The 72,089-nt window shown below is 50.4% G+C and overlaps 3 protein-coding genes and 1 long non-coding RNA gene across 16 annotated transcripts in view; 1 reads left to right on the forward strand and 3 right to left on the reverse strand.

Moving 5' to 3' along the window:
• The first annotated feature begins 4,271 nt into the window (after positions 1-4,271).
• Positions 4,272-10,148, forward strand: SAP25 (Sin3A associated protein 25). Of its 2 annotated transcripts, none has more exons than XR_006387354.1 (3): positions 4,272-4,603; positions 4,842-4,936; positions 9,637-10,148. XR_006387354.1 is itself a non-coding variant. In XM_044274971.1 (3 exons), the coding sequence occupies exons 1-3, from the start codon at positions 4,365-4,367 to the stop codon at positions 9,964-9,966; spliced, it is 597 nt and encodes a 198-aa protein (XP_044130906.1). In that variant the 5' UTR covers positions 4,272-4,364; the 3' UTR covers positions 9,967-10,148. The 2 variants fall into 2 exon arrangements, 1 of the variants encoding a protein (XP_044130906.1); XM_044274971.1 differs by having other exon boundaries at positions 4,272-4,536.
• A 126-nt stretch (positions 10,149-10,274) lies between these two features.
• On the reverse strand, positions 10,275-36,686 carry LOC122924053 (insulin receptor substrate 1-like). The gene is made up of 4 exons (XM_044274969.1): positions 35,599-36,686; positions 22,992-23,284; positions 17,497-19,312; positions 10,275-11,437 (listed from the first exon to the last, which is right to left on the reverse strand). Exons 1-4 carry the CDS (start codon positions 35,921-35,923, stop codon positions 11,430-11,432), a joined length of 2,442 nt encoding a protein of 813 aa, XP_044130904.1. The 5' UTR covers positions 35,924-36,686; the 3' UTR covers positions 10,275-11,429.
• LOC122924055 lies at positions 12,386-17,482 on the reverse strand. 9 transcript variants are annotated; one of them, XR_006387356.1, is made up of 4 exons: positions 16,038-17,259; positions 15,894-16,004; positions 12,449-12,638; positions 12,386-12,399 (listed from the first exon to the last, which is right to left on the reverse strand). It is a non-coding gene; the product is annotated as an uncharacterized LOC122924055 (long non-coding RNA). The 9 variants fall into 9 exon arrangements; XR_006387360.1 differs by lacking the exon at positions 12,386-12,399 and having other exon boundaries at positions 12,452-12,635; XR_006387361.1 differs by lacking the exons at positions 12,386-12,399; positions 12,449-12,638 and adding an exon at positions 17,439-17,482 and having other exon boundaries at positions 15,397-16,004; positions 16,038-17,215.
• Positions 36,687-59,569: 22,883 nt separating the features above from the next.
• The window catches only part of NYAP1 (neuronal tyrosine phosphorylated phosphoinositide-3-kinase adaptor 1), a 23,903-nt gene continuing 11,383 nt past the window's right edge, over positions 59,570-72,089 (reverse strand). For 2 of the 4 annotated variants that reach the window (XM_044274973.1, XM_044274972.1), the window contains exons 2-8: positions 66,089-66,907; positions 65,508-65,669; positions 65,099-65,379; positions 63,879-64,967; positions 63,614-63,802; positions 62,542-63,014; positions 59,570-61,891 (exon numbers count right to left, since the gene is read on the reverse strand). In XM_044274973.1, the coding sequence (XP_044130908.1) occupies positions 61,640-61,891; positions 62,542-63,014; positions 63,614-63,802; positions 63,879-64,967; positions 65,099-65,379; positions 65,508-65,629 (2,406 nt within the window). In that variant the 5' untranslated portion in view covers positions 65,630-65,669; positions 66,089-66,907 and the 3' untranslated portion in view covers positions 59,570-61,639. Of the gene's footprint in view, positions 61,892-62,541; positions 63,015-63,613; positions 63,803-63,878; positions 64,968-65,098; positions 65,380-65,507; positions 65,670-66,088; positions 66,908-72,089 lie in introns of those variants that run through there. The other 2 variants (XM_044274974.1, XM_044274975.1) reach the window with 2 other exon arrangements.

Here is a 72,089-nt window from a genome sequence, read left to right on the forward strand (position 1 = left end):
TGCCCAGGTTATACCAGCTGTACATATATAATTATATACAGGAGATGCCCAGGTTATACCAGCTGTACATATATAATTATATACAGGGGATGCCCAGGTTATACCAGCTGTACATATATAATTATGTACAGGAGATGCCCAGGTTATACCAGCTGTACATATATAATTATATACAGGAGATGCCCAGGTTATACCAGCTGTACATAAATAATTATATACAGGAGGTGCCCAGGTTATACCAGCTGTACATATATAATTATATAGAGGAGATGCCCAGGTTATACCAGCTGTACATATATAATTATATACAGGAGATGCCCAGGTTATACCAGCTGTACATATATAATTATATACAGGAGGTGCCCAGGTTATACCAGCTGTACATATATAATTATATACAGGGGATGCCCAGGTTATACCAGCTGTACATATATAATTATATACAGGAGATGCCCAGGTTATACCAGCTGTACATATATAATTATATACAGGGGATGCCCAGGTTATACCAGCTGTACATATATAATTATATACAGGAGATGCCCAGGTTATACCAGCTGTACATATATAATTATATACAGGAGGTGCCCAGGTTATACCAGCTGTACATATATAATTATATAGAGGAGATGCCCAGGTTATACCAGCTGTACATATATAATTATATACAGGAGGTGCCCAGGTTATACCAGCTGTACATATATAATTATATACAGGGGATGCCCAGGTTATACCAGCTGTACATATATAATTATATACAGGGGATGCCCAGGTTATACCAGCTGTACATATATAATTATATACAGGAGATGCCCAGGTTATACCAGCTGTACATATATAATTATATACAGGAGGTGCCCAGGTTATACCAGCTGTACATATATAATTATATAGAGGAGATGCCCAGGTTATACCAGCTGTACATAAATAATTATATACAGGAGGTGCCCAGGTTATACCAGCTGTACATATATAATTATATAGAGGAGATGCCCAGGTTATACCAGCATGGTCCATACAGGTAGATGTGGGTCATGGTGACTGTACTGTCCCTTTGGGGCAGCACACTGACGTCACTGTCACAGTAAGAGTCCGGCTCTGTTAGGAGGAGCGCCCTCTGCAGGCGACAGTGACCTCTCTGCTGTTTCTGTTAGAAGCAGGTGACACTTACAGAAGGTCGCCTCCAGGGGGCAGCGCTTCGGAACATTGTCTGATGAACGCAATAGAGCCCAGGAGCCGATAGATGGCGCTGTGGGCAAATAGATAATAAGGTTTACACTCTACACTGCCCCCGGTGTCTGTACGGAGAAGTGCACTGGTCGTTCTGATAAAATAACTTTATTAGCTGCAAACATGGAAGAGGTAAGTGCCCCTCACACAGGTAAGTGCTCACTGACAGGGGCTGAGCACACTGACTCTGCTGGGCAGTCTACAGGGGCCGAATGAGAGCTTAGGTGGGTCTTCTAGGGCAGGAGGGGAGGAGCCCAGGAGCAGCACAGAGTATTTCAGGAGAGCAGTGTGTTGATACTGTGGAGGTGACAGGATGAGAGTTACATAGTGGAAGGAGCAGGGTCCTAGCAGCACAGAGGATTTCAGGAGAGGAGTGTGCTGATCCTGTGGAGGGGACAGGATGAGAGTTACACAGTGGAAGGAGCAGGGTCCCAGCAGCACAGAGGATTTCAGGAGAGCAGTGTGCTGATCCTGTGGAGGTGACAGGATGAGAGTTACACAGTGGAAGGAGCAGGGTCCCAGCAGCACAGAGGATTTCAGGAGAGCAGTGTGCTGATACTGTGGAGGTGACAGGATAAGGGTTACATAGTGGAAGGAGCAGGGTCCCAGCAGCACAGAGGATTTCAGGAGAGCAGTGTGCTGATCCTGTGGAGGTGACAGGATGACACTTACATAGTGGAAGGAGCAGAGTCCCCAGCAGCACAGAGTATTTCAGGAGAGCAGTGCGCTGATCCTGTGGAGGTGACAGGATGACACTTACATAGTGGAAGGAGCAGGGTCCCAGCAGCGCAGAGGATTTCAGGAGAGCAGTGTGCTGATCCTGTGGAGGTGACAGGGTGAGAGTTACATAGTGGAAGGAGCAGGGTCCCAGCAGCACAGAGTATTTCAGGAGAGCAGTGCGCTGATCCCGTGGAGGTGACAGGGTGAGAGTTACATAGTGGAAGGAGCAGTGTCCCAGCAGCACAGAGGATTTCAGGAGAGCAGTGTGCTGATCCTGTGGAGATGACAGGGTGAGAGTTACATAGTGGAAGGAGCAGGGTCCCCAGCAGCACAGAGGATTTCAGGAGAGGAGTGTTCTGATCCTGTGGAGGTGACAGGGTGAGAGTTACATAGTGGAAGGAGCAGTGTCCCAGCAGCACAGAGGATTTCAGGAGAGCAGTGTGCTGATCCCGTGGAGGTGACAGGATGAGGGTTACATAGTGGAAGGAGCAGGGTCCCAGCAGCACAGAGGATTTCAGGAGAGGAGTGTGCTGATCCTGTGGAGGTGACAGGATGAGAGTTACATAGTGTAAGGAGCAGGGTCCCAGCAGCACAGAGGATTTCAGGAGAGGAGTGTGCTGATCCTGTGGAGGTGACAGGCTGGGAGTTACACAGTGGAAGAAGCAGGGTCCCCAGCAGCACAGAGGATTTCAGGAGAGCAGTGTGCTGATCCCGTGGAGGTGACAGGGTGAGAGTTACATAGTGGAAGGAGCAGGGTCCCAGCAGCACAGAGGATTTCAGGAGAGGAGTGTGCTGATCCTGTGGAGGTGACAGGCTGGGAGTTACACAGTGGAAGAAGCAGGGTCCCCAGCAGCACAGAGGATTTCAGGAGAGCAGTGTGCTGATCCTGTGGAGGTGACAGGATGAGGGTTACATAGTGGAAGGAGCAGGGTCCCAGCAGCACAGAGGATTTCAGGAGAGCAGTGTGCTGATCCTGTGGAGGTGACAGGATGAGAGTTACATAGTGGAAGGAGCAGGGTCCCAGCAGCACAGAGGATTTCAGGAGAGCAGTGTGCTGATCCTGTGGAGGTGACAGGATGAGAGTTACATAGTGGAAGGAGCAGGGTCCCAGCAGCACAGAGGATTTCAGGAGAGCAGCGTGCTGATCCTGTGGAAGGGACAGGATGAGAGTTACATAGTGGAAGGAGCAGGGTCCCAGCAGCACAGAGGATTTCAGGAGAGGAGTGTGCTGATCCTGTGGAGGTGACAGGGTGAGAGTTACATAGTGGAAGGAGCAGGGGCCCAGCAGCACAGAGGATTTCAGGAGAGGAGTGTGCGGATCCCGTGGAGGTGACAGGATGAGAGTTACATAGTGGAAGGAGCAGGGTCCCAGCAGCACAGAGTATTTCAGGAGAGTAGTGTGCTGATCCTGTGGTGGTGACAGGATGAGAGTTACATAGTGGAAGGAGCAGGGTCCCAGCAGCACAGAGGATTTCAGGAGAGCGGTGTGCTGATCCTGTGGAGGTGACAGGATGAGAGTTACATAGTGTAAGGAGCAGGGTCCCAGCAGCACAGAGGATTTCAGGAGAGCAGTGTGCTGATCCTGTGGAGGTGACAGGGTGAGAGTTACATAGTGGAAGGAGCAGGGTCCTCCCAGCAGCACAGAGGATTTCAGGAGAGCCGGGCAGAGGAGGTTGTGTTTGCTAAGCAGCCTGTATTATGCGGTGTGACCACCAGGTGGCGGCACACGTCTGATCTCTGTGTCCCCTCTGCAGACGTCCTGCTGTGAATCCATAGAAGATGATGAGAGTGATTTCTCCGGAGACTCCAGGTGAGTGGTCACGTGACTGTCGGTGCGTCCTACGTGTGCGGGGTGTGAGCCCCTCGTTTCCAGTCCTGATACGGGGTCCTGCTCTCTCAGCTCTGCAGATGAAGCCAAGGCATCGCCCCCTCATTCCCAGGCACTGGCACAGTGTAACGCCCCCGCCACCTGCTTGGCGCACGCAGGTAAGTGTCTGCCTGTTCCAGGCACTGATTGTCCCCCATACTTTACGCTGCAGCTCGGCTCCATCAGCACACAGCTGTGGGCGTCTGGAGTTTCTAGGGGGAGGGGCCATATAAAGGAGGAGGGACCATAGAAAGGAGGAGGGGCCATAGTAAGGAGGAGGGGCCATAGTAACAGGGAGGTGCCATAGAAAGGAGGAGGGGGCATTGTAAGGGGGAGGGGCCATAGTAAGGGGGATGGACAATAGTAAGGAGGGGGGGCCATAGTAAGGGGAGGGATCATAGTAAGGGGGAGGGGCCATAGTAAGGGGAGGGGCCATAGTAAGGAGGAGGAGCCATAGTAAGGGGTGGCCATAGTAAGGGGGAGGGGCTTTGTACATCTGGGGATGTAATGTGGCCGTTCTGCAGCGTAGTGTATTACTGATGTGAGGATGATGGGGGTAGTAGTGATGAGACCTCTGCTTCTTCCAGTGCCGGACGCTCCCCCCCGGCCCCCCTTCTCCTCTCGTCTTCTCTTTCACCCCACGTTTGAGGCGTATTTCGCCGCCGTCGCCGTCTGTCAGAACCTGGAGACTCGGGAGATGCGGCAGAGGCGGGAGGAAGGTAACGGCAGCAGAGCTGACACTCTAATGACTGCTCTTAAAGGGCCAGACAACGCTCCAATTACAAGGTCGGTGTTGTCAGTGAATGGAAACTTCTGACCTCTTTCATCTCACACCTGAGGCTTTGTTACAGTGTATCAGCACAGACAGGCTGCACACTGCTACATTGTAACACCCCCTCAGCTGCTGTCATGTGACTGCTTCATAGCTGATCACATGATAATCATATTGACTCCACCCACTGTATATAGTCACTACTACCACAGCGGACAGAATTACAACCACCATCATCTTCTCTCCATCCAGGATTTACTGCAAACCCTGGAGAATATTTCTACACCGACCCCTTACTGTCACCCGGACAACGAGTGTATAACTGCCTGTCACCCGCCAGTGACCAGGTACGTGTCCCCATGCAGGGGGCGGGGTAGGAGGAGGGGCAGGCCATAGCGCTCTTCTGTCTGTATCACCCTCCAGGGGGCGGGGCAGGCTCATAGCTCTCTTCTGTCTGTATCACCCTGCAGGGGGAGGGGCAGGCTCATAGCTCTCCTCTGTATCACCCTGCAGGGAGAGGGGCAGGCTCATAGCTCTCTTCTGTCTGTATCACCCTGCAGGAGGAGGGGCAGGCTCATAGCTCTCTTCTGTCTGTATCACCCTGCAGGAGGAGGGGCAGGCTCATAGCTCTCTTCTGTCTGTATCACCCTGCAGGAGGAGGGGCAGGCTCATAGCTCTCTTCTGTCTGTATCACCCTGCAGGAGGAGGGGCAGGCTCATAGCTCTCCTCTGTCTGTATCACCCTGCAGGAGGAGGGGCAGGCTCATAGCTCTCCTCTGTCTGTGTCACCCTGCAGGAGGAGGGGCAGGCTCATAGCTCTCCTCTGTCTGTATCACCCTGCAGGGCGAGGGGCAGGCTCATAGCTCTCTTCTGTCTGTATCACCCTGCAGGGGGAGGGGCGGGCTCATAGCTCTCCTCTGTCTGTGTCACCCTGCAGGAGGAGGGGCAGGCTCATAGCTCTCCTCTGTCTGTATCACCCTGCAGGAGGAGGGGCAGGCTCATAGCGCTCTTCTGTCTGTATCACCCTGCAGGGGGCGGGGCAGGTTCATAGCTCTCCTCTGTCTGTATCACCCTGCAGGATGAGGGGCAGGCTCATAGCTCTCCTCTGTCTGTATCACCCTGCAGGAGGAGGGGCAGGCTCATAGCTCTCTTCTGTCTGTATCACCCTGCAGGAGGAGGGGCAGGCTCATAGCTCTCTTCTGTCTGTATCACCCTGCAGGAGGAGGGGCAGGCTCATAGCTCTCCTCTGTCTGTATCACCCTGCAGGAGGAGGGGCAGGCTCATAGCTCTCTTCTGTCTGTATCACCCTGCAGGAGGAGGGGCAGGCTTATAGCTCTCTTCTGTCTGTATCACCCTGCAGGAGGAGGGGCAGGCTCATAGCTCTCTTCTGTCTGTATCACCCTGCAGGGGGCGGGGCAGGCTCATAGCTCTCTTCTGTCTGTATCACCCTGCAGGAGGAGGGGCAGGCTCATAGCTGTCTTCTGTCTGTATCACCCTGCAGGGGGCGAGGCAGGCTCATAGCTCTCTTCTGTCTGTATCACCCTGCAGGAGGAGGGGCAGGCTCATAGCTCTCTTCTGTCTGTATCACCCTGCAGGGGGCGGGGCAGGCTCATAGCTCTCCTCTGTTTGTATCACCCTGCAGGAGGAGGGGCAGGCTCATAGCTCTCCTCTGTCTATATCACCCTGCAGGAGGAGGGGCAGGCTCATAGCTCTCTTCTGTCTGTATCACCCTGCAGGAGGAGGGGCAGGCTCATAGCTCTCTTCTGTCTGTATCACCCTGCAGGAGGAGGGGCAGGCTCATAGCTCTCTTCTGTCTGTATCACCCTGCAGGAGGAGGGGCAGGCTCATAGCGCTCTTCTGTCTGTATCACCCTGCAGGGGGCGGGGCAGGCTCATAGCTCTCTTCTGTCTGTATCACCCTGCAGGAGGAGGGGCAGGCTCATAGCTCTCTTCTGTCTGTATCACCCTGCAGGAGGAGGGGCAGGCTCATAGCTCTCTTCTGTCTGTATCACCCTGCAGGAGGAGGGGCAGGCTCATAGCTCTCTTCTGTCTGTATCACCCTGCAGGGGGCGGGGCAGTCTCATAGCTCTCTTCTGTCTGTACCACCCTGCAGGGGGCAGGCTCATAGCTCTCTTCTGTCTGTATCACCCTGCAGGGGGAGGGGCAGGCTCATAGCTCTCTTCTGTCTGTATTACCCTGCAGGAGGAGGGGCAGGCTCATAGCTCTCTTCTGTCTTTATCACCCTGCAGGAGGAGGGGCAGGCTCATAGCGCTCTTCTGTCTGTATCACCCTGCAGGGGGCGGGGCAGGCTCATAGCTCTCTTCTGTCTGTATCACCCTGCAGGAGGAGGGGCAGGCTCATAGCTCTCTTCTGTCTGTATCACCCTGCAGGAGGAGGGGCAGGCTCATAGCTCTCTTCTGTCTGTATCACCCTGCAGGAGGAGGGGCAGGCTCATAGCTCTCTTCTGTCTGTATCACCCTGCAGGAGGAGGGGCAGGCTCATAGCTCTCTTCTGTCTGTATCACCATGCAGGAGGAGGGGCAGGTTCATAGCTCTCTTCTGTCTGTATCACCCTGCAGGAGGAGGGGCAGGCTCATAGCTCTCTTCTGTCTGTATCACCCTGCAGGAGGAGGGGCAGGCTCATAGCTCTCTTCTGTCTGTATCACCCTGCAGGGGGCGGGGCAGGCTCATAGCTCTCTTCTGTCTGTATCACCCTGCAGGAGGAGGGGCAGGCTCATAGCTCTCTTCTGTCTGTATCACCCTGCAGGGGGAGGGGCAGGCTCACAGCTCTCTTCTGTCTGTATCACCCTGCAGGAGGAGGGGCGGGCTCATAGCTCTCTTCTGTCTGTATCACCCTGCAGGAGGAGGGGCAGGCTCATAGCTCTCTTCTGTCTGTATCACCCTGCAGGAGGAGGGGCAGGCTCATAGCTCTCTTCTGTCTGTATCACCCTGCAGGAGGAGGGGCAGGCTCATAGCTCTCTTCTGTCTGTATCCCCCTGCAGGAGGAGGGGCAGGCTCATAGCTCTCCTCTGTCTGTATCACCCTGCAGGAGGAGGGGCAGGCTCATAGCTCTCTTCTGTCTGTATCACCCTGCAGGAGGAGGGGCAGGCTCATAGCGCTCTTCTGTCTGTATCACCCTGCAGGGGGCGGGGCAGGCTCATAGCTCTCTTCTGTCTGTATCACCCTGCAGGAGGAGGGGCAGGCTCATAGCTCTCTTCTGTCTGTATCACCCTGCAGGAGGAGGGGCAGGCTCATAGCTCTCTTCTGTCTGTATCACCCTGCAGGAGGAGGGGCAGGCTCATAGCTCTCTTCTGTCTGTATCACCCTGCAGGAGGAGGGGCAGGCTCATAGCTCTCTTCTGTCTGTATCACCCTGCAGGGGGCGGGGCAGGCTCATAGCTCTCCTCTGTTTGTATCACCCTGCAGGAGGAGGGGCAGGCTCATAGCTCTCCTCTGTCTATATCACCCTGCAGGAGGAGGGGCAGGCTCATAGCTCTCTTCTGTCTGTATCACCCTGCAGGAGGAGGGGCAGGCTCATAGCTCTCTTCTGTCTGTATCACCCTGCAGGAGGAGGGGCAGGCTCATAGCTCTCTTCTGTCTGTATCACCCTGCAGGAGGAGGGGCAGGCTCATAGCGCTCTTCTGTCTGTATCACCCTGCAGGGGGCGGGGCAGGCTCATAGCTCTCTTCTGTCTGTATCACCCTGCAGGAGGAGGGGCAGGCTCATAGCTCTCTTCTGTCTGTATCACCCTGCAGGAGGAGGGGCAGGCTCATAGCTCTCTTCTGTCTGTATCACCCTGCAGGAGGAGGGGCAGGCTCACAGCTCTCTTCTGTCTGTATCACCCTGCAGGAGGAGGGGCAGTCTCATAGCTCTCTTCTGTCTGTACCACCCTGCAGGGGGCAGGCTCATAGCTCTCTTCTGTCTGTATCACCCTGCAGGAGGAGGGGCAGGCTCATAGCTCTCTTCTGTCTGTATCACCCTGCAGGAGGAGGGGCAGGCTCATAGCGCTCTTCTGTCTGTATCACCCTGCAGGGGGCGGGGCAGGCTCATAGCGCTCTTCTGTCTGTATCACCCTGCAGGAGGAGGGGCAGGCTCATAGCTCTCTTCTGTCTGTATCACCCTGCAGGGGGCGGGGCAGGCTCATAGCTCTCTTCTGTCTGTATCACCCTGCAGGAGGAGGGGCAGGCTCATAGCTCTCTTCTGTCTGTATCACCCTGCAGGGGGCGGGGCAGGCTCATAGCTCTCTTCTGTCTGTATCACCCTGCAGGAGGAGGGGCGGGCTCATAGCTCTCTTCTGTCTGTATCACCCTGCAGGAGGAGGGGCAGGCTCATAGCTCTCTTCTGTCTGTATCACCCTGCAGGAGGAGGGGCAGGCTCATAGCTCTCTTCTGTCTGTATCACCCTGCAGGAGGAGGGGCAGGCTTATAGCTCTCTTCTGTCTGTATCACCCTGCAGGGGGCGGGGCAGGCTCATAGCTCTCTTCTGTCTGTATCACCCTGCAGGGGGCGGGGCAGTCTCATAGCGCTCTTCTGTCTGTATCACCCTGCAGGGGGCGGGGCAGGCTCATAGCTCTCTTCTGTCTGTATCACCCTGCAGGAGGAGGGGCAGGCTCATAGCTCTCTTCTGTCTGTATCACCCTGCAGGAGGAGGGGCAGGCTCATAGCTCTCTTCTGTCTGTATCACCCTGCAGGAGGAGGGGCAGGCACATAGCTCTCTTCTGTCTGTATCACCCTGCAGGAGGAGGGGCAGGCTCATAGCTCTCTTCTTTCTGTATCACCCTGCAGGAGGAGGGGCAGGCTCATAGCTCTCTTCTGTCTGTATCACCCTGCAGGGGGAGGGGCAGGCTTATAGCTCTCTTCTGTCTGTATCACCCTGCAGGAGGAGGGGCAGGCTCATAGCTCTCTTCTGTCTGTATCACCCTGCAGGAGGAGGGGCAGGCTCATAGCTCTCCTCTGTCTGTATCACCCTGCAGGGGGCGGGGCAGGCTCATAGCTCTCTTCTGTCTGTATCACCCTGCAGGGGGCGGGCTCATACATTATGTCTTTTTTCAGGTGATGGGCTGTTTTCGCCTTCAGACGCCGCCTCCCATCATGTCTTCCTGTGTCTTCCCCTCCTCCTATGATGATGACCCTATGGGTGATGATGAAGATATCGCGGAGGACATTTCACATAATGGAGGATCCTCGGAGTTGCCCCTTCTTCCTCCCGGCTCTGACCCCGTGGACATGGTCGCTCCCCAGTGTCTCGTCCTCCCAGTTTCAGGGTGTTGTGAGACGGTCAGTGCTGTCCCCTCCCCCGCGCTCTACACCCCGTCAGAGCTGGAGGCCGTGTGCGGACTGTTGTGTCTATCGGCCACATCCCCCCCGCACCGCGCACAATAGACACTGAGCTCCGCCCACCTCTGTATTATTTGTGTTTTTTCTTGTATTAGAGTGTAAGCTCTGCGGGTGAGCCCTGGTGTGTGGCCGGTAGTTCCGTCAGTCATAGTGACACCTGCAGGCCGTCCACTGATCTGACAGGTGATTAGACACCTTATCTGCTTGTATACCATGTCAGAGCGGTTGTCACAGCCCCGCCCCCTGTTGATGACATCACTTATACTGACTATCTGCTTGTATACCATGTCAGAGCGGTTGTCACAGCCCCGCCCCCCTCGTGGCATGCTTTCTGTGAGAGGCAGACCACGGACTCGGGCGCTGTTCGGACACTTTATTTATCAGACATAGCTTATACATTGCAGTTTTCCTGTGACTTTGGCGGCTGCACAGGCTGCGACCATTTTACAGGCCCATGGAAGGTGGAGCTTAGGCGTTGCCATGGAGACTGTCTACAGGCTCAACACAGGACAAGCTGATGGCAAGCGAGCGTTTCTATTGGCTCAGTTTCTTGTCCCACCCCCCAGGCAGCACTTGGAATGTTCCATTTACATACAATATAAGGGGGGGGACAGCTGATATGACTGATGGGGGATGACGTAGTTCCCCCCCTCGTTATGGCTCGCTGTAACGTAATAACACTTGGGGTTATAATACTCTGTTATAATCTATATATTACATCATCTCCATAAACCTCTAGTCATAGATTTCAACATTTCCTAAAAATTCTCATAATTCATGTAAAACAGACATCGAACACGCAAACGCTTTAACACGGACCCGCTTCCTACGCGCGCTGCAGGCAGCCATTTTGTGGAGGCCATTAAATTAAGTCACTTTAGGAGGCAGCTGGTGCCTCGTACCTTGTAGTAAAGTACCAGACGGCATCCACTCACAAAATGGCCGCTGCCCGGTGCGTCTGTCCGCGGCGGTCGTACCACATGTTTCATGAGGTTTTTTTGTTTCCAGATTTTTGGCTTTTGATAAAAACACTGTAAATCCGCGTCTCGTCTCGTTACCTTTGTCCCTGGCGCAGGGGCGATGACGGCAGCCATTTTGTGTAGTTGTCGCCCCTGACCACAGCTACATCGTACCTACTGGAGTCTGCTACACTTCTTGTTCGGACGTCTCCAGACGCTAAGTTTAGCCGCGGACACCGGTGATGTGGGGAAGCCATTTTGGAGGCGCAGCAATAGACACAAAATGGCTTCCTGCGCTACGAGACAGTTCTCGGTGTGGTTGTCGGAGTGGTTTCGGGAGTATTGACGGCTGCGTCGGCAAAGTCGGGGTAAATGTTCCCGTGGACGTTGACGGCGAGGTTGCTATGGCAACACTTCAGCGTTTATGGGAAAAGGCACATCTGATTGTAAAGTCCGGTCCTGATATTTTGAGTCACTTGTGAGATGCAAAGTGCAAGTAGTAACGGACATTGTGCGGCGGCGGCGGCGGCATCGTCTCCTCACCCCGACTCAACATTCTGTGAAAGAGAGAAAGAAAAAGGATAAACATATAATATACTACAGGCTCCGCCCATAGCCAGATGTTAGCGGAGTTCTCCTTTAAATTCCAACAGGTCGCTGACCACAGCACTCACACATGGGCTCTACACCCCAATTTCTGACAACTCGGGCCACCTGAGGAGACTGTACACCACATCTTCTGACAACTCTGGGCCACCTGAGGAGACTGTACACCACATCTTCTGACAACTCGGGACCACCTGAGGAGACTCTACACCACATCTTCTGACAACTCGGGCCACCTGAGGAGACTCTACACCACATCTTCTGACAACTCGGGACCACCTGAGGAGACTGTACACCACATCTTCTGACAACTCGGGACCACCTGAGGAGACTGTACACCACATCTTCTGACAACTCGGGCCACCTGAGGAGACTCTACACCACATCTTCTGACAACTCGGGACCACCTGAGGAGACTGTACACCACATCTTCTGACAACTCGGGACCACCTCAGGAGACTCTACACCACATCTTCTGACAACTCGGGCCACCTGAGGAGACTCTACACCACATCTTCTGACAACTCGGGACCACCTGAGGAGACTGTACACCACATCTTCTGACAACTCGGGACCACCTCAGGAGACTCTACACCACATCTTCTGACAACTCGGGCCACCTGAGGAGACTATACACAACATCTTCTGACAACCTCGGTGCCACCTGAGGAGACTATACACCACATCTTCTGACAACCTCGGTGCCACCTGAGGAGACTATACACCACATCTTCTGACAACTCGGGACCACCTCAGGAGACTCTACACCACATCTTCTGACAACTCGGGGCCACCTGAGGAGACTATACACCACATCTTCTGACAACTCGGGACCACCTGAGGAGACTCTACACCAAATCTTCTGACAACCTCGGTGCCACCTGAGGAGACTGTACAACCCGTCCTCACACACCTCCTCTACACTACACCTCCTGTATCTACTATTCCTGCACCGTCCTCACACACTCCTCTACACTACACCTCCTCCTGTATCTACTATTCCTGTACCGTCCTCACACACACTCCTCTACACTACACCTCCTCCTGTATCTACTATTCCTGTACTGTCCTCACACACACTCCTCTACACTACACCTCCTGTATCTACTATTCCTGTACCGTCCTCACACACACTCCTCTACACTACACCTCCTCCTACCTGTACCCTACACTACACTCATCCTGTATCTACTATTCCTGTACCGTCCTCACACACACTCCTCTACACTACACCTCCTCCTGTATCTACTATTCCTGTACCGTCCTCACACACACTCCTCTACACTACACCTCCTCCTGTATCTACTATTCCTGTACCGTCCTCACACACACTCCTCTACACTACACCTCCTCCTGTATCTACTATTCCTGTACCGTCCTCACACACACTCCTCTACACTACACCTCCTCCTGTATCTACTATTCCTGTACCGTCCTCACACACACTCCTCTACACTACACCTCCTCCTGTATCTACTATTCCTGTACCGTCCTCACACACACTCCTCTACACTACACCCTCCTGTATCTACTATTCCTGTACTGTCCTCACACACACTCCTCTACACTACACCTCCTCCTGTATCTACTATTCCTGTACCGTCCTCACACACACTCCTCTACACTACACCTCCCCTGTATCTACTATTCCTGTACCGTCCTCACACACACTCCTCTACACTACACCTCCTGTATCTACTATTCCTGTACCGTCCTCACACACACTCCTCTACACTACACCTCCTCCTGTATCTACTATTCCTGTACCGTCCTCACACACACTCCTCTACACTACACTCCTCCTGTATCTACTATTCCTGTACCTGTCCTCACACACACTCCTCTACACTACACCTCCTCCTGTATCTACTATTCCTGTACCGTCCTCACACACACTCCTCTACACTACACCTCCTCCTGTATCTACTATTCCTGTACCGTCCTCACACACACTCCTCTACACTACACCTCCTGTATCTACTATTCCTGTACCGTCCTCACACACACTCCTCTACACTACACCTCCTCCTGTATCTACTATTCCTGTACCGTCCTCACACACACTCCTCTACACTACACCTCCTGTATCTACTATTCCTGTACCGTCCTCACACACACTCCTCTACACTACACCTCCTCCTGTATCTACTATTCCTGTACCGTCCTCACACACACTCCTCTACACTACACCTCCTCCTGTATCTACTATTCCTGTACCGTCCTCACACACACTCCTCTACACTACACCTCCTCCTGTATCTACTATTCCTGTACCGTCCTCACACACACTCCTCTACACTACACCTCCTCCTGTATCTACTATTCCTGTACCGTCCTCACACACACTCCTCTACACTACACCTCCTCCTGTATCTACTATTCCTGTACCGTCCTCACACACACTCCTCTACACTACACCTCCTCCTGTATCTACTATTCCTGTACCGTCCTCACACACACTCCTCTACACTACACCTCCTCCTGTATCTACTATTCCTGTACCGTCCTCACACACACTCCTCTACACTACACCTCCTCCTGTATCTACTATTCCTGTACCTGTCCTCACACACACTCCTCTACACTACACCTCCTCCTGTATCTACTATTCCTGTACCTGTCCTCACACACACTCCTCTACACTACACCTCCTCCTGTATCTACTATTCCTGTACTGTCCTCACACACACTCCTCTACACTACACTCCTCCTGTATCTACTATTCCTGTACCGTCCTCACACACACTCCTCTACACTACACCTCCTCCTGTATCTACTATTCCTGTACCGTCCTCACACACACTCCTCTACACTACACCTCCTGTATCTACTATTCCTGTACCGTCCTCACACACACTCCTCTACACTACACCTCCTCCTGTATCTACTATTCCTGTACCGTCCTCACACACACTCCTCTACACTACACCTCCTCCTGTATCTACTATTCCTGTACCGTCCTCACACACACTCCTCTACACTACACCTCCTCCTGTATCTACTATTCCTGTACCGTCCTCACACACACTCCTCTACACTACACCTCCTCCTGTATCTACTATTCCTGTACCGTCCTCACACACACTCCTCTACACTACACCTCCTCCTGTATCTACTATTCCTGTACCGTCCTCACACACACTCCTCTACACTACACCTCCTCCTGTATCTACTATTCCTGTACCGTCCTCACACACACTCCTCTACACTACACCTCCTCCTGTATCTACTATTCCTGTACCGTCCTCACACACACTCCTCTACACTACACCTCCTCCTGTATCTACTATTCCTGTACCGTCCTCACACACACTCCTCTACACTACACCTCCTGTATCTACTATTCCTGTACCGTCCTCACACACACTCCTCTACACTACACCTCCTCCTGTATCTACTATTCCTGTACCGTCCTCACACACACTCCTCTACACTACACCTCCTCCTGTATCTACTATTCCTGTACCGTCCTCACACACACTCCTCTACACTACACCTCCTCCTGTATCTACTATTCCTGTACCGTCCTCACACACACTCCTCTACACTACACCTCCTCCTGTATCTACTATTCCTGTACCGTCCTCACACACACTCCTCTACACTACACCTCCTCCTGTATCTACTATTCCTGTACCGTCCTCACACACACTCCTCTACACTACACCTCCTCCTGTATCTACTATTCCTGTACCGTCCTCACACACACTCCTCTACACTACACCTCCTCCTGTATCTACTATTCCTGTACCGTCCTCACACACACTCCTCTACACTACACCTCCTCCTGTATCTACTATTCCTGTACCGTCCTCACACACACTCCTCTACACTACACCTCCTCCTGTATCTACTATTCCTGTACTGTCCTCACACACACTCCTCTACACTACACCTCCTCTGTATCTACTATTCCTGTACCGTCCTCACACACACTCCTCTACACTACACCTCCTCCTGTATCTACTATTCCTGTACCGTCCTCACACACACTCCTCTACACTACACCTCCTCCTGTATCTACTATTCCTGTACCGTCCTCACACACACTCCTCTACACTACACCTCCTCCTGTATCTACTATTCCTGTACCGTCCTCACACACACTCCTCTACACTACACCTCCTCCTGTATCTACTATTCCTGTACCGTCCTCACACACACTCCTCTACACTACACCTCCTCCTGTATCTACTATTCCTGTACCGTCCTCACACACACTCCTCTACACTACACCTCCTCCTGTATCTACTATTCCTGTACCGTCCTCACACACACTCCTCTACACTACACCTCCTCCTGTATCTACTATTCCTGTACCGTCCTCACACACACTCCTCTACACTACACCTCCTCCTGTATCTACTATTCCTGTACTGTCCTCACACACACTCCTCTACACTACACCTCCTGTATCTACTATTCCTGTACCGTCCTCACACACACTCCTCTACACTACACCTCCTCCTGTATCTACTATTCCTGTACTGTCCTCACACACACTCCTCTACACTACACCTCTGTCCTCACACACACTCCTCTACACTACACCTCCTCCTGTATCTACTATTCCTGTACCGTCCTCACACACACTCCTCTACACTACACCTCCTCCTGTATCTACTATTCCTGTACTGTCCTCACACACACTCCTCTACACTACACCTCCTGTATCTACTATTCCTGTACCGTCCTCACACACACTCCTCTACACTACACCTCCTCCTGTATCTACTATTCCTGTACTGTCCTCACACACACTCCTCTACACTACACCTCCTGTATCTACTATTCCTGTACCGTCCTCACACACACTCCTCTACACTACACCTCCTCCTGTATCTACTATTCCTGTACCGTCCTCACACACACTCCTCTACACTACACCTCCTCCTGTATCTACTATTCCTGTACCGTCCTCACACACACTCCTCTACACTACACCTCCTCCTGTATCTACTATTCCTGTACCGTCCTCACACACACTCCTCTACACTACACCTCCTCCTGTATCTACTATTCCTGTACCGTCCTCACACACACTCCTCTACACTACACCTCCTCCTGTATCTACTATTCCTGTACCGTCCTCACACACACTCCTCTACACTACACCTCCTCCTGTATCTACTATTCCTGTACCGTCCTCACACACACTCCTCTACACTACACCTCCTGTATCTACTATTCCTGTACCGTCCTCACACACACTCCTCTACACTACACCTCTCCTGTATCTACTATTCCTGTACCGTCCTCACACACACTCCTCTACACTACACCTCCTCCTGTATCTACTATTCCTGTACCGTCCTCACACACACTCCTCTACACTACACCTCCTCCTGTATCTACTATTCCTGTACCGTCCTCACACACACTCCTCTACACTACACCTCCTCCTGTATCTACTATTCCTGTACCGTCCTCACACACACTCCTCTACACTACACCTCCTCCTGTATCTACTATTCCTGTACCGTCCTCACACACACTCCTCTACACTACACCTCCTGTATCTACTATTCCTGTACCGTCCTCACACACACTCCTCTACACTACACCTCCTCCTGTATCTACTATTCCTGTACCGTCCTCACACACACTCCTCTACACTACACCTCCTGTATCTACTATTCCTGTACCGTCCTCACACACACTCCTCTACACTACACCTCCTGTATCTACTATTCCTGTACCGTCCTCACACACACTCCTCTACACTACACCTCCTCCTGTATCTACTATTCCTGTACCGTCCTCACACACTCCTCTACACTACACCTCCTCCTGTATCTACTATTCCTGTACTGTCCTCACACACACTCCTCTACACTACACCTCCTCCTGTATCTACTATTCCTGTACCGTCCTCACACACACTCCTCTCCACTACACCTCCTGTATCTACTATTCCTGTACCGTCCTCACACACACTCCTCTACACTACACCTCCTGTATCTACTATTCCTGTACTGTCCTCACACACACTCCTCTACACTTCTCCTACCTGTTTCGTCTCTGCTACCTCTCCTCAGTTCTCCGGACATCTGGAAGTCGATGCTGGCGTAGGTGTTGATGTATGGAGCTGGTGCCAGGTTTCCAGACTTAATAGGGGGCAGTACGCTGGGCCCCAGTAGTGCAGCAGAGGGGGTTGCGCCCCCGGCATCCTTTGCCAGATCCAGGTCTATGTAGTTAAGTCCAGACTCCTCCACTGGAGGACGACTCCCATTGTGCGGGGTTAGAGGAGCCCCATCGGAGCAGTGTCTGCTTCTGGCAGAAGGTTCTGTCCTGGAGAACTTTGCCTGTTCCGGACCTTTGTGGAGGGTACACCCAGACACTCCAGTGAGGAGTCCCTTCAAGGTGGTGTCCACAGAGCAGGACCGGACCACCAGTGTCTTCTCCATGTGGTCGATGGTGGAGTCCCCTGGGACCCGGGCACTGGCGCCATATACACCTGTTGGATCGATGGGCCTGAAGGTCTTCTCACTGTTGGCCGCCATCCAGTAGCTGTTCTCTGTGGTGGTCTTGGTGGAGGACCTCTCCATGGCTGGTGGTTTCCATGGTGTCTTCTCCAATGCTGGTTTGGGCAGCTTTCCGGTCTCTGCGGCCGGTTTTTTCTCCGGTCTGACTGCCATTTTGACATGAGAGGGTAGGGTCTCTGGCTCAAAAGCCATTTGAGTGTAGTCCCCGTTTGGAGCGTGGCTGTGAATCTCCATGGCAATGTACTCTGCCTGATGGGGGTCATCCTTGCTGGTGGTCTTCTCTGGCTTAGATCTGTAATGGATGCTGACATACTCTCCGGGACTGGGCGGTCTGCCGTAGTTTCTGGGCAGCATACTGGGCCGCCACGTGTCCACAGACATACTGAGCGGTCTCCGGCACCTGCCGCCAGTCCCTTCCTCCAGACTGTCAGAGGAGGAGGAGTAATGGGACGGGGGCACGGAGTCCATTTTGTAAGAGCGAGGCAGTGAGCGGTAGGAGGCCGGGATCCTGGTGGGCCGGTCAGTAGAGGTTTGCGTGTTCTCCTGTGACAGGGGTGGCGTGTTGGAGGCGGAGCGGCTCAGTGACCACATGTTCATGTAGTCTGACGCCTGGCTATCAGCGCTGCCTACAGTCATCTCACCCAGGGGCGGCCAGCTTGTCCTCTCCGGGGAGCAGCTCCCAAGAGGCGACATCATGACGTAGCCGGCCATTTCTATAGGTGCGGGGGGTGAGATGCTGTTGGGGGTCATGGGCATGTAATCGTGGGAGGGTCTACCGCCAGGTAACATGGGCATGTAGCCGCCTTCCTGGCGCACTTCGCTCCTCCCCATCATGGCGTAGTTCTCTTCATTGTCCATCTTGGAGGGTCGTCCTCCATGTTCTTCATTAGGTGGCGGTTGGGTAAGGTCTAGCGTCTGGGGTCTCCTCCCTAATTGCCCCATGGAGATGTAATTAGTTTCAGCCAATGGTGATGGCGGCAGGTAAGTGGGCGGCTCAAATCCCGGGCTGGAGCCATACTCATCAGATGAGGCGGAGCCGTAGTCCGCCGAGGGGTGGCCGCTCCGAGGAAGCTTCTCCTCATCCTCTTCTAGGGAGTGTGGACTCTGATCTCGGGGTTTCATCGCCGGAGAGCTGTCCATCGGGACCTCTGACCTGGATCTACGGGACAGACCTACCTGGCTGGGGGGAGGGGGATTAGGTAGGTGACGTCGGGAAGGAACAGTGATGGGGGTGGAGGACAGGGACTGACTCTTGGTGCGAGGACGAAACTCTTCGCTCAGAGACTTCATGGCTTCTAGGATGGTCTCATGCATGTTCTGCGCGACTACAGAGTCTTCCACCTGCAAAGTGACCAGAGGTAAGTACCCGACACCTAGGTATGTAACCCTCGTACTCCAACTATGAGCCCGGGCAGATGACCTCTTTATGGCAAAGTAAGTATGTCCCTCATTCTGGGAATCAGTGGGGTCCCCGACTAGAGCACCAAATCTAGCCCCGCCCACAGCCAATAATATATGGAGCCCTGTATCTAGCCCCGCCCACAGTAAGTAATATCAGGAGCCCTGGATCTAGCCCCGCCCACAGTCAGTAATATCAGGAGCCCTGGATCTAGCCCCGCCCACTGTCAGTAATATCAGGAGCCCTGGATCTAGCCCCGCCCACAGTCAGTAATATCAGGAGCCCTGGATCTATCCCCGCCCACAGTAATGTCAGGAGCCCCATCTGTGACCCCGCTTATGTTCAGTAATATCAGGAGCCCTGTATCTAGCCCCGCCCACAGTCAGTAATATTAGGAGCTGCATATCTAGCCCCGCCCGCAGTCAGTAATGTCAGGAGCACCATCTGTAATCCTGCCCATGTTCAGTAATATCAGGAGCCCTATATCTAGCTCCACCCAAAGTCAGTACTGTCAGGAGCTGCATATCTAGCTCCGCCCACAGCCAGTAATATTGGGAGCCCCCTATCTAGCCCCATCCATGCTCAGTAATGTCAAGAGCCCCATATCTAGCCCCACCCATGCTCAGTAATGTCAGGAGCCCCCTATCTAGCCCCACCTATGCTCAGTAATGTCAGGAGCCCCATATCTAGCCCTGCCCACATTCAGTAATGTCAGGTGCCCCATATCTAGCCCCTTCCACGCTCAGTAATGTCAAGAGCCCCCTATCTAGTCCTGCCTATGCTCAGTAATGTCAGGAGCCCCCTATCTAGCCCTGCCCACATTCAGTAATGTCAGGAGCCCCATATCTAGCCCCTCCCACGCTCAGTAATGTCAGGAGCCCCATATCTAGTCCTGCCTATGCTCAGTAATGTCAGGAGCCCCCTATCTAGCCCCGCCCATTCTCAGTAATGTCAGGAGTCCCCATATCTAGCCCCGCCCATTCTCAGTAATGTCAGGAGCCCCATATCTAGCCCCTCCCAGGCTCAGTAATGTCAGGAGCCCCATATCTAGCCCTGCCCATGCTCAGTAATGTCAGGAGCCCCATATCTAGCCCCTCCCAGGCTCAGTAATGTCAGGAGCCCCATATCTAGCCCCTCCCAGGCTCAGTAATGTCAGGAGCCCCATATCTAGCCCCGCCCATGCTCAGTAATGTCAGGAGCCCCATATCTAGCCCCTCCCAGGCTCAGTAATGTCAGGAGCCCCATATCTAGCACCTCCCAGGCTCAGTAATGTCAGGAGCCCTATATGAAGCCCCGCCCATGTTCAGTAATGTCAGGAGCCCCATATCTAGCCCCACCCATGCTCAGTAATGTCAGGAGCCCCATATCTAGCACCTCCCAGGCTCAGTAATGTCAGGAGCCCCATATCTAGCCCCGCCGATGCTCAGTAATGTCAGGAGCCCCCTATCTAGCCCTGCCCACATTCAGTAATGTCAGAAGCCCCATATCTAGCCCCACCCATGCTCAGTAATGTCAGGAGCCCCCTATCTAGTCCTGCCTATGCTCAGTAATGTCAGGAGCCCCCTATCTAGCCCCGCCCATGCTCAGTAATGTCAGGAGCCCCCTATCTAGCCCTGCCCACATTCAGTAATGTCAGGAGCCCCATATCTAGCCCCTCTCACGCTCAGTAATGTCAGGAGCCCCATATCTAGTCCTGCCTATGCTCAGTAATGTCAGGAGCCCCCTATCTAGCCCCGCCCATTCTCAGTAATGTCAGGAGCCCCATATCTAGCCCCGCCCATTCTCAGTAATGTCAGGAGCCCCATATCTAGCCCCTCCCAGGCTCAGTAATGTCAGGAGCCCCATATCTAGCCCCGCCCATGCTCAGTAATGTCAGGAGCCCCATATCTAGCCCTGCCCATGCTCAGTAATGTCAGGAGCCCCATATCTAGCCCCTCCCAGGCTCAGTAATGTCAGGAGCCCCATATCTAGCCCCGCCCATGCTCAGTAATGTCAGGAGCCCCATATCTAGCACCTCCCAGGCTCAGTAATGTCAGGAGCCCTATATGAAGCCCCGCCCATGTTCAGTAATGTCAGGAGCCCCATATCTAGCCCCACCCATGCTCAGTAATGTCAGGAGCCCCATATCTAGCACCTCCCAGGCTCAGTAATGTCAGGAGCCCCATATCTAGCCCCGCCGATGCTCAGTAATGTCAGGAGCCCCCTATCTAGCCCTGCCCACATTCAGTAATGTCAGAAGCCCCATATCTAGCCCCACCCATGCTCAGTAACGTCAGGAGCCCCATATCTAGCACCTCCCAGGCTCAGTAATGTCAGGAGCCCTATATGAAGCCCCGCCCATGTTCAGTAATGTCAGGAGCCCCATTTCTAGCCCCGCCCTTGCTCAGTAATGTCAGGAGCCCTATATGTAGCCCCACCCATGCTCAGTAATTTCAGGAGCCCCATATCTAGCCCTGCTTACGCTAGGTCAGGAGCCCTATATGAAGCCCCGCCCATGCTCAGTAATGTCAGGAGCCCCATATCTAGCCCCCGCCCATGCTCAGTAATGTCAGGAGCCCCATATCTAGCCCCCGCCCATGCTCAGTAATGTCAGGAGCCCCATATCTAGCCCCCGCACATGCTCAGTAATGTCAGGAGCCCCATATCTAGCCCTGCTTACGCTAGGTCAGGAGCCCTATATGAAGCCCCGCCCATGCTCAGTAATGTCAGGAGCCCCATATCTAGCCCCTCCCAGGCTCAGTAATGTCAGGAGCCCCATATCTAGCCCCGCCCATGCTCAGTAATGTCAGGAGCCCCATATCTAGCACCTCCCAGGCTCAGTAATGTCAGGAGCCCCATATCTAGCACCTCCCAGGCTCAGTAATGTCAGGAGCCCCATATCTAGCACCTCCCAGGCTCAGTAATGTCAGGAGCCCTATATGAAGCCCCGCCCATGTTCAGTAATGTCAGGAGCCCCATATCTAGCCCCACCCATGCTTTAGTAATGTCAGGAGCCCCATATCTAGCACCTCCCAGGCTCAGTAATGTCAGGAGCCCCATATCTAGCCCCGGCGATGCTCAGTAATGTCAAGAGCCCCCTATCTAGCCCTGCCCACATTCAGTAATGTCAGGAGCCCTATATGTAGCCCCACCCATGCTCAGTAACGTCAGGAGCCCCATATCTAGCCCCCGCCCATGCTCAGTAATGTCAGGAGCCCCATATCTAGCCCCCGCCCATGCTCAGTAATGTCAGGAGCCCCATATCTAGCCCTGCTTACGCTAGGTCAGGAGCCCTATATGAAGCCCCGCCCATGCTCAGTGATGTCAGGAGCCCCATATCTAGCCCCCGCCCATGCTCAGTAATGTCAGGAGCTCCCTATCTAGCCCCCGCCCATGCTCAGTAATGTCAGGAGCCCCATATCTAGCCCCCTCCCATGCTCAGTAATGTCAGGAGCTCCCTATCTAGCCCCCGCCCATGCTCACTAATGTCAGGAGCCCCATATCTAGCCCCCGCCCATGCTCAGTAATGTCAGGAGCCACATATCTAGCCCCCGCCCATGCTCAGTAATGTCAGGAGCCCCATATCTAGCCCCGCCCATGCTCAGTAATGTCAGGAGCCCCATACGTAGCCCCTGCTCTCACCTGCATCCATAACTCTCCAGGTCCGGTGATGGCCGACCTTCCCACCTCCACAAAGAAATAGTTGTCGGAGTGGCCGCACCGGCGGACGTTCATGAGCTGCAGGGTGACGGATGGGGTGTCACAGCGCAGGCGCAGTAGGCTCAGGGTGCGCTCCGTCAGACACAAGCGGTACACACCGGAGAGGTTACGTGTCTGACCCAGGCCGCGAGGGCGTAAGCTGACCTGCCAGACCTCACGGAAGGGTGGACCAGGCCAAGAGGCGCCATCTTCTGATGAGGATGAGAAGGCGCGGGCTGCGGAGAAGAACACGGATCATGAGTGTTACATACACAGCACAGAGGAGGAGAACACGGATCATGAGTGTTACATACACAGTACAGAGGAGGAGAACACGGATCATGTGTGTTACATACACAGCACAGAGGAGGAGAACATGGATCATGTGTGTTACATACACAGCACAGAGGAGGAGAACACGGATCATGAGTGTTACATACACAGCACAGAGGAGGAGAACACGGATCATGTGTGTTACATACACAGTACAGAGGAAGGGAACACGGAACATGTGTGTTACATACACAGTACAGAGGAAGGGAACACGGAACATGTGTGTTACATACACAGCACAGAGGAGGAGAACACGGATCATGTGTGTTACATAAACAGTACAGAGGAGGAGAACACGTATCATGTGTGTTACATACACAGTACAGAGGAAGGGAACACGGATCGTGTGTGTTACACAGCACAGAGGAAGGGAACACGGAACATGTGTGTTACATACACAGCACAGAGGAGGAGAACACGGATCATGTGTGTTACATACACAGTACAGAGGAGGAGAACACGGATCATGTGTGTTACATACACAGAACAGAGGAAGGGAACACGGATCATGTGTGTTACATACACAGCACAGAGGAAGGGAACACGGAACATGTGTGTTACATACACAGCACAGAGGAGGAGAACACGGATCATGTGTGTTACATACACAGTACAGAGGAGGAGAACACGGATCATGTGTGTTACATACACAGAACAGAGGAAGGGAACACGTATCATGTGTGTTACATACACAGTACAGAGGAAGGGAACACGGATCGTGTGTGTTACACAGCACAGAGGAAGGGAACACGGATCATGTGTGTTACATACACAGCACAGAGGAAGAGAACACGGATCATGTGTGTTACATACACAGTACAGAGGAGGAGAACACGGATCATGTGTGTTACATACACAGAACAGAGGAAGGGAACACGGATCATGTGTGTTACATACACAGTACAGAGGAGGAGAACACGGATCATGTGTGTTACATACACAGTACAGAGGAGGAGAACACGGATCATGTGTGTTACATACACAGTACAGAGGAAGGGAACACGGATCATGTGTGTTACATACACAGTACAGAGGAGGAGAACACGGATCATGTGTGTTACATACACAGTACAGAGGAGGAGAACACGGATCATGTGTGTTACATACACAGTAAAAAGGAGGAGAACACGGATCATGTGTGTTACATACACAGCACAGAGGAAGAGAACACGGATCATGTGTGTTACATACACAGTACAGAGGAGGAGAACACGGATCATGTGTGTTACATACACAGAACAGAGGAAGGGAACACGGATCATGTGTGTTACATACACAGTACAGAGGAGGAGAACACGGATCATGTGTGTTACATACACAGAACAGAGGAAGGGAACACAGATCATGTGTGTTACATACACAGTAAAAAGGAGGAGAACACGGATCATGTGTGTTACATACACAGTACAGAGGAAGGGAACACGGATCATGTGTGTTACATACAGAGGAGACTGTTACCTATAGCAGCCAATCACAGCACAGCTCTCATGCTTCGTAGAGCGCCAGATAAATGAAGGCAGCGCTGTGATTGGTCGCTGAGGAAGAATTACCACTTGATTGCACAAGTCTGCCCCTAGTGTCCATAACATGTACTACATCTGGTGCCATATGGAGAACATAGGGTTAAATCACGGTACCCAATTTATCTGTCAGTAGTGCAGACTACACTGCACTGATAGCTCCTGGGATCTGCAGAACATCACACGTTCTACCTCCTGACAGATACATAGTGATGTATCCTGCAGATTATTACACTACTGACCTTTTTAGAGATCTGCAGAACATCGCTCTGCCCCAGGGACATCTTAGATGAAATGAAAAAAAAAAAACTCTACAGGAAGTTATTAATTAAGGGAGTGACGTTCTGCAGAAAAACAAGTGTTCTGACGCCATGATCACCATGGATACACACCTTTGGTAGATGCAGCTTTGGTAACCATGACAACTGTAAGGCTTTGGGGCCTAAAATGTGTTAGCTTTTCAGAACAGCCGAGGTGGAGGTGAGAGGTAAAGCTATGGAGGACACAGCGGGCAGCAGACCCCACCTCATGAGGACACAGCGGGCAGCAGACCCCACCTCATGAGGACACAGCGGGCAGCAGACCCCACCTCAGGGGGCAGATGGGGACACAGCGGGCAGCAGACCCCACCTCAGGGGGCAGATGGGGACACAGCGGGCAGCAGACCCCACCTCAGGGGGCAGATGGGGACACAGCGGGCAGCAGACCCCCACCCCAGGGGGAAACAGCGGGCAGCAGACCCCCCACCCCAGGAGGACACAGCGGGCAGCAGACCCCACCTCAGGGGGCAGATGGGGACACAGCGGGCAGCAGACCCCACCTCAGGGGGCAGATGGGGACACAGCGGGCAGCAGACCCCACCTCAGGGGGCAGATGGGGACACAGCGGGCAGCAGACCCCCACCCCAGGGGGAAACAGCGGGCAGCAGACCCCCCACCCTAGGAGGACACAGCGGGCAGGAGACCCCCACCTCAGGGGGCAGATGGGGACACAGCGGGCAGCAGACCCCCACCTCAGGGGGCAGATGGGGACACAGCGGGAAAGACCCCCACCCCAGGGGGAAACAGCGGGCAGCAGACCCCCCACCCCAGGAGGACACAGCGGGCAGGAGACCCCCACCTCAGGGGGCAGATGGGGAGACAGCGGGCAGCAGACCCCCACCTCAGGGGGCAGATGGGGACACAGCGGGCAAGACCCCCACCCCAGGGGGAAACAGCGGGCAGCAGACCCCCACCCCAGGAGGACACAGCGGGCAGGAGACCCCCACCTCAGGGGGCAGATGGGGACACAGCGGGCAAGACCCCCACCCCAGGTGGAAACAGCGGGCAGCATACCCCCACCTCAGGAGGACACAGCGGGCAGGAGACCCCCACCTCAGGGGGCAGATGGGGACACAGCGGGCAAGACCCCCACCCCAGGGGGAAACAGCGGGCAGCAGACCCTCCACCCCAGTAGGACACAGCGGGCAGGAGACCCCCACCTCAGGGGGCAGATGGGGACACAGCGGGCAGCAGACCCCCACCCCAGAGGGCAGACCGGAGGACACAGCGGGCAGCAGACCCCCACCCCAGGGGGCAGATGGGGAAACAGCGGGCAAGACCCCCCACCCCAGGGGGAAACAGCGGGCAGCAGACCCCCACCCCAGGAGGACACAGCGGGCAGCAGACCCCCACCCCAGGGGGCAGATGGGGACACAGCAGGCAGCAGACCCCCACCCCAGAGGGCAGACCGGAGGACACAGCGGGCAGCAGACACCACTCCAGAGGGCCGACAGGAGGATACAGCGGGCAGCAGACCCCCACCCCAGAGGGCAGACAGGAAGACACAGCGGGCAGCAGACCGCCACCCCAGAGGGCAGACAGGAGGACACAGCGGGCAGCAGACCCCCACCCCAGAGGGCAGACAGGAGGATACAGCAGGCAGCAGACCCCCACCCCAGAGGGCAGACAGGAGGATACAGCGGGCAGCAGACCCCCACCCCAGGGGGCAGATGGGGACACAGCGGGCAGCAGACCCCCACCCCAGGGGGCAGATGGGGACACAGCGGGCAGCAGACCCCCACCCCAGGGGGCAGATGGGGACACAGCGGGCAAGACCCCCCCACCTCAGGGGGCAGATGGGGACACAGCGGGCAGCAGACCCCCACCCCAGGGGGCAGACAGGAGGATACAGCGGGCAGCAAACACCACTCCAGGGGGTAGACAGGAGGACACAGCGGGCAGCAGACACCACTCCAGAGGGCAGACAGGAGGACACAGCGGGCAGCAGACCCCCACCCCAGAGGGCAGACAGGAGGACACAGCGGGCAGCAGACACCACCCCAGAGGGCAGACAGAAGGATACAGCGGGCAGCAGACACCACTCCAGAGGGCAGACAGGAGGACACAGCGGGCAGCAGACCCCCACCCCAAAGGGCAGACAGGAGGACACAGCGGGCAGCAGACCCCCACCCCAGAGGACAGACAGGAGGACACAGCGGGCAGCAGACACCACTCCAGAGGGCAGACAGGAGGACACAGCGGGCAGCAGACCCCCACCCCAGAGGACAGACAGGAGGACACAGCGGGCAGCAGACACCATTCCAGAGGGCAGACAGGAGGACACAGCGGGCAGCAGACACCATTCCAGAGGGCAGACAGGAGGACACAGCAGGCAGCAGACCCCCACCCCAGAGGGCAGACAGGAAGACACAGCGGGCAGCAGACCCCCACCCCAGAGGGCAGACAGGAGGACACAGCGGGCAGCAGACCCCCACCCCAGAGGGCAGACAGGAGGACACAGTGATTTGACCCCTGACTCAGAGAAGGTTTTAATATGTCCTGCAATCGGAGAGTTCAATTAAGGTAGTTTTAGAATACAATAAATCAGGGAAGTCACCCACTAAGACTGTTCTGCTGCACCACAATGCTATATGCACACACAGTCCAGACACTGCTACACCATGACCTGTATACACACAGTCCAGACACTGCTACACCATGACCTGTATACACACAGTCCAGACACTGCTACACCATGACCTGTATACACACACAGTCCAGACACTACTACACCATGACCTGTATACACACAGTCCAGACACTACTACACCATGACCTGTATACACACAGTCCAGACACTACTACACCATGACCTGTATACACACAGTCCAGACACTACTACACCATGACCTGTATACACACAGTCCAGACACTACTACACCATGACCTGTATACACACAGTCCAGACACTGCTACACCATGACCTGTATACACACAGTCCAGACACTGCTACACCATGACCTGTATACACACAGTCCAGACACTGCTACACCATGACCTGTATACACACACAGTCCAGACACTACTACACCATGACCTGTATACACACAGTCCAGACACTACTACACCATGACCTGTATACACACAGTCCAGACACTACTACACCATGACCTGTATACACACAGTCCAGACACTACTACACCATGACCTGTATACACACAGTCCAGACACTACTACACCATGACCTGTATACACACAGTCCAGACACTGCTACACCATGACCTGTATACACACAGTCCAGACACTACTACACCATGACTTGTATACACACAGTCCAGACACTACTACACCATGACCTGTATACACACAGTCCAGACACTACTACACCATGACCTGTATACACACAGTCCAGACACTGCTACACCATGACCTGTATACACACACAGTCCAGACACTACTACACCATGACCTGTATACACACAGTCCAGACACTACTACACCATGACCTGTATACACACAGTCCAGACACTACTACACCATGACCTGTATACACACACAGTCCAGACACTGCTACACCATGACCTGTATAGACACAGTCCAGACACTACTACACCATGACCTGTATACACACAGTCCAGACACTGCTACACCATGACCTGTATACACACAGTCCAGACACTACTACACCATGACCTGTATACACACAGTCCAGACACTACTACACCATGACCTGTATACACACAGTCCAGACACTGCTACACCATGACCTGTATAGACACAGTCCAGACACTACTACACCATGACCTGTATAGACACAGTCCAGACACTACTACACCATGACCTGTATACACACAGTCCAGACACTACTACACCATGACCTTTATACACACAGTCCAGACACTACTACACCATGACCTGTATACACACAGTCCAGACACTACTACACCATGACCTGTATACACACAGTCCAGACACTGCTACACCATGACCTGTATACACACACAGTCCAGACACTACTACACCATGACCTGTATACACACACAGTCCAGACACTGCTACACCATGACCTGTATAGACACAGTCCAGACACTACTACACCATGACCTGTATACACACAGTCCAGACACTGCTACACCATGACCTGTATACACACAGTCCAGACACTACTACACCATGACCTGTATACACACAGTCCAGACACTACTACACCATGACCTGTATACAAACAGTCCAGACACTGCTACACCATGACCTGTATAGACACAGTCCAGACACTACTACACCATGACCTGTATAGACACAGTCCAGACACTACTACACCATGACCTGTATAGACACAGTCCAGACACTACTACACCATGACTTGTATACACACAGTCCAGACACTACTACACCATGACCTGTATAGACACAGTCCAGACACTGCTACACCATGACCTGTATACACACAGTCCAGACACTACTACACCATGACCTTTATACACACAGTCCAGACACTACTACACCATGACCTGTATACACACAGTCCAGACACTACTACACCATGACCTGTATACACACAGTCCAGACACTGCTACACCATGACCTGTATACACACAGTCCAGACACTGCTACACCATGACCTGTATACACACAGTCCAGACACTACTACACCATGACCTGTATACACACAGTCCAGACACTACTACACCATGACCTGTATACACACAGTCCAGACACTGCTACACCATGACCTGTATACACACAGTCCAGACACTACTACACCATGACTTGTATACACACAGTCCAGACACTACTACACCATGACCTGTATACACACAGTCCAGACACTACTACACCATGACCTGTATACACACAGTCCAGACACTGCTACACCATGACCTGTATACACACACAGTCCAGACACTACTACACCATGACCTGTATACACACAGTCCAGACACTACTACACCATGACCTGTATACACACAGTCCAGACACTACTACACCATGACCTGTATACACACAGTCCAGACACTACTACACCATGACCTGTATACACACAGTCCAGACACTGCTACACCATGACCTGTACACACACAGTCCAGACACTGCTACACCATGACCTGTATACACACACAGTCCAGACACTACTACACCATGACCTGTATACACACACAGTCCAGACACTGCTACACCATGACCTGTATAGACACAGTCCAGACACTACTACACCATGACCTGTATACACACAGTCCAGACACTGCTACACCATGACCTGTATACACACAGTCCAGACACTACTACACCATGACCTGTATACACACAGTCCAGACACTACTACACCATGACCTGTATACACACAGTCCAGACACTGCTACACCATGACCTGTATAGACACAGTCCAGACACTACTACACCATGACCTGTATAGACACAGTCCAGACACTACTACACCATGACCTGTATAGACACAGTCCAGACACTACTACACCATGACTTGTATACACACAGTCCAGACACTACTACACCATGACCTGTATAGACACAGTCCAGACACTGCTACACCATGACCTGTATACACACAGTCCAGACACTACTACACCATGACCTTTATACACACAGTCCAGACACTACTACACCATGACCTGTATACACACAGTCCAGACACTACTACACCATGACCTGTATACACACAGTCCAGACACTGCTACACCATGACCTGTATACACACACAGTCCAGACACTACTACACCATGACCTGTATACACACACAGTCCAGACACTGCTACACCATGACCTGTATAGACACAGTCCAGACACTACTACACCATGACCTGTATACACACAGTCCAGACACTGCTACACCATGACCTGTATACACACAGTCCAGACACTACTACACCATGACCTGTATACACACAGTCCAGACACTACTACACCATGACCTGTATACACACAGTCCAGACACTGCTACACCATGACCTGTATAGACACAGTCCAGACACTACTACACCATGACCTGTATAGACACAGTCCAGACACTACTACACCATGACCTGTATAGACACAGTCCAGACACTACTACACCATGACTTGTATACACACAGTCCAGACACTACTACACCATGACCTGTATAGACACAGTCCAGACACTACTACACCATGACCTGTATAGACACAGTCCAGACACTGCTACACCATGACCTGTATACACACAGTCCAGACACTACTACACCATGACCTTTATACACACAGTCCAGACACTACTACACCATGACCTTTATACACACAGTCCAGACACTACTACACCATGACCTGTATACACACAGTCCAGACACTACTACACCATGACCTGTATACACACAGTCCAGACACTGCTACACCATGACCTGTATACACACAGTCCAGACACTGCTACACCATGACCTGTATACACACAGTCCAGACACTACTACACCATGACCTGTATACACACAGTCCAGACACTGCTACACCATGACCTGTATACACACACAGTCCAGACACTGCTACACCATGACCTGTATACACACAGTCCAGACACTGCTACACCATGACCTGTATACACACAGTCCAGACACTGCTACATCATGACCTGTATACACACAGTCCAGACACTACTACACCATGACCTGTATACACACAGCCCAGACACTGCTACACCATGACCTGTATACACACAGTCCAGACACTACTACACCATGACCTGTATACACACACAGTCCAGACACTGCTACACCATGACCTGTATACACACAGTCCAGACACTGCTACACCATGACCTGTATACACACAGTCCAGACACTGCTACATCATGACCTGTATACACACAGTCCAGACACTACTACACCATGACCTGTACACACACAGTCCAGACACTGCTACACCATGACCTGTATACACACAGTCCAGACACTGCTACACCATGACCTGTACACACACAGTCCAGACACTGCTACACCATGACCTGTATACACACAGTCCAGACACTGCTACACCATGACCTGTATACACACAGTCCAGACACTACTACACCATGACCTGTATACACACAGTCCAGACACTGCTACACCATGACCTGTATACACACAGTCCAGACACTGCTACACCATGACCTGTATACACACAGTCCAGACACTGCTACACCATGACCTTTATACACACAGTCCAGACACTACTACACCATGACCTGTATACACACAGTCCAGACACTGCTACACCATGACCTGTATACACACAGTCCAGACACTGCTACACCATGACCTGTACACACACAGTCCAGACACTGCTACACCATGACCTGTACACACACAGTCCAGACACTACTACACCATGACCTGTATACACACAGTCCAGACACTGCTACACCATGACCTGTATACACACAGTCCAGACACTACTACACCATGACCTGTATACACACAGCCCAGACACTGCTACACCATGACCTGTATACACACAGTCCAGACACTACTACACCATGACCTGTATACACACACAGTCCAGACACTGCTACACCATGACCTGTATACACACAGTCCAGACACTGCTACACCATGACCTGTATACACACAGTCCAGACACTGCTACATCATGACCTGTATACACACAGTCCAGACACTACTACACCATGACCTGTACACACACAGTCCAGACACTGCTACACCATGACCTGTATACACACAGTCCAGACACTGCTACACCATGACCTGTACACACACAGTCCAGACACTGCTACACCATGACCTGTATACACACAGTCCAGACACTGCTACACCATGACCTGTATACACACAGTCCAGACACTACTACACCATGACCTGTATACACACAGTCCAGACACTGCTACACCATGACCTGTATACACACAGTCCAGACACTGCTACACCATGACCTGTATACACACAGTCCAGACACTGCTACACCATGACCTTTATACACACAGTCCAGACACTACTACACCATGACCTGTATACACACAGTCCAGACACTGCTACACCATGACCTGTATACACACAGTCCAGACACTGCTACACCATGACCTGTACACACACAGTCCAGACACTGCTACACCATGACCTGTACACACACAGTCCAGACACTACTACACCATGACCTGTATACACACAGTCCAGACACTGCTACACCATGACCTGTATACACACAGTCCAGACACTACTACACCATGACCTGTATACACACAGTCCAGACACTGCTACATCATGACCTGTATACACACAGTCCAGACACTGCTACACCATGACCTGTATACACACAGTCCAGACACTGCTACACCATGACCTGTATACACAGTCCAGACACTACTACACCATGACCTGTATACACACAGTCCAGATAGAGTTGCCACATTTCCCAACAAAAAATACCGGCCAAGTTAAGCCACACCCCAAACGGGGTGTGGTTGTTGGGCGTGGCTTAACACATGTTGTTAAGTCACCATCACACTGTGGCTCCCAATTATATTAGTGCCCCCCAGTAATAGTAATACCCCCATCAGTGCACCCCAGAATTAAAGCCCCCATTAATGCCTCTTTCACACAAGTGTATTGGCTCCAGATGCGCGCTGTGAAACTCGCACTATTTTGCAAGCAAGTTCAGTCAGTTGAGTTTTTTCCGCGCGGGTGCAATGCGATTTGATGTGTTTTTCACGCGCGTGATAAAAAAAACTGAAATTTTACAAACAACATCTCAGCAACCATCAGTGAAAAACGCATCGCACCCGCACTTGTGTTTTCCCCTGAAGCCCCATTCACTTCTATGAGGCCGGGGCTGCATGAAAAACGCTGAATATAGAACGATTTTCACGCAACGCAGAACCGATGTGTGAAAAAAAAAAAAAAAACGCTACTGTGCACAGCCCCATTGAAATGAACGGGTCAGGATTCAGTGCGGGTGCTAGGAGTTTACGTCACACATTGCACCCGCCCCAAAAACTCACTCGTGTGAAAGGGCCCTAAGAGTAGTGGGCACATTATTGCCCCCTATTAGTACCCCAAGTTAGAATAATGCCCCCCATTAGTGCTCCCAGTTAGAATAATGCCCCCTATTAGTGCTCCCAGTTAGAATAATGCCCCCATTAGTGCCCCCAGTTAGAATAATGCCCCCATTAGTGGCCCCCAGTTAGAATAATGCCCCCCATTAGTGGCCCCCAGTTAGAATAATGCCCCCATTAGTGCTCCCAGTTAGAATAATGCCCCCCATTAGTGCTCCCAGTTAGAATAATGCCCCCATTAGTGCTCCCAGTTATAATAATGCCCCCATTAGTGCCCTCAGTTAGAATAATGCCCCCCATTAGTGCCCCCAGTTAGAATAATGCCCCTATTAGTGTCCCCAGTTAGAATAATGCCCCCCATTAGTGCCCCAGTTAGAATAATGCCCTCCATTACTGCCCCCCAGTTAGAATAATGCCCCCCATTAGTGGCCCCCAGTTAAAATAATGCCCCCCATTAGTGGCCCCCAGTTAAAATAATGCCCCCCATTAGTGGCCCCCAGTTAGAATAATGCCACCATTAGTGCCCCCAGTTAGAATAATGCCCCCCATTAGTGCCCCCAGTTAGAATAATGCCCCCCATTAGTGGCCCCCAGTTAGAATAATGCCCCCAGTTAGAATAATGCCCTCCATTAGTGCCCCCAGTTAGAATAATGCCCCCCATTAGTGCCCCTTCTCTGTTTCTCACCCCATTTGCTGGCGCCGCTGTGAACGCTCCCTGCTGACTGGATGTGCAGGACCTGCCTCCAGCGTGATGACGTCTCGCAGGACCTGCCTCCAGCGTGATGACGTCTCGCAGGACCTGCCTCCAGCGTGATCACGTCTCGCAGGTCCTGTCCTCCAGCGTGATGACGTCTCGCAGGACCTGCCTCCAGCGTGATGACGTCTCGCAGGACCTGTCCTCCAGCGTGATGACGTCTCGCAGGACCTGCCTCCAGGTCTCGCAGGTCCTGTCCTCCAGTCAGCAGCGCGAGCAAATGGAGGAGGGGAGCGATTATTATTTTATGAACACAGGATGGGTGGGTTTCGGGGGAGGTAAAGGCCGCGCTAATGAGCGCTCATCAATAGCAGTGCTGTTAGGAAAATACCGCCAATTACCATCGCTAGTAGAAAATAACTACCGGCACTGGCAGGGCCACTAAAAGTCCAGACCAGGGGCCACATGCAGCCCCCGACCATCTGGTGACATGTCTATGTCGTGTGGCATTTGTCATGTATTTAGTATATACAATACCCCATAAATACAGCATTTCAGATGGTAATACCCCCATAACTTCTATTTTAGGCCCTTGGGATTCCTTCTGTCTGACAATATGGCCCCCAACCAGAAAGGGTTGTGCCCCCCTGGTCCAGATGTATGTAGTGTGGTGCACATGTGGACACTGGCGCCCCCTTCTGGCACATGGAGGAATGGCGGTTGTCATTACCTTGGGCTTGGAGTTCTTGGATGGCTTGGTACCAGGCGTCCTGCTCCTCTTCTCCCTCGGTGGACACGCACAGCCCCCCGTCCCGTGTGTACAACACCAGGAGATGTCTCCTCTTGGCATCGGCTCTCTTGTTCACTCCAAATGCTTCCTCTAGGACGATTGTCCCCCGTGGCCCCCCGGAGCCGTCCCCCAGCCGAAATTTCTTCTCATTCTCATAGTACTCCAGACGAGCTGCACCCCGAGAGCCGGGGCCTCGCAAAACAAAAAATCTCCTGCGCATGGACTTCTGTTTGCGCAGATAGCCGCACTTCTTCACGTCATCCATTGTCGCCTGTTTTTTGGTTTATTTTTTTATTTACATGTCCCAGAAAAAAACAAAAAAATGTAGAATTCCTTTCTTTCCACTACAGTGTCCTTAGAAAAAGCACCAATTCCTCGATTCCTTTATTAGATTTTCCAGGCTCCGTAAACAAAAAGTTTCCCTAAGAAAAAAAAATTTTGATTTTTTTTTTTCTTATTCCTCCCCCAGAAAATCTGCTAAATATTCGGGGAGTCTTTAAATCCAGACTCCGTCCCTGAAAATGCAGCTTCCAGGGGCGGCTATTACACAGCCCCGCAACCTGAAAAATAAAAATCCTTTCCTGGATCAATATTTTTGAAAAAATAAAAAAAAAAATTTTTAAAAGTGCTGTTTTGCTTTCTTAGACCCACTAAAAAAAATAAAAAATAAAATAAACTTGAGCAATATTTTTCTAAAATATTTTTAAATGACTACAACAAGACCCAAAAAATAATAATTTTTACACTTAAAAAAAAAACTTTTCGCAGCATACAAAGGTTTCAGTCTATGACGCGCCAGAACTAATAGAAGCGATCAGCGTCTTCAGGCCCCGGGGCGCACATTAGCACGTTGAGTACTGCTACATAAATCAGATTGTGCAACACACCGCTTCCAGGCAGTGAATGGATCTCCCTAAACAATGGGCACTTTAATGCAGAATTTTTTTTTTCCCCTTAACTTGTGTTCCAGGAAAAAAGGGATTTATTCAACGTGAAGGAGCTTAAAGTCGGGTCTTCATCAAATCTCTGTAGAATTTCAAGCAACTTTTTGAAAAAAAAAAATAATAATATATATATATATATATATATATATATATATATATATATATATATATATATAAATATTCAGGGAACTTTTTGTTTTTTTACCAAAACAAAAATAATTATTTTAGTGCAGAATTTTTTTTTAATAATAGTTTTCAATTTCTCTATAGTAGACGAGTAAAAAAAAAAAGGCGCAATGAGGCTGAAAAAAAAAAAAAAAACTGTTCTAATCGGTTAAGAAAGGAGCGCAGACGGCAGGGGGAAGGCACAGTCCGCAAGCGTTTTACAGCGTCCGTCCGTAATAATCTTTGGAAATATTGTAATAATTCACACAGTGATTCGCAGCTTAAAGATCGGGGAGGGAGGGGTAAAAAAATAGGTTACTAGCACTTTAAAAAAAAAAAATTTGCAGTTTCAGCATAAAACATTCTTTGCAAGTAAGGTGATATTTAAATGCAACTGCGCCCGGCTCTCGCCATCTGTCCCATCTATAAAAACGACAGCCGACCCTTCCTTCAGTACCAGAAAAAAAAAATATCACAATGTATCCTAAAACCTGAGAGAAAAAAAAAGCACCAAAAAAACTTTGCACAAAATGCAGAAAAAAAAACCCCGTCAAGAAATCAATCTGCGGTCTGACAGGAGACTGACGACTGGCGGGCAAAAAATAAAACGAAATTCCCAAAATGTTTTTTGCGTAAAAGTCCCATTGAAGTTTTTGAATCAGAATTGACCCGATTTCTGCAGAGCCTGCAGGAAGTTTGGAGGCTGCGTCAGCTGCCACAATGTAACAAGGCTGCATGCATTTAAAGGCCTCACCCCCACGTGTCCTTCCAGGATGGCGCTGGCTGTCAGGCTCTGGAGCGGTTTCTGGCAGGAGGGGGCCGCTCCTTACCCCAGCTGCTGCAGCTCTGGGCTGGGGGCAGGCATGCTGCTGCTGCTGCAGGCTGGGCTTGTGCAATGGACGTGTCCTTTGGCCTGGATCAGCAGGGGCTGCTGTCACTCTGCCCTGGCACATAGGTGCTGGGGGGAGCAAATACCTGGATCCTAGCAGGGCATGCTGCTCCTTCCATGCAGGCGGTGAGGCTGGAGGGGGGCTCCGGCTTCAGGAAGCAGCAGGGGCTGCAGGCTTCACCTTCAGGGCAGGCATGGCAGCATAGCCGTGCAGGGGTGTGGGGGCAGCAGCAGGGGCACAGGGCAGACCCTGCACACACAGCAGCTTAACTAAACTTGTTTTCTGCAATCCCCTCCCATGGTCAGACAGCAGCAGAATGACAGACAGCACATGGTCCTAGAGGCAGCAGCTTCACCAGCCACCGCTGCGGATATGTGTGAGTGTGCGAATAACACTCACTATACGGGGTGCACACTGCTCACACTCTGAAAATGGGGGGTGTACACTGCTCACACTCAGTATATGGGGTGTACACACTGCTCACACTCAGTATATGGGGTGCACACTGCTCACACTCAGTATATGGGGTGTACACACTGCTTACACTCAGTATATGGGGTGTACACACTGCTTACACTTAGTATATGGGGTGTGAACACTGCTCACACTCAGTATATGGGGTGTACACTGCTCACACTCAGTATACGGGGTGTACACTGCTCACACTCAGTATATGGGGTACACACTGCTCACACTCAGTATATGGGGTGTACACACTGCTCACACTCAGTATATGGGGTACACACTGCTCACACTCAGTATATGGGGTGTACACACTGCTCATACTCACTATACGGGGTGTACACACTGCTCACACTCAGTATATGGGGTGTACACACTGCTCATACTCAGTATACGGGGTGTACACACTGCTCACACTCAGTATACGGGGTGTACACACTTCTCACACTCAGTATACGGGGTGCACACACTGCTCACACTCAGTATACGGGGTGCACACACTGCTCACACTCAGTATATGGGGGGCACACACTGCTCACACTCGGTATACGGGGGGCACACACTGCTCACACTCGGTATACGGGGTGCACACTGCTCACACTCAGTATACGGGGTGCACACTGCTCACACTCAGTATACGGGGTGCACACTGCTCACACTCAGTATACGGGGTGCACACTGCTCACACTCAGTATACGGGGTGCACACTGCTCACACTCAGTATACGGGGTGTACACTGCTCATACTCTGAAAATGGCAGTGTACACTACTTACACTCAGTATATGGGGTGTACACACTGCTCACACTCAGTATATGGGGTGTACACACTACTTACACTCAGTATATGGGGTGTACACACTACTTACACTCAGTATATGGGGTGTACACACTACTTACACTCAGTATATGGGGTGTACACACTACTTACACTCAGCATATGAGGTGTACACACTACTTACACTCAGTATATGGGGTGTACACACTACTTACACTCAGTATATGGGGTGTACACACTGCTTACACTCAGTATACGGGGTGTACACACTGCTTATACTCAGTATATGGGGCGTACACACTGCTCACACTCAGTATATGGGGTGTACACACTGCTCACATTCAGTATATGGGGTGTACACACTGCTCACACTCAGTGTACGGGGTGTACACTGCTCACACTCAGTATATGGGGTGTACACTGCTCACACTCGGTATATGGGGGGCACACACTGCTCACATTCAGTATATGGGGTGTACACACTGCTCACACTCAGTGTACGGGGTGTACACTGCTCACACTCAGTATACGGGGTGCACACTGCTCACACTCAGTATATGGGGGGCACACACTGCTCATACTCAGTATATGGGGTGTACACTGCTCATACTCAGTATATGGGGTGTACACACTGCTCACACTCAGTATACGGGTGTACACTGCTCATACTCTGAAAATGGGAGTGTACACTACTTACACTCAGTATATGGGGTGTGCACACTGCTCACACTCAGTATATGGGGTGTACACACTGCTCACACTCAGTATATGGGGTGTACACACTACTTACACTCAGTATATGGGGTGTACACACTACTTACACTCAGTATATGGGGTGTACACACTACTTACACTCAGTATATGGGGTGTACACACTACTTACACTCAGCATATGGGGTGTACACACTACTTACACTCAGTATATGGGGTGTACACACTGCTTACACTCAGTATATGGGGTGTACACACTGCTTACACTCAGTATACGGGGTGTACACACTGCTTACACTCAGTATACGGGGTGTACACACTGCTCACACTCAGTATATGGGGTGTACACACTGCTCATACTCACTATACGGGGTGTACACACTGCTCACACTCACTATACGGGGTGTACACACTGCTCACACTCAGTATATGGGGTGTACACACTGCTCACACTCAGTATATGGGGTGTACACACTGCTCACACTCAGTATACGGGGTGCACACACCGCTCACACTCGGTATACGGGGGGCACGCACTGCTCACACTCGGTATACGGGGTGCGCACTGCTCACACTCAGTATACGGGGTGCGCACTGCTCACACTCAGTATACGGGGTGCACACTGCTCACACTCAGTATACGGGGTGCACACTGCTCACACTCAGTATACGGGGTGTACACTGCTCATACTCTGAAAATGGGAGTGTACACTGCTTACACTCAGTATATGGGGTGTACACACTGCTTACACTCAGTATACGGGGTGTACACACTGCTTATACTCAGTATATGGGGTGTACACACTGCTCACATTCAGTATATGGGGTGTACACACTGCTCACACTCAGTATACGGGGTGCACACTGCTCACACTCAGTATATGGGGTGTACACTGCTCATACTCTGAAAATGGGAGTGTACACTGCTCACACTCAGTATATGGGGTGTACACTGCTCACACTCAGTATATGGGGTGTACACTGCTCACACTTAGTATATGGGGTGTACACTGCTCACACTCAGTATATGGGGGTGCACACTGCTCACACTCGGTATACGGGGTGCACACTGCTCACACTCGGTAAACGGGGTGCACACTGCTCACACTCGGTATACGGTGTGCACACTGCTCACACTCGGTATACGGGGTGCACACTGCTCACACTCGGTATACGGGGTGCACACACTGCTCACACTCGGTATACGGGGGTGCACACTGCTCACACTCGGTATACGGGGTGCACACTGCTCACACTCGGTATACGGGGTGCACACTGCTCACACTCGGTATACGGTGTGCACACTGCTCACACTCGGTATACGGTGTGCACACTGCTCACACTCGGTATACGGTGTGCACACTGCTCACACTCGGTATACGGTGTGCACACTGCTCACACCCGGTATACGGTGTGCACACTGCTCACACTCGGTATACGGTGTGCACACTGCTCACACTCGGTATACGGTGTGCACACTGCTCACACTCGGTATACGGGGTGCACACTGCTCACACTCGGTATACGGGGTGCACACTGCTCACACTCGGTATACGGGGTGCACACTGCCCACACTCGGTATACGGGGTGCACACTGCCCACACTCGGTATACGGGGTGCACACTGCCCACACTCGGTATACGGGGTGCACACTGCCCACACTCGGTATACGGGGTGCACACTGCCCACACTCGGTATACGGGGTGCACACTGCCCACACTCGGTATACGGGGTGCACACTGCCCACACTCGGTATACGGGGTGCACACACTGCTCACACTCGGTATACGGGGTGCACACACTCGGTATACGGGGTGCACACACTGCTCACACTCGGTATACGGGGTGCACACTGCTCACACTCGGTATACGGGGTGCACACTGCCCACACTCGGTATACGGGGTGCACACTGCCCACACTCGGTATACGGGGTGCACACTGCCCACACTCGGTATACGGGGTGCACACTGCCCACACTCGGTATACGGGGTGCACACACTGCTCACACTCGGTATACGGGGTGCACACACTCGGTATACGGGGTGCACACTGCCCACACTCGGTATACGGGGTGCACACTGCCCACACTCGGTATACGGGGTGCACACTGCCCACACTCGGTATACGGGGTGCACACACTGCTCACACTCGGTATACGGGGTGCACACACTCGGTATACGGGGTGCACACACTGCTCACACTCGGTATACGGGGTGCACACTGCTCACACTCGGTATACGGGGTGCACACTGCTCACACTCGGTATACGGGGTGCACACTGCTCACACTCGGTATACGGGGTGCACACTGCTCACACTCGGTATACGGGGTGCACACTGCTCACACTCGGGTAAACGGGGTGCACACTGCTCACACTCGGTATACGGTGTGCACACTGCTCACACTCGGTATACGGTGTGCACACTGCTCACACTCGGTATATGGGGGTGCACACTGCTCACACTCGGTATACGGGGTGCACACTGCTCACACTCGGTAAACGGGGTGCACACTGCTCACACTCGGTAAACGGTGTGCACACTGCTCACACTCGGTATACGGTGTGCACACTGCTCACACTCGGTATACGGGGTGCACACTGCTCACACTCGGTATACGGGGTGCACACACTGCTCACACTCGGTATACGGGGGTGCACACTGCTCACACTCGGTATACGGGGTGCACACTGCTCACACTCGGTATACGGTGTGCACACTGCTCACACTCGGTATACGGTGTGCACACTGCTCACACTCGGTATACGGGGTGCACACTGCTCACACTCGGTATACGGTGTGCACACTGCTCACACTCGGTATACGGGGTGCACACTGCTCACACTCGGTATACGGGGTGCACACTGCCCACACTCGGTATACGGGGTGCACACTGCCCACACTCGGTATACGGGGTGCACACTGCCCACACTCGGTATATGGGGTGCACACTGCCCACACTCGGTATACGGGGTGCACACTGCCCACACTCGGTATACGGGGTGCACACTGCCCACACTCGGTATACGGGGTGCACACACTGCTCACACTCGGTATACGGGGTGCACACACTCGGTATACGGGGTGCACACACTGCTCACACTCGGTATACGGGGTGCACACTGCTCACACTCAGTATACGGGGTGCACACTGCTCACACTCGGTATACGGGGTGCACACTGCTCACACTCGGTATACGGGGTGCACACTGCTCACACTCGGTATACGGGGTGCACACTGCTCACACTCGGTATACGGGGTGCACACTGCCCACACTCGGTATACGGGGTGCACACTGCCCACACTCGGTATACGGGGTGCACACTGCCCACACTCGGTATACGGGGCACACACTGCCCACACTCGGTATACGGGGTGCACACACTGCTCACACTCGGTATACGGGGTGCACACACTCGGTATACGGGGTGCACACACTGCTCACACTCGGTATACGGGGTGCACACTGCTCACACTCAGTATACGGGGTGCACACTGCTCACACTCAGTATACGGGGTGCACACTGCTCACACTCGGTATACGGGGTGCACACTGCTCACACTCAGTATACGGGGTGCGCACTGCTCATGCTAATTATACATGCAGAAAAAGCAGGTATCTCCCATCAGGCGTCAGATGATCAGGCACCCGGGACATCCTGACCTGTGTGTCACCCGATCACTGAGCCTCAGGCTGCCGATACCGAAGAATGAAATGTCTTTTCAAAAACATGAAAATCCAAAAACAAAGGCAAAATTCTAAACACAAACATGTGTAAAACTGACACAAAACATAGGACCGGACTGTACAGCGCTGGGTGTATATATATATATATATATATATATATATACAGTGACTGCAGATTATAGGACCGGACTGTACAGCGATGGGTGTATATATATATACAGTGACTGCAGATTATAGGACCGGACTGTACAGCGCTGGGTGTATATATATATACAGTGACTGCAGATTATAGGACCGGACTGTACAGCGCTGGGTGTATATATATATATATATATATACACAGTGACTGCAGATTATAGGACAGGACTGTACAGCGCTGGGTGTATATATATATATATATATATATATATATACACAGTGACTGCAGATTATAGGACAGGACTGTACAGCGCTGGGTGTATATATATATATATATATATATATATATATACAGTGACTGCAGATTATAGGACTGGTTATATTGTGATTATTATACAGTTTTACCCTGTTCTGCTTTGTTTTGTCCTTTTATGGATGATGGGTGTAGGAGTTGCATTTTTATGTCCTAACCCCCAGTGACAGAGGAGCTGTAACCAGTGAACACATCATTTTCCCCAGTACAATGTGGAGTGTGCATGGTTTGTTCCCCGTCTACCTTATCTATCTATTACATCTCCCTGCTTTATATTTTTACACAGTGCAACACGGAGCGAGTACTGCCAGAACTCTGCTACATCACGATAGCACTACTGCCCAGTGACTCCACTAATCATAGAGTACAACTGCGTAACACCACTGATCGAACAATACTACACCGTGACACCACTGATCGAACAATACTACACCGTGACACCACTGATCGGACAATACTACACCGTGACACCACCGATCGTACAATACTACACCTTGACACCACCGATCGTACAATACTACACCTTGACACCACCGATCAAACAATACTACACCGTGACACCACCGATAGGACAATACTACACCGTGACACCACTGATAGGACAATACTACACCGTGACACCACTGATCGAACAATACTACACCGTGACACCACTGATCGAACAATACTACACCGTGACACCACTGATCGGACAATACTACACCGTGACACCACCGATAGGACAATACTACACCGTGACACCACCGATAGGACAATACTACACCGTGACACCACCGATCGGACAATACTACACCGTGACACCACTGATCGGACAATACTACACCGTGACACCACCGATCGGACAATACTACACCGTGACACCACCGATCGGACAATACTACACCGTGACACCACCGATCGGACAATACTACACCGTGACACCACCGATCGGACAATACTACACCGTGACACCACCGATCGGACAATACTACACCGTGACACCACCGATCGGACAATACTACACCGTGACACCACCGATCGGACAATACTACACCGTGACACCACCGATCGGACAATACTACACCGTGACACCACTGATCAAACAATACTACACCGTGACACCACTGATCAAACAATACTACACCGTGACACCACTGATCAAACAATACTACACCGTGACACCACTGATCAAACAATACTACACCGTGACACCACCGATCAAACAATACTACACCGTGACACCACCGATAGGACAATACTACACCGTGACACCACCGATAGGACAATACTACACCGTGACACCACCGATAGGACAATACTACACCGTGACACCACCGATTGGACAATACTACACCGTGACACCACCGATTGGACAATACTACACCGTGACACCACTGATCGAACAATACTACACCGTGACACCACTGATCGAACAATACTACACCGTGACACCACTGATCGAACAATACTACACCGTGACACCACTGATCGAACAATACTACACCGTGACACCACTGATCGGACAATACTACACCGTGACACTACCGATAGGACAATACTACACCGTGACACCACCGATAGGACAATACTACACCGTGACACCATTGATCGAAAAATACTACACCGTGACACCGCTATGTATACACTACAACAATATAAAACTACTAAAGCACGATGATATCATTGTTCTCACTAATACTCCTTGACACCACTGATTGCACATTACACTGATACTAATTATACTGTACAACACAAAGACACCGCACACACTGACTCCATTAATTCTATGTAGAACAAGTGAGGGGCAGTAACGTGTTAAAACTTAGAGTTTATTTGGACTGTTTTAAGAAAAAGCCCCTACCAGACAAACCAGACAAACAACAAACAACAATAGGGGACCCACGTGGGTGAGTCACCAACGGTCTAGTCCGCTAACAAATATGCAAAGAGGCGGAACTGAACGACAAATAAACACTAAATACAGTCTTTTGGCAAGACGCCACAGACTAATGGAGATGCCAAAAGGCAAATAAAAGGGTGGATCTTACCGGTGGTGCCAGTCAGGAACTTGTAGTCCAAAACCCTGAAGGTGGAGGGGCTTCTCGGATCCGAAAAACACGTCCTCTATTCAATTTCCCCTGGTGCCAGGGGCTGCAGGGAGAAACTGTCCCTGTTAATGCCCTACTTGGCCTGTAAATCCCTAGGTGCCTCCTAACACGGGGTCCTTTCCCCGCAAGGGGTGGCCTCGTCCGGAACCTGACCCTAATAACTGAACCCTAAATGGCCCTATAGGGACAAAGAAATTGGCCCCATGGGTGATGGTCGCTAATAGGGTAAAAATTAAACTGGTATGGTGGATATATTCGGAGTCCCTACGCATTTATGAGACATTATCATCTGACCCCACAGCAAGATTCCAGCAGGAACTGACTGACATCTTGACCAAAGCCAAAACGGATGGCCTCATCAGCAGTAACGAGTTGGAGTTCCTCCTTCCAACACACCCGGTTATGGCAACCTTCTACTGCCTACCCAAGGTCCATAAGGGCACTGTGCCCCTCAAGGGCCGGCCAATTGTATCAGGGGTAGGCAGTCTGCCACACAACAGCAGGGTATATGTCGATCGTATACTAGCTCCATTCGTACAATCTCTCCCATCTTATGTGAGAGATACGGGGGACCTCCTCTCTAAATTGGAAAATATCAACCTCGAATCCAATTGGCTTCTGGCATCGATTGATGTCGAGGCATTGTATTCCTCAATTCCCCATGATAGAGGGCTTGCAGCCGCAGCACACTTTTTGAAAGCGAGAGGCCTTTAGTTCGCCGCACATAAACTAGTTCTCCAACTCTTGAATTTTGTCCTAACGACCAACTGTTTCCTTTTTGACGGCCGTATATACCACCAGCTCAGGGGCACCGCGATGGGCAGTTCTTGCGCACCATCTTACGCAAACTTGCTTCTGGGCTGGTGGGAGGAGACCTTGGTATTTGGTGACATACCCAATTGGTATACGGAGTACATCGTCCTCTGGGCCCGCTACATAGATGATATATTCATCTTGTAGAGCGGGCCAGAGGACGAGTTCAAGAGGTTGGTGGATGAACTCAACACGAATACCATAAATCTCAGATTCACGTCAGAGATTGTACACAATAATTTACCCTTCCTAGATATCTGCATCTCGAGAGACACCAAGGGGGGCCTACAGACCACAATCTTTCGCAAGGAGACATCCACCAATTCACTCCTTTGGTGGGACAGTTGCCATCCCGTCCCATTAAAGCGTGGTATTCCGGTGGGCCAATATCTTAGACTCAGACGCAATTGTTCGGAACCACGTGAATTTACACGATGGGCAAATGAGCTAAGACAGCGCTTCCGCGCACGGGGGTACCCGGACAATACACTGAGAAAGGCCTATCAAAGGGCCAGACAGGAGACACGGACCACACTCCTACATCCCACTGGGGGCCCGAAAACCGATCCACAACAACAAGAAAAGTTACGGATCATTGGCACATTTGATTCTGCGGCTAGACAGATCAAGGAGATCTTAGCACGCAACTGGGACACCCTCCTGATGGATCCGGACCTGACAGATGTTGTGGGTCCCTATCCATCAGTGACCTTCAGGAGAGGAACCAACTTGAGGGACCAATTTGTGCACAGCCACTATAACCCCCCTAAAAAGAGGACGTGGCTGGACAAACCCATGATTGGATGTTTCAAATGTGGGCGGTGCAGTTTTTGTAAGTATGTCACCCAGGGCAAAACGGTTGCGGTTGGCCCTACTGATCCCGTTCACCGTATACGGGATTTCATCAATTGCCGTACCGCAGGAGTTGTTTACCTATTCACCTGTGAATGCGGCATTAGGTATGTCGGCAAAACCCGTAGGGAGCTACGGGTACGCATAGGTGAGCACCTAGGTGACATCCGTAACAATAGGGACACCCCAGTAGCAAGACGGGCGGTCGTCAGGTGTCACGTTTGTAGGGTTGGAAGCGATTAGGAAGCCACCACGTGGAGGGGACTGGGACAAGAAGATTCTCCAGAGGGAGTGTTGGTGGATATTCAGGCTGAATACCACCAACCCCAACGGATTGAATGACCTGCTACAATTTGGGTGCTTTCTGTGACCATCTCCAGTCTCCTACACATATGTGTACATGCAAGCGTGTGTGTATGCTACCATATGCGCGCCTCAGTGGCGTCACCACCTTTGCCGATTACCTCGCCGTGCATGTGGTCTGCTCGGTCGGGCCTCGGTGCTCCTGTCTCTCAACAGCAGTGGTCTCCTGACCGTATTACTTAGGCATTAAATGTTTGACGGTCTTTTGACCGCACTATTCACGCATTGAGCACCCGACAGTGCCATCAAGACCATTATGTCCCCTAAATGATCCAATTTATCTAGAGCGTGTAGTTGCTCACTTGTCCTAATGTGATCACTACACCCTAGTTGACCAAACCATCCAGATGACAACACCCTCTTACGGTATTGTTCATCTCGTTTTAATTGTCTTTATACTTCATGTGGCCACTATGCCTTGTCTGGGTCCAGGGAGGATTGCCTGTCATTTAATGCCCCCCCCTAGGTCCCATGTTGAGGGTGAATTCTCCAATCGCCATCAACATGCATAGGTGAAGTAGCAGGAGTCGCCTGTACTATCCGGCGACTACTCCCACCTTTGCTATTTCTATTACACAGCCGACGCCGCGCCCGGGTTGGTAGGATTTCCCTGGCTGTGACGCTCCTCACTACATCACAGCAGCTACGCGGTAGCCGGGCTGCATACTGGATATGTGCGCATGCGCTGGGAAGGAGGCGGATCGCGGCGTCAGCTGACACACTTGTAGTCACATGACGGCGGCCGCACTCCTCACGCAGGCGCACTACCAGTCAGCCCCGTCCATTTAAACCTACTGGCGCCCATAGCAGCGCTGACAGACGCCGATACAATAGGCGGGTAGTCAAACCACACTCCCGCTTCCCACGGCACTGGCCACACGCCTTCCATGATCTCAATAGTAAGTAAACCCTTCATCCTTATGCCACAAGTATATTATCTGCTGGTAGGTTCAATATCTGAATGGGTTTTGTTTTGTTATCTCATTATCCACAGGTATCCGGACTGATTTGGACCACACTGGTCTAGTCAGGTCTGCGCAACCTTTATGGCTTCCCCTCTCCCACTGTTCCCCTTAGCCGTATAATCACCATAGTAGGTTAAGGGTAGAGACATTCCCCTCCACCCACGACCCCTGTCCCCTGATGAGTTAGGGGGTCTCCATCCTGTCTTTGTGAAGTGGAGGTATTCTCTATAGTTTTGATATATTCTTTAATAAACGAAACGCGTAGGGACTCCGACTATATCCACCACACCAGTTAAATTTTTACCCTATTAGCGACCATCACCCATGGGGCCAATTTCTTTGTCCCTATAGGGCCATTTAGGGTTCATTTATTAGGGTCAGGTTCCGGACGAGGCCACCCCTTGCGGGGAAAGGACCCTGTGTTAGGAGGCACCTAGGGATTTACAGGCCAAGTAGGGCATTAACAGGGACAGCTTCTCCCTGCAGCCCCTGGCACCAGGGGAAATTGAATAAAGGACGTGTTTTTCGGATCCGAGAAGCCCCTCCACCTCCAGGGTTTTGGACTACAAGGTCCTGACTGGCACCACCAGTTAAGATCCACCCTTTTATTTGCCTTTTGGCATCTCCATTAGTCTGGGGCGTCTTGCCAAAAGACTGTATTTAGTGTTTATTTGTCGTTCAGTTCCGCCTCTTTGCATAATTGTTAGCGGACCTGACCGTTGGCGACTCACCCACGTGGGTCCCATATTGTTGTTTGTCTGGTAGGGGCTTTTTCTTAAAACAGTCCAAATAAACTCTAAGTTTTAACACGTTACTTGTTCTACATACTCTTTGTTACAGAGCAGTACTCCTTGGGAGAGTGTTCAGACCCTATCTCCCTCTAGGGACCACCTTTTTGTTCCTCCATTAATTCTACACTACAAGATAGGTGTCACCACTTCTCTAACCCTAATTACACCTTAATAGACACTGACACCACTGATCTCACAATGCTACACTGTGACTTACAAGACACTAATTGTATACTACTGCACTGTGACGCCACTTATCTAACATCAATATACTGCAGCACTACACGGTGACTAATTATAGTCCTCCCCATAGTGCCCCTAGTATTTACATTGCTCCCCTACTATGGTGCCCCCAGCAGTATAATGTTCCCTTGTAGTGTTTCCTATGTAGTGCCCACCACTGTAGTGTTCCCAGTATTTATAGTGCCCACCCCTGTAGTGCCCCCAGTATTTATAGTGCCCACCCCTGTAGTGTTACCTGGCAGTTATAATGCCCCCCGCCCCTGTAGTGCCCCTAGTATTTATATTGCTACTCTCTCATGGTGCACCCCAGCAGTATAATGTTCCCCTGTAGTGCCCCCAGTATTTGTAGTGCCCCCAGTATTTGTAGTGCCCCCAGTATTTATAGTGCCCACCCCTGTAGTTTTCCCAGGCAGTTAAAATGCCCCCCCCCCCCCCATCACCGTAGTGCCCCTAGTATTTATATTGCTCCCCTCCTGTAGTGCACCCCAGCAGTATAATGTTGCCCCCTGTAGTGCCCCCAGTGTTTATAAGGCCTCGGCTACACAGACTTTTTCTAGCACAACTGATTGATTTTAACTATTGAATGACAGCTGCAGTCCACATGATTGCATTCAACGGTATACATTCATGTGGACTGCAGCTGTCATTCAATAGTAAAAATCAATCAGTTGTGCTAGAAAAAGTCTCAGTGTAGCCCAGGCCTGATGCCCCAAGTAGTGCTGACAAACAGAATACCCCCGTGACTCCCATCATCCTTGATGCAGGCCACAAGTGAGGCCCAGTGCTTCACAACCACCTGCAGCTACTGCCTCACAGGCTTCAGGACTAATGGCCTGTGGTCTAGGAGACTGAATGGCAGGGTGGGAGCTGTAGGCTTCCATATGCTACCCCCCTCATAACAGATGTGGCCCTGTTTGGATCTCTTATAGGCCTCTGGTTGGTTTGGGTCTGCTGCCACCACAAGCCTAAGTCAGCTTGTGGCCTGCGAAAGTGAATGGTGGGGCAGTGAGCCTGCGGGTACCAAGTGCTCCCTTCACACCACTACACCGTGACACCACTGATCTCACACTACTACATCGTGACACTACTACACTGTGACACCACTGATCACACACTACTACACTGTGACAGCACTGATCTCACACTACTACATCGTGACAGCACTGATCACACACTACTACACTGTGACACCACTCTCACACTACTACACTGTGACACCACTGATCACACACTACTACACCGTGACACCACTGATCACACACTACTACACCGTGACACCACTGATCTCACACTACTACATCGTGACAGCACTGATCACACACTACTACACCGTGACACCACTGATCTCACACTACTACACCGTGACACCACTGATCACACACTACTACACCGTGACACCACTGATCTCACACTACTACATCGTGACAGCACTGATCACACACTACTACATCGTGACACTACTACACTGTGACACCACTGATCTCACACTACTACACCGTGACACCACTGATCTCACACTACTACATCGTGACACTACTACACTGTGACACCACTGATCACACACTACTACACTGTGACACCACTGATCACACACTACTACACTGTGACACCACTGATCACACACTACTACACTGTGACACCACTGATCACACACTACTACACTGTGACACCACTGATCACACACTACTACACTGTGACACCACTGATCACACACTACTACACCGTGACAGCACTGATCTCACACTACTACATCGTGACAGCACTGATCTCACACTACTACATCGTGAAGAAAAATGGGTCAGGAGCAGCACAGCAAACGGCTTGTAAAGGGCGATCTAGTGGTCTTGCAATAGCTGGGCAAGGGGTCACAGATCCAACGTGATCCAAAGGTATATAGAAAAGGTAGGAGGCCACAGCAGCATATCCACGAAATCCTCTTTATTCAAACGAGCGCCTCACGACAAGGCATAAAATTAACAGCGACGTTTCGGCTATGACTAGCCTTTATCAAGCATGAAAAAGGCTAGTCATAGCCGAAACGTCGCTGTTAATTTTATGCCTTGTCGTGAGGCGCTCGTTTGAATAAAGAGGATTTCGTGGATATGCTGCTGTGGCCTCCTACCTTTTCCACACTACTACATCGTGACAGCACTGATCTTACACTACTACATCGTGACACTACTACACTGTGACACCACTGATCTCACACTACTACACTGTGACACCACTGATCTCACACTACCTGACTCCACCAATTATACATTACTATAACAGGATACCACCGATCTGACACTACTACACATTAAAATCACTGATCTCATAACTCCACTGATCACACACTACTACACCGTGACACCACTGATTTCACACTACTACATCCTGACACCACCGATTATACATTACTATACCATGACACGACTGATCTCACACTACTAAACCATGAGATCACTGATCTCATACTAAAACACTGATCTCACACTACTACACCGTGACACCACTGATCACACACTACTACACCGTGACACCACTGATCACACACTACTACACCGTGACACCACTGATCACACACTACTACACCGTGACACCACTGATATCACACTACTACACCGTGACACCACTGATCACACACTACTACACCGTAAGACCACTGATCACACACTACTACACCGTGACACCACTGATCACACACTACTATACCGTGACACCACTGATCACACACACACACACACACACTACTACACCGTGACACCACTGATCACACACACTACTACACCGTGACACCACTGATCACACACACTACTACACCGTGACACCACTGATCACACACACTACTACACTGTGACGCCACTGATCACACACACTACTACACCGTGACACCACTGATCACACACACTACTACACCGTGACACCACTGATCACACACACACTACTACACCGTGACACCACTGATCACACACACTACTACACTGTGACACCACTGATCACACACACACACTACTACACCGTGACACCACTGATCACACACACTACTACACCGTGACACCACGGCTTATACACTTGTAGATCCTAATAGCTGTAAGTATATACTATTACCATGTCCGCTATGATCTCTCACACAGATCCATGTTTGTCTCTCGCATCTGGAGCCGAATTCAGCACTTTACAGTAAACAGTAGGTGATTAGAACTGGAAAGTCAGCATCCGGGTATCGTGCGAGAGAGTGTACATGGCAGGGTTGACTGGCGGCTGTGATTGATACCTCCATCTGACACATTGAATGGTTTCCATGTTTACACACACAGCAATGGTGATACAAGGTGTGCTGTGTAAATACATGCCGCCTGACGCCAGACATAGCTGACATACCATGCTCCTGCACTCGCCACAATCTGCTCCATCTGTCACCTACCTCCACCAATAAAACCATGCACCCTCCAAACTGCCTCCTGAAGGTGCAGCGTGGAAGTGTGAACATGGTGTGAGCTCCGCACTGAGAAGCGCAGTATTGTTCTGAAGTTGAAAGAGTTCATTGCAACCCGGTCCAAGTAGGTTTGTCACCCGTCCACCTGCACCTTACAGCATGGCGAATGAAGAAGCAACATTCTTCTCCAGCCCATGTACATCGGAAGGTACATGCAGGACCAATGTTGAACCATCTACCAAAGTTCAATGCAATTCACTTTATGGGACTGATGGAAGGTAGAACAAGACACCACGTCCTCTACTACTGCTGACGTTCTGCTGCAGGATCAGTTTGTGCTTGGACTCAGAAATCAGCCATAGCTGAGAACCCTTATGGGAGAAGGTTAACTGAGAACCCGAAAAGAAGGAGCAAGTTGGGACGGTCTCAACGATGACCTAGCAGGCAAAAAGATGAAAGTATGGAACTCAGGAGATAACAAAAGGCCCGAAACGAAGTGTTAAAAGAGATGAAAGACATCAAATTTCTGGATGGCAAGCAGGAGAGGTGCTGGGAGTGAAGGACATTTGGTCCAAGACTGGCCATGGTGCCTCGTGACCACCAGCCACAGTACTTAGTTACAACTAGATTGTCCTGCGGTTGAAAGGAAGTCACAGGGGAAGGTGCTCAGATATGTTACCTGCTAGAGGCCAAAGACTTGGTGGGAGAGTGTACGGTGGGATGAAAGTGTTTGCAAGAGTTAAGTGGACCTATGGCCCGTGAGTTGAGACCCAAGTAGTTGTAGCAGGTCCCAAGTTAGAAACCCATATAAATAGCACTGCAGAGGACCCTTAAAGGGCATCTGTCAGCAGATCTGTCCCTATGACACCATGTGCTCCTGGCAGCTGAAGGCATATGTGTTGGTCCCGTGTTCATAGGTGCCCGCATTGCTGAGAAAAATTGTTTTACTATATGCAAATGAGCCTCTAGGAGCAACGGGGGCGTTACCATTACACATAGAGGCTCTGCTCTCTCTGCAACAGCTGTGTCCTCTCCTCCTTGATTGACAAGACCAGGCAGTGTAAACGTCATCATGCCTGCCTGGTCCGGTCAATCAAAGTGCAGAAGGCGCAGCAGTTACAGAGAGAGCGGAGGCTCTAGGTGTAATGGCAACGCCCCCGTTGCTCCTAGAAGCTCATTTGCATATATTAAAACATAATTTTTCTCAGCAATACAGGAACCAGCCATCGGATGTGGATCTTGGACCCCATTCACGTGAATGGATCCTGCGTCCACATACAGCGGCCCTACAGTCGGTTGTGGACCCACTGTACTAACTGGTTCCCCTTTGGGCTAATCCTAGCAGACCCCTGGAGTTAGCAGGCCGCTAACTCTTGGAATAGTCTGGGTAAGGTAGACTGATGACCCAAGGGGGGCAGAAACAGTTGTGAAGCATTAAAGTGTCAGGCAAAACTCGTCAGTAAATAGACAGAGGGCAGGGCAGGCAGAGTTTGTGCAATTCAGTGAAACTAATCTGAGGTTGGGCAGGCAGCAAACGGGGGACAGACTAAGGTCAGGGCAGGCAGCAAACGGGGGACAGACTAAGGTCGGGGCAGGCAGCAAACGGGGGACAGACTAAGGTCAGGGCAGGCAGCAAACGGGGGACAGACTAAGGTCGGGGCAGGCAGCAAACGGGGGACAGACTAAGGTCGGGGCAGGCAGGAAACGGGGGACAGACTAAGGTCAGGGCAGGCAGCAGAGGATCAGAATCGGGCAGAAACAGGCAGAGGTACAGTACACAGGCAGAATGGCACACCTTCACTGGTAAACTAGTAAGCTAGAAACCTAAAGCTCATGCACCCTCCCTTAGGGAAGGGTGCCCCAAGCAGCCAGAAATGACCAGTGACAGGACGAGCAAGACTAAGGTGGTGCACGGACTGGCCCTTTAAGAGCTGGAGAGTGTGTGTGCACCCTAGAGCAGGAAGACCTGACAGGAGAGCACAGGCTACGGTCAGCAAGGAGGCCACATGGGGCGCTAGTGATTGAAACTGTGATTTCTGTGGCTTTGTGATGTGGTTTATAGAAGTGAAATACATTTTTAATTTGGAGAAAAACACGTAACAAATAACCACATCACAAAACCGCAGCAAAGCCGGGAAAACTCAGTGCGGTTTTAAGCACCTTTTCAATACAATTTTGACAGTGAGGATAAAAACTATCTCATCTGAATACGCCCTTACACAGCTGACTGTAAAATATTAACGAACAAGTCCGCAGGCACCTAGAGCAATGGGTGGCGCAGGATTAGCAGCTCTGATGGTCCCTCAAGTCAGAGGGTCTGCCCAAAAAACAGCCAGGAAGCTGCTTTGGTGTGTGGCTCATAGAATGGCTGCCATGTGACACCTTTCTCCTTGTCTGACTGCTCTGATATCTCCTTATCACTTACTTCTGTTTACTGCAGCATCAAGTCAGGGGACGTAACCCTTACACCGCCTTCCTGAGAGATTACCGTTACATTAGTTGTAGGTGAGCAGTGTGAGGATTAAAGCTCCTCCTTTATTAGCTACAATAAACAAAAGTTAGTGATAAGGAGACATGAGAAGCAGCAGAAATCATTTGTCTCCTGACGCCCTAGACCTCATGTGTCTTGTTGTACATACAGCCCTGGGCCCGGGCCGCTGGCACAGCAGAATGGAGAGTGATGCTGCACCTGTGCCCGCTCAGAGGAGTGCGGCAGTGGTGGGCATGAGCCACCATCATAAAACCTAGACAGCAGGTTCTATAAGAGTGCCCTCCCTTCAGAAATCCCGTCTGGCCCTTAGCAGTTGGCACCAAACAAGGTGTAAGAGAAGCTACCACTGCACAGAGAAGGGATAGCAGTAGCCAGAACCATGTTTACCGTCCAGGCAGGACAGGTGCTACTCAGAATGGTGTCGCCAAGCATGATACAACGTTACATCATGAAAGCTGATGGCAACAGTGTTCACCACAAGGGCAAGTTACCCAAGAACCCCACTGATGGACTAAGCCTGTAAACATGGGCACCACTACCATGATCGTATGCCAAGGTGTCTCTAGGCCATGACATCTACAGGGGAACAGCTCCTGAATAAAGTCCACCTCTAGATGGTGAAGCTGTCTGCCATGAATAAAGGCGGCTATGCTCCTGGGGATGAATCCTGATCCTTTAACTGAGACAGACTTTGGGTTGACAGACCCTAGAATATGACATCCCAATTATGGTTGCCAGTCCTATTCGTGAGCACTACTACCACATCCCCCCAGCACTCTAACAAGCCAAATGAACGCTGAGTACTTGGTGTCCAGACAGGGAGTCTCACCCATGGACAAAGCAGTGGAACACAGGCCCGTACCTACTAATGTGAAGGAGCTCTGGGTCTTCCTGGGACTAGTCGCTTACAGTAGACTTTGCCAATGTGCTGCATCCCTGGGGCAGCAAAGAAAGGGGTCATTGCATGTGGGACTGAAGCAGACCAGGCCTTCCAAGAGCCGAAGACATTGTGGACCTGTACCCTTGTTCTGGCCTATGCTGACTACACAAAGCCTTTTGCCCTGTGACTGATGGAAGCTTGAAGGGTCTGGGGACAGTCCTGACCCAAGTTCAAGAAGTAGGGAGTGACTGGTCACCTATATCAGAAAACCCCTGAGAACTTCAGTTTGTTCAGACTGGAATGGTTGGTGGTGTTGTGTGGACTGGAAACAATCCCCTAGCCCATTTATACACCGCCAGGCTGGGAATGGTCAGGCTCAGCACATTTAAGTGCATGATACTGACTGGGCCATAGCAATAGGAACTCTGACGCCCTATCCCAAAACCCAGTAGAACTAGCCAGTGGTTCCACTTAGGAAGAGCTAGGGGAGACTTCAATAAGACATTGCGGGCATTGGGAACGCCCCTATCCTGAGTGCACTCCAGGGGTAGAGCAGACCACTGAGGAATAAAGAAGCAAACAATGGCCGGCCGGTCAAGTAGAGATGATGAGAAGACCTGTCGTGGAGAAAGAGAGGAACTGGCAAGTGATCAAGAGCAGGACATGACGACCCTCTATTGAAGGTACCGGCAGAGGTAGGCCTTACGCGGCTTCCACAGAGTGAGGAGATATCGGTGGTCCAGTGGATGCATGAGAAGAATGAGCACTCTGGACTTGAAAAAACCTTTGCCTCCAGCGAGCAACCAAAAATTGAAGAAATACAAAGTCACTGAGTAGAACTGGGGAATCAGAAGGACATGGAAGCTGTAGAGGAGATGGAAACCTACCCTCTATGGTGGTGGTCCGATCCTCATATACCAGTTTCTGGGGACAGTATCAGGGGGGTAGAGGAGGAATGGCGGTAGGCTGAATTAGCGCTGGGGCTGACAGCTCTCCAATGTGCTCGGCTGGCGTCAGCCTCCAATTGCATAACCGATCCCTGAGAGAAATCTCTGGCTCAGTCGGATTGCAAGTCATCCTACGCTGTGGTCTGCACACATTCACCTTGCAGATTACGTCCTGTACATATTTGTTCTATGGCCCGGGAGTGTGAACAGCTGTGTCCTCCCTGCCTCCCCTCACCCGCCGGCCGCCCCGCTACACCGCTGCCCGGAACTTTCCATTCTCACAACAACTACGACCAGATGACCAGGGTTCATATCTGGAAAAGTGGATTTTATTCTTTATTTCAGTAACACATTCTTCATATTTTTTTTTGCTCTTATCGGTACAGTTAATTTTCCTTCTAAAAGAAACAGAAAATCATGAGAAAAAAAAATACTGATAAAAACAAAAAATATTTCTGTCCAATTTACCAACAGAGTCATTTCATTTACCACAGACACAAATATAGATCGAGTCAGCTAGAAGAATCTAAAAGAAACACAAACCCGCGTGGATGACGGAGAAATAGTCAACAGGCGATGAAGATGTAAAAAAGAAATATTCAGAGTACATTCAGAATTACGGATTTTCTGCATTAATCCAAGGTGCTTAACAAGAAATACATTCATTAAATAGGGAAACGCAACCGGTAAAAAAAACTAATAATATTTAAATAAATAATACAATTATTCAAGCAAATATAACATTTTAAAAAATGTAAAAATTAAAAAGAATGAAAATTTCCTCAAATTTTAAAATAAATAAATAAATAAATAAATAGGCAGCTATAGGCCGGGGTTACACGGGTCAGGTGACCAAGGATCGCTCCGAACACCGCGTAGCGCAGCCAATGAACTGAATGTGGTCACGGTGCGACTCACAAGAGTAAAGAGTCCAACACTGCTGGAATATCTGCGGTTCTGGGCTCGTGGTACTTTGCGAGTTGAGCTGTATCCGCATTCAGTGGCTGCATTACTACCCAGCGATCTGGCGTTGTGCCGTTTAGCCTCAGCCTAAAAGAAAAAAAAAAAAGGAAATAAAAAGTTTATGGACTAAAACTCATTTTTTCAATTAGTCTTTATAAAAAATTGTCAGCAGTTTTTGTGATACGTGTGGTTAACAATCAGTCTATTTGCATATTGTCCCTCCTGAGCTGTCAGCTGATGGCTCATGTGAAGCCTCATCTCTGATTTCCTGACATATCCTCATCAGTTTGATAATAGTTTAGCTATAATAAGGGGTTTATGAGGTCAGGAGATCAGAGACTTCACTTGAGATATAAGCTGATGGACCTCGGACTGATTTTTAACCACACGTATCACAAAAACTGCTAATTAAAAAAATAAATAAAGACCAATTGACAAAATATGATTTTTAGCCCAAAATTTGTAAAATTCTAACTTTAAAAAATTGCCCTGAAGGTGCCCGTAGTCTTTAAAGGGGTTTTCCAGGATAGGTCATCAATATCTGATCAATAGGTGTCCGAGTCCCGACGCCCCCACCAATTAGCTGTCTGAGAGACCTCCTTACAGCGCCGTACACCGCATAGTGGCTGTGCTTGGTATGGCAGCCCAGGTGTGTTCACTAGGTCATGTGACTGATGAAGGTGATGTCATCAATCACCAGAACGTCCGGGTCTCTTAAAAAATAAATAAAAATGATAGGTGGAGGCCCCACCGATCTGATATCCTAATCTCAGAAAACCCCTTTAAATTTAGAATAAAAATAAGTAAATTAAAATGGAGCGAGCCTGAAAAATAACTGAGCTACAAATCATAAAGTAGAATATAAAATAAATACAATAAAAACACAAATAGTAAAAATAACAACAAAATATAAAAAGTTAAAATAACATAAATAGTAAAAATAAATACAACATAAATAGTAAAAATAACATAAATAGTAAAAATAAATACAATGTAAAATAAATAAATACAATAACTTAATGTAAAATAAATAAAATGAAAAAACGTCCACGTAAAGTATAAACACTAGAAGGTAGTTTTGTAGAGATGATCACATTATATTGGAATCGTAGGCGGCAATAAATCTTAGAATTTGTCCCATTAGAAGAATAAGGCCTCCTGCACACGACCGGATGAGCATTTGCGGTCCGCAAATTACGGATCCGCAAAACACGGATACCGGCTGTGTGCGTTCCACATTTAGCGGATCCGCACGTCCTTCCCTTTGTCAGCAATGCCTATTCTTGACCGGAAAAACGGACAAGAATAGGACACGTTCTGCTTTTTTTTTTGCGAGGTTGCGGGCCGCCATACGGATGCGGACGGCACGTGGTGTGCTGTCCACATGTTTTGCGGCACCGTAGCGATCCGTAAAAAATGCAGATTGTATATGGACCGAAACTGCGGTCGTGTGGATGAGGCCTAAAATGTGGGTCAATATTTAGCAGAAATAACCGCACGGCTACGTGAGCGCCGCTCTTAAGGCAAACGAATAAAGAGGAGTAAAACCGTTAATAATAATACAGGATAAAGCACTTGATTTCGTCTGTCAGTGATAAATGGCACATAATGAAAAAAATCATGAAAAATAACCTAAAAATACCCCCGCCGCGTTATCTACGTGAATGACACCGACGCTACAATCAGTACGATCTCTTATGCCTCGCCATGACCTCCTATATACAAAAATGTTTATATACACGAATAAATATCTGAAATCTCATTATTACAGCTCAGAAAAGTGACCCTATAAAGTCGCGGCCGCCGGCTGATGTGCGTCTGTGTGGAGGGCCTGAAAATTCCGTATAAACGGGTCATTTTTTCTTTTTTTTGTAATTAGTCAGCTGCTTGGTAATTCCTTTGTGAAGGGACTGAAGAACGAGGCGGTAAATCCTCATCATCCAGCCCTGTAACCGTGAGCGTATACCACCCCCGTCGCATGAAGTGGGCTCACCCAGTTACTAGACTGCCCCTAGGCGCTAGATTCCTTTTGGAAGATCCCATTATTGTTTGGAGGGGAGATCCACCATGATTTGGATGTTTCCTTTCGTACACACCTTTGACGTTGGTGACATCACAGCACCAATATGGCGTCACCTCCAGCACATGATGTTGGATCCACCATGACAAGGAAGACCTGGAACATGAATGTGGGAGACCCCGGGGATGAAGGTGGTTACTGGACCCTATTTCTGGTGGTCCTTCATCGTGGTCCCTTACCTTAGAGGGACATTATACATGTTTGATATGAGATAAGCAGAGCCAAGCGTGTTTGGCGTCCGCTTATCCCATCACCACATGAAATGACGCCTACGTTTCGACCCATTGCCAAACTGGTCTGTAATGGTGCAGCCGTCATCTCCTCAATCAATGAAGCCGACTATAGACGGCACCAAAGATCACTTGGGGCTCGTTCACATGAACGTGCCGTGTTTTGAGGTCCGCAAAACACGGATGCCGCCCGTGTGCCTTCCGCAATTTGCGAAACGGAAGGGTTGGCCCATTATAGAAATGCCTATTCTTGTCCACAAAATGGGAACGGAACGGAGCAACGGATGCGGACAGCTCACGGAGTGAATGGGTCCGCACCCGAGCCGCAAAAAATGTTGTGTGAATGAGCCCTTAAAGGCGGACTCCACCCGAAATGTGCCAACCCCGCGGACTATAGGACGGCAGCTGACTAGTTTCATGGATTTGCCCATCAATCTTAGTTTGGGTGATTCGCCCTCCGATCCGTGCGGGAAGCGCTCCGTGTGTGTGGACAGCTCGGCGCCATTCTGCCCGGTTAGCCCTTGACCTCGCTGGCGGACGACCCGAAGTGACCCTAGTACTTTGGGGGCTCCTTCTCATGGGTGACAACTCATCAACTATTGGCATGGTCAAGAATGTCATGGGAGGAGCCCAGCTCTGGACTATCACCCTCATCGTCCCCCACTACTGCCCTCCGTATCCGCAGACTATCCCCCCACAGACCTCCTGCCCACCTCCACCGCAGGGTTTCGGCCAGCGCCCCTGGGTACAGAGAAGGGGGAGGATTCTCAGATGGCGGTGTCCCACAACACAGCCTGATGCCGATGGCATGGTGGGGTGCCCCCTTTCCGAACTTCAGACCCCCGCCTCCAGCTGGGAAGGATGGGCAGGCTTTCCTGCTTGCAGAGCCCCCTCTCTGCCCGCGGCTGCCGCGACTTGATCTCGTGGCACAGAAATCTCTTCCTCTCAATCACTTCCTGCAATTTTCCATCACGTTCCCGGCCACCAGAGGGCAGCGTGGGGGTGGGGGACAAAACCGCCTGGGGGAGAGAGAGAGAGACAAGGTCAGAGGCATGATGAGCAATGCTCTGCAGGACAGCCAGTTAATAGGCATGCAGGAGCAATGCTCTGCAAGACAGTCAGTTAATAGGCATGCAGGAGTAATGCTCTGCAGGGTGCTTAGCTGGTATGCATGCAGGAACAATGCTTTGCAGGGTGGATGAATGCGGGAGTAATGCTCTGCTAATATTCATGTAGAAATAATGCTCTGTATGTTGATTAGCTGAATTGCATGCAGGAGTAATGCTCTGCAGAATTGTCAGTTAATATGCACGCAAGAGTAATGCTCTGCAGGATGGGCAACTGAGAGTCATACACGTGTAATGCTCTGCAGAACGGTCAGTTAATATGCATGCAGGAGTAGTGCTCTGCAGTGTGCTTAGCTGATATGCATGCAGGAGCAATGCTCTGCAAAATGGTCGGTTAATAATGCATGCAGAAGTAAGGCTTTGCCGGAAGGGCAACTGCTCAAGTCATACACGTGTAATGCTCTGCAGGGTAGTGAGATGATATGCATGCAGGATATTGCACTGCAGGCTGGTCAGCTGATGTAATGCTCTGCAGAGTGCTGAGATGATCTGTACAGAAGTAAAAAGTGTGGAGGAATGCTCTGCAGGAAGAATGCAGTGACCTGTGTGAAGATGAGATTATGGGCATGCGAGGCTCGTGCTGTACAGAGAGGTGCGATAATCTGCACACATGGGTAATGGAGATAACGGGAAGCATGAATGGGGCTCTGCAGGGAGAGATAGGAAATGAGGTCAGAAATCAGCGGAAAGTAATCAGCATGGAGGCGAATCGCTCTGCGGAGAAAGAGGATGATCACAATGCAGCAGTAATGCTCTGCAGAGAGGTGAGTGAACTCCATTTGGGAATAATGTTCTGCAGAGAGAGAGAGAATGATAAAACGATGTGATGAGATTGGCACAGTGAGTGACCTGCATGCCGGAGTAATGCTCTGCAGCCTTGTGATATGATGCACAGTGCAGTAATGCTCTGCAGGTCTCAGTGTCTGAGCAGATACCTGATTTTGCCTGTGGGCAGATGTCTGGCGCACCCCGGAGGTAGAGGCGGAACGGCCCAGGCGATATCCACCTCCAAAATCTGCAGGAAAATACAGCGGTCAGCCTGAAGGAGGCAGCAGAGCGCAGAGACCTTCAGGGCAGCGCAAGGACGGGCCTGGTCGCCATCGGATCTATTCTACTCTCCGTCATATCTGGTATTATAGTAAATACTTGGCATCTGGCATGGCGCTGTTCTACGTGGTGCCTGGTATGACCTTATACTTGGCACTGGTAACAATGGCACCAGTCAGAGGACCTGTATGTTTGGGACCAGTCCTCCATCTGGCATACTGATATTATGCCGCCATTACACGTGGTGCTTGTACCCGCCTCCACTCATTATACCTGACGCTGAGTGTGAATTTATTACAGTAATATCTGTACGGGGCAATTATACTGTAATATCTGTACGGGCAATTATACAGTAATCTCTGTACGGGGCAATTATACTGTAATATCTGTACGGGGCAATTATACTGTAATATCTGTACGGGGCAATTATACTGTAATATCTGTACGAGGCAATTATACAGTAATATCTGTACGGGGCAATTATACAGAAATATCTGTACGGGGCAGTTATACAGTAATACCTGTACAGGGCAATTATACTTGGTATGAAATCTGGGCGAGAGGTACCTGCACTCCTGTGACATGCTGGAAAGGTTTGGCATGGCACTGGAAGACCTGTCCGTGCCACCCCACGGGCAAGTGCACTGTCCAGGCTTTGTTGGCTCCGAACAGGGATACCAGATGCAGCTGTCCCATGGCCGGTCTTCTCTGGTCTTCCTGGATTCCCGTTCCAAACGCGGGGAACATCGGATAATGCTGGGAAGAGATAGACAGATATGCTTACGCTAGGTGTCTCTACGGTGGCAATGCCCAGCTGTGACAGTTGACTTACGTTCCCCAAGTTGGCTCCGACGCCCACATGACATTCTTCTCTGTAATTCCCATACAGACCCAGGCCTCTCCTCCTCTGCTGCCCCAACACCTACACGGGTTTCGGAGGCCTGAACGACTGGTGTTCTTGAGCCCTTTATGCTGGTCTCGTATGCTGGTGGTCTCTTGCCCGTAGGGTATGTCCAGACGGCAGGAGAAGCCTGCTCCCCTTGGACCTGATGGAGGTGTGCTGAAGGAGGTCGACTTGGGAGTTGTGTGCCCGCCACACGAGATGCTGGACAAATAAGTCCAGCTAAGACCGAGATCTCCCTCTCAGTTTTTTCCTCAACCTGTGAGGCTGGTAAGAGAGAATGTGTCACCTTGACGGAAGAATACACCATGGTGTAAGAAAGGGCTTTGTCCCGATTATGTCCATGGGGAATGGGCAACATCGATGCCCCCTTTTCCTGTGAGAACGTCGACCCTCTCGGGGTTTCAGACTCTGGTCTGCGCTGGGCAGACGTCTGTGGGGGCAACGGTGTTGAGTGACTGCGAGCACGACCAGATGGAGGGAGATAAATGGATGATGAGGAGGCTGCACTTGGCATCTCCTTGTGAGGAACCGGCAGCTTAGAAGATGCGGCCGGCTGCGAAGGCTTTGTGACTTTTTGGCCCTTTCCAGATGGTGCTCCAAGAAGTGGAGGTCGATGCTGTAGGAGGTTAGGAAAAGGTGGTGGTATGTCAACCTCCGGAGTTCTAGGTGGTGGAAGCCGGCGGCGTTGAGGATGTCTCAGATGGGATGGCTGCTCTTCATGAAGAGGGTACTTCATTTCCTCATAGATTGCCTCTTCTTCACCATCTGACTCCTCCTCTGGTGGTGCTGGGGTGGGTGGGGGAGGAGGCCTTCGAGACGCGTTGCCTACCATCTCAATGTACACAGGTTCTTCTGGGGAGGGCGAAGAGGTGCGGTTGCTGGAAGTGAGAATGGCAGATGTTGAGGCAGGTCGGTTCGCATAGGCGTCGTCAAAGGAGGCAGACAGATGTGTATGGGGGCTGCGCTGTGGTTTCTGCGGGGGCATCCGGCGAGTGTCAGAGGCACTTTTTATGGACCCTACAAAACAAAAATAAGAGTCAAGCATTCAGTGAAATTAAAGTTGGAGTGTCGAGACATGCCACCACCTAGTAAAGCCTATGACTCTATGTAGGACAAGGCCAGTTATGCCATTCATTATTTGCTCTTACCTTCCTTCCTGATCCTACGTTCCTCTGCCGTCCGTCCTTCTCCACCAAGGCTGAGTTTTGTGCTGGGGTTTCTCTTAGGTTTTGCTGGAGGTCTCCTCCCCGGGGGGCCCCCTTCGTTTCCACTATCCTCTGGTGCACTGCCCACTGAGTGACAGGAAAGAGACCGAGGGGCCATGGCACTGGCACATGGGAGAGGGGCCCGCTCTTGAGAGGCTGGCATCGTCATAAAACCCATCCGGAAATGGCGACGGAACGAAGCCATGTCCCGAACCTTTCCAGAGCTACAAAAAAAAGAGACATAAAGAGACATAAATTACACCACAGTATTTTTTTTAATACCCCCATTGCTTGAAACGAACTGATGTTCATTACCCTGGCACCCCCCCACCCCCACCCCAACCATTTGCACCTTTTCTTAGGTTCCTCCTCCTTCTGTCTCCACTCCACTCGGCTCTTCCTGTACAGCAGATTCATGGCTCCAGCCTTTTCTATCCCAAGAAATGTCACAGTGTCAGAGGAGCTGGGGGTCATCTTCTGGAGACCGACCTTTAGACCCCGCTGAGGGTGGAGACTGTGTGAGACAAAGAAGAACATGTCATGATGAGGAAGCAAGATGTGAGAAGGTCAGTTCTTGTAAAGGCCCTTCTGCACTCGTGGTTATTAAGAACGAGCTGAACTCTTGCTTGTTCGTTAGGAGATTGGCGGCACCTTTACACGGGACAATTATTAGTCGTGTTCCCACACATGTTGTTTGGTTCATGTCAGAGGAGCTTTAGAACACCTATGACCAGCCCATGGGAAGGATGCAATGAACCAGGGTGTGGACCCTTTTTGGGCCCGTATAGAATTTGAAATTGGGACATCGTGAATCAGGTGAGCAAGATGTCTGGAAGTTAAATGTGCATCACCCAGGAAGGAGAAATATCTCCTACCAATGTGGAAGTATTGAAGAATTATAATGGAACTAAACACATGCCTTCTATACCTTACCTTGGGGTGTCTCACTTTGGTAAGTTCATCCCACAGCCATGTCTCTCGATCTTGCATGTGGGTCAAGTTGAATAAACTGACCTCACGTCTTCTACAGTGACTGTCTAGAGACGTTCATGCAGGATCCTGTTCCTGTCCCGAGTCGGGAATCAATCTATAAAGTCTGTTCTGAAAACCTCTGTACAAAACGTTTCAAACCTCTGTCCTACATTTCACAGTCAGTGGTGGAAGCTTCTTCCTCCTACGAAGACGTTGCCGAATTCACATAGATCCCATAGGAGTACAGACCATGACCATACGAAGACGCTATTTGCCATGCATCTCCTCCACACAAAGTTGTTCTCGAAAGACGGAGATGGAAAATAATCTAATGATACTGCACAATCGAGCCTGGAAGATGGTCCATCGGCAAAAGTCATCTAGAAAACCTCCAGCGTAGTTTGACCACATAAAGGAATACGGGTTGGTAAGTTACCAGTTATCGTACATGAAAAACAAGATCAGTATGTACAGATTACAGATCATGTCAGTATATGTGTCTTGTCCACAGAATGAGGAAGTTCTCTTTGCTGACTCAAGTCAGTGGTGGATGATGTCTTGGCCACCAGCGGTATGCAGATAAGAAGCCCATAAAGAGGTCACACAAACTGGTTCCAGATAAGACGTACTGGACTGGGTGGTGCTTCTCTTTTCTTGGTTTCCCATAGTAAGATCTTCACGAGAAAAAAAAAACAGTGTGTAGATTTTTGGGTAGAAATTTGTCCATGACAATACAGTCAGAAGACGTGGAAACTGGAAGACATCTTCAAGAACAGTTCTCTAGAAGAAAACAAAGAATGAACCGTGAGGCCTTAACATCTTCGTTACTATCCTGGTTCTACTGACCTGGTCTATAGTTACCAGAGGAGCAAGCTTCTGCATCCCACTGTGCAACATTTTAAGGTCAAACCAGCAGTTTCTGTACACACTAATTATACACTGGCAATTAATTACTTCACTATAATAAACAACCCACAATGAGGAGCTACTATACAATCAATCTGGGACAATCAGCAATCTAATCGTCTGCGGTACCTAGGGCCTTGAAGGAAGACCGAGGAGAGGAAAAAGAAAAGAGTAATAAGTGAGAAAGGGAGTAACAGGGAGGAGAGGTAGTAATGAAGAAGCAGTAACAAGGAGGTGAGGTAGTAACAAGGAGGTGAGGTAGCAACAAAAAAGAGAGGCAGTGATAGTAAAAAAAAGGACCAACAGAGAGATGTAATGAAAAGAAAGTGGTAGTAACATAGAAGAGAAGTAGTAACGGGGAGAAGAGGTAGAAAAAAGATTAGTGACAGTAACAGAGAGAAGTAGTAATAGACAGGAGTGGAACTAAGAAAAAGGAAAAGTAGTAAGAGAGGGGTAGTAACAAGGATGAGTGGTAGCAACCGAGAGTAGACGTAATAACAAAGAGGAGAGGTAGGAAAAAGATAGGAGGTATTAACAGAGATGTGAGGTAGTAACAGAGAGAAGAGGTAGTAACAGAGGTGAAATAGCAAGAGAGATAAAAAGTAGCAACAAAGAGAAGAGGTAGTAATGGAAAAAAGAGGTAGTAACAAAGATAAGAGATATAAACTGAGAGGAGATGAGAGAGAGGAGATGTAGACAGAGAAGACCGAAATGGCATAGGTAGTAACAGAGAAGACATATAGTAACAGGAGAGGCAGTAACATAGAGAATGTAAGGTATTTACAGAGGAGGAGGTGGTATCACAACTGAGAGACTAGAGGTAGTAAAACAGAGGAGAGACAGTAACAAAGATAATAATAGGTAGTAATAGAGAAGACAGTATAAAAGATCACAGGGATTAATAAAGGGGAGAAGCACTTCTGGAGAGTTGTGGTAATGAGAGGAAGGAGGAGTGGAAACAGGAGGACAGATAGCAACACAGAGGAAAAGAGTAACCAAGAGGAGGAAAGGTAGTAACAGAGGAGAGGTAGTAACAGAAAGAAGAGAATAATACTGTAGAAAAGAACAATGTAGGAAGAGTATTCTGGTAGGATCAGTGTACGAGCAACACTGCAGTAGGAAGGAACAGAGTAGGAATACTATTACAGTAGGAAGTAACAGAGTTGGAAGAGTATTACAGAAGAAAAAAAACACAGTAGGAAGAATGTTATTGTAGGAAAGAGTTTTCCAGTAGGAAGAAAAAGAGTCGGAATACTATTACAGTATGAATTAACACAGAGTATAAAAATATTACTGTACCCAGAGACAGATAGTATTTCTATGGGGGGAGATAGACACATCCCCGCCCAAGGGTCCCCTTTAGCACGCTTCTGTCAGGAATCAGGCTTTGTGGATATATGGGGAAGAGAGTTTATTCTTGTATAAGTAAGTCGGGGAACGTATGTCCAGGATAGATCTGGCCCTGAAATACGAGGCCGGGTCTTTATCGGACCACGTACCTTTAACCATGAGGGATGATACCCATAGGGTAAGAGCTCCATTCAGATTAAACCCGCATTGGATCTCCTTATGGATACCAGGAGATGGCACGTTTCTGGGATAATGATTATAACTCTGTGGAAATCCAGCTGGTATGGGATACATTAAAGGCCTTTATGAGGCGAGTATTTTTTTAGTACCATCTTCAATTTAAGAAGGAGGTATGGCAGGAAAGAGATGTAAAAGCAGCAGCCCTAGCTGGTATGAATGGATTCTCTAGGAACAAAACCCCAGGGAACAGGGAAACTATGCAGAATGCAGGTCAGGCGTCCTCTGACCTTCTCTTGGAAAAGGCCCAGCAGAGACTTTTTTTCAAGAGACAAGAATATTTCTCTGAATCGGGTAGACCAGGGAAAGTTTTGGCGAAGGCGATTTCTAATCAGGAGCCAAAAAATAAATAAATTAGATAGTCAGTATTCGCTCACTCGAGGGTATAGTTATGGAAGATCAAGACCGTATAAAAGGAAAACCTTTTGAATTATTTTTTCGGAATTCTATAACTCAGATGAGGTCATTCCAGAAGAAGAGATGGACTCATATCTGGACTTCACGTAGATCTCTCTCGAGGAGTTAGCGGTGGCGCTGGGGTCATGCTCTGGTAATTCCTCCCTGGGGCCGATGGATTCCCATTTGAATTCTATCGTAAATATAGGGAGGTGATTTTCCCTCATCTTTTGGGGGTGTTCACCGGATCCTTGGCGGGGGGGGGGGGGGGGCTTCCAGAATCAATGACAGAGGCTGCAATAATATTAATACTGAAAAAGGGTAAGGATCCCTTAGATGTGGCGTCATATAGCCCGTTTTCTTTATTGAATACGGATATGAAGCTTTTCTCAAGAATTCTGGCTACGCGGCTATCCAAAGGTATTCTCGCTCCATTCTGTCCTTAGACAGGGTGGAGTAGGAAGTCCTCTGGAGGGTTTTAGGGAAAATGGATATTGGTATTACTTTCATAAACATGATTAAGCTTCTGTATCTCCTACAGCCAGACTGAATATTAATGGGAGTCTCTCCCCAAGTAGAGGCACCCGTCAGGGATGTCCACTCTCTCCACTACTATTTGATATTTATATTGAGCCCCTTGCTATTAGGGTTCGGCAAGATTTCAGGATCGAAGGGTTTGGGATACACCAAGTAGAGGACTGCATTTCCCTGTATGCTGTAATTCCAGAACCCATCCGAATAGTAAACTCCTTTGGACCAGTCTCAGGCCTTGATACTAACCGATCAAAGACAACCCTCATGCCGCTACATGGACTTGAATGTCCCCCATTGATGGGCCTTTGAATATTTTAGAGAGGATTTATTGGAATACTTTGGTATGGCGATATCGCTCAGGATTGAAGGTTTTCTACATCTCAACTTGATTCCATCGATTAATAAATTGAGGTCAAAAGTGACGGTATGGCTCCGACGTCCATTATCTGGGGCGGATGGAGTGTCCCTGGTGAAGACAGTGATATTACCCCTACTCCTCTATATCCTTAGGAACTCTCCAATACGGGTTGAGGAGAAGTTCTTCAAATTAATTGAACAATTTTCTCTGGAGGAGAAAGCGGGTCAGGGTAAAGTTGGAGCACCTCTATAGGCCGATGGAGCAGGGAGGGCTATACCTTGAATGGGAGAGGCCTTGGTCAGGAGCTCTCGACATGATAAGATGTTTGCGCTATTCGAGTCGGGGCGATTATCCAGGAAGTCATCTACTAAAGTGTTGGTTTGGAATAAAGGGGTCTCTTAATTTTACGCCCTTTTGGCACAATCGTCACCTACAGGAATTAGAAGATTAGAATGGGGATCGGTATTGGCGAAAAAATTATATTTTATATGTGTCACAGATGGTGAGAAATGGGGATATACTTCAGATTTTTGGAATTGGCACAAAATGAACGTATTGTTGATTATTTTCAGTTACGTTCGGCACTTTCTAGTGTTAAGGGAAAGTCTATGTTTGAGACGGATATTTCTACACCTTTGGGCCAGAAGGTCAAGATCTCCCAACTGCATAAATTGTTGTTGGAAGCGCCATTTAATAATACACGATCCTCCGGACAAAGGGCCTGGGGAGCGGACTGTCCGGCAATCCGACTGCGTGATTGGGATAATATATCAGCTAATTTAAGACTAGGGTCTCACAATGTTAATCACGTGGTGGTGCAATGTAAGATCTTACATAGAATATGTGTCACCCCACTATGGCGGTTACAGAAGTAACTGTCCGCGGTGCGATTCACCTGGAGCGGACTACTTACACACGTTCTGCTCCGGTAGAGAATTAATAGAATATTGGAAGGCAGTCAATATCCTATACAATACTGAGGAGAAGCTTCCCGCCTTCTTCACCTCATCTGTATCCGGCTCCGTCTTGTTGATGGAGGGGATAGGAGACGAATCGCAACAGGGACGGAGGGTAGGGGGTTAGGCTGAAATGCGGGGAAAATGGGGAAAGCAATTATGTTGATTACATTTTTGTATGGCAATTATTCTTTGTTCTTTCTTGTATTTTTACTGTAGAAAAGAACAGAGTAGGAAAATAATTCAATAGGAAGGGACAGAGTGGAGAGAGTATTACAGTAGGAAGTAGAGTATTAGACTATTACAGTAGGAAGTGCACCCTAGAGACAGGCCGGGAGGCCAGGACTGAGAGAGGCCGCGACCTGCAGAGGACACGTGGCCGGGACAGCAGGAGAAGGCAAGTAGCAGAAGGCAAATAGGTACCAGCTGCCGGAGAGAGAGAGGTGAGCGACACAGCGTCTATGCTCCCCAGAAGATGTGCTGCCACGGAGAGCATGGCCTGCCATTGTGACAAAAGTCCCTACTCTGTCCCTTATAGGTGTCAGTCTGGGTGTTGGAGCCTGAGAGTTTGGGCCGGGACTAGGCCTGCTATATTGTTTGGAACAAAGCACGTGGACTACTGCTTCATCCAAAGACTTATGTGCTGCAGCCTGGTGTGAACAAACACCCGACTCCAGGTGACCGTTTTTCCTTAAAAAAGTATTTTTTTGTCACTTTCCTTATGTGTGAATAAAACACTGAATTGTTTAAGTTAAAGACGTTGTCGTTGCCACTATACTGTGTCCACAGCCTGTCTACCAGAGCGAATCCCCACAATTGGTGGAGGATGCGGGCAAACGCAGTGAGGCAGGCCTGAAGGCCGAAAAGTTTTTGTTTTTCCCAGGCACAAATGCATGTCCTACATTAAGCCGGCAAGGTTACAACCCGTGTCCCCTGACAAAATGGAGGCGGTCGTGAAGGCCCTCATGGAGGCTAACTTGCAGCAGCGGGAGGCTAACAAGCAGCAGCAGGACACTAACAAGCTAATATTACAACATGTGATGGCGTTGCAGGCGGCAGGAGCGTCCCAGAATGTCCACGATGCCCGGAAAGCTGTCCGCACGGCGATTCCGAAGATGACCCCCTTGCATAACGTCGAGACCTATCTGGCAGTCTTCGAAAAAGTGGCCGTGAGGTAAAAGTAACACCGAGACCAGTGGGCTGAGGTCGTTGCTCCGTTCCTGGT

The sequence above is a fragment of the Bufo gargarizans genome, unplaced genomic scaffold (genome assembly GCF_014858855.1).
Source record: "Bufo gargarizans isolate SCDJY-AF-19 unplaced genomic scaffold, ASM1485885v1 original_scaffold_2180_pilon, whole genome shotgun sequence".
Lineage (NCBI taxonomy): Eukaryota > Metazoa > Chordata > Amphibia > Anura > Bufonidae > Bufo > Bufo gargarizans.

What these genes read in the sequence shown, in the direction of transcription:
- SAP25 (XM_044274971.1), top strand. Translation starts at nt 4,365, where the DNA reads ATGATGGGGGTAGTAGTGATGAGACCTCTGCTTCTTCCAGTGCCGGAC. An exon ending in GCGGCAGAGGCGGGAGGAAG is followed by an intron (nt 4,537 to 4,841) that starts GTAACGGCAGCA and finishes CTCTCCATCCAG; the next exon opens with GATTTACTGCAAACCCTGGA. An exon ending in TGTCACCCGCCAGTGACCAG is followed by an intron (nt 4,937 to 9,636) that starts GTACGTGTCCCC and finishes GTCTTTTTTCAG; the next exon opens with GTGATGGGCTGTTTTCGCCT.
- LOC122924053 (XM_044274969.1), bottom strand. Translation starts at nt 35,923, where the DNA reads ATGGATGACGTGAAGAAGTGCGGCTATCTGCGCAAACAGAAGTCCATG. An exon ending in CCAAGAACTCCAAGCCCAAG is followed by an intron (nt 23,285 to 35,598) that starts GTAATGACAACC and finishes TCTTCTCCGCAG; the next exon opens with CCCGCGCCTTCTCATCCTCA. An exon ending in CTGGAGAGTTATGGATGCAG is followed by an intron (nt 19,313 to 22,991) that starts GTGAGAGCAGGG and finishes GTCACTTTGCAG; the next exon opens with GTGGAAGACTCTGTAGTCGC.